The sequence below is a fragment of the Kogia breviceps genome, chromosome 15, assembly GCF_026419965.1.
Source record: "Kogia breviceps isolate mKogBre1 chromosome 15, mKogBre1 haplotype 1, whole genome shotgun sequence".
In the NCBI taxonomy this organism is placed as follows: domain Eukaryota; kingdom Metazoa; phylum Chordata; class Mammalia; order Artiodactyla; family Physeteridae; genus Kogia; species Kogia breviceps.
In genome coordinates this window covers 44326746-44398834 of record NC_081324.1, presented here as the reverse complement: position 1 = coordinate 44398834, position 72089 = coordinate 44326746, and the positions used below count along the sequence as shown (strand labels likewise).

General features: G+C 38.0%; 1 protein-coding gene across 1 annotated transcript; it reads left to right on the top strand.

Moving 5' to 3' along the window:
• Positions 1-42617: 42617 nt before the first annotated feature.
• DSG3 (desmoglein 3) lies at positions 42618-70779 on the top strand. The gene is given in 16 exon segments (XM_059040266.2): positions 42618-42665; positions 50001-50036; positions 50558-50689; positions 52343-52498; positions 53086-53230; positions 54503-54669; positions 55528-55656; positions 55924-56109; positions 58803-59074; positions 60053-60192; positions 61268-61492; positions 63170-63427; positions 66935-67074; positions 67378-67432; positions 68775-69022; positions 70177-70779. Coding segments are annotated over 16 exon segments (2940 nt in total).
• The last annotated feature ends 1310 nt before the right edge of the window (positions 70780-72089 follow it).

Below are 72089 nucleotides of genomic sequence, written 5' to 3'. Positions count from 1 at the left end.
ATGGAATAGGTATGTGCGTAATTTTCCTCCAGTTATACCTCGAAATGATTTTCCCTCTTCATTGTGTTCCTCTAATCTTCTGTTTCAAAGGAAGAAACAGTCTTCCTCACTATCAGGTCTCTTTCACTCACAGTTCTCATTCAGCCATCCTATTCTCTCTTAATCACAATTGTAACTACGCCTTGATTTCTTCCTCCTCCCCCCCCTCAATTTTCCCCTTCTCTTTCTATCATTCTTTCTCCACAGACCCATTTCCTCTCCCTGTAGACTGAATACTTGGTCATGGTTTCCCAGCCTTAAAAATATGATTTGATCTAATTAAATCCTCAACTCTTATCTCACATTTTTTAAATCTCTTACCTTGAAAATGTAATCGATAGTTGCTATTTCCGTTTTCTCAATAACTTATTCCTTGACTCCTGTAATTTGACTTATGCCCCTGGGAAAAGTTAACAATGACTGCTTACTTTAGACCCCATGATGCCATCAGTTCCCATTCTCCTTGACCTTGTTATGGCACATAAACTATTCAATATTCCCTCTTTGTCTAACTTCTTCTCGCGCCACTCCACTCATTTTGCCTGCTTTTTTTGCTACTTCTCCTCTACCTACTTACCCAACCTCTTCTGCTTTCTGAACTCAGCTTCCTTTCCAACCCTCCACCACAGCCCCTGCCCTTTCTTAGCGTCCTCACACTAACAGAATCTGCTGTGCACCCACAGTACAGCCCTGGCCCCTTGACCTCTCTCTTCTCTTAGTCTCTGGGTGTCCTCTGGTTTTAGACTGCTTCTTTCTGCCCCTGGCACAAATATAAGCATTTCCCATAAGATTCTGTTCCCTGCCTACCTCTTTATCTTAAACTGATTCAAGTCATAGCCTCATTTCCTTCAACTTTAAATAACACTCCTGTTTGGATACATTCTACTTCCATAGCTTTTATATCTATCCCAAATTTTAGAAACACATTGAAAATAGATAAAACAGACTTCAGCCACCATCTCCCTGCAGGGATAATCTCCTGCTGAATTTTCTGTTTCTATTAGTAGTACTTCGATTCTCCCAGAAAGCCAAGCTTACATCACCAGAATCATCTGACTCTTCCTCCCCTCCTACCCCACAGTCCACAAGCCCTATCCGTTCTCTGGTAATGCCTCCATCCTCTCCCCTTCCCAGCACCACTTCAGCACCGATATTCGCGTTCTGTGTCTTACCTAAGCAATGGCTAATTCCTAAGGATCTCAACTTCAAGTGCTTTTCCCTTGTAATCTTCTCTTCGTATCAATGACATGTTTCAAAAATCATGCTTTTGTCACTCCAAGTCTCTTATCCAATAAAGTTCAGACTCCTTAGTCTGGCATATAAAGCACTTCATGATCTGCCTCCAAGCTGACATTCCAAACCTTGTCTCCCATGTCTTCTCACACTATTTCCTCTACATTCCAGCTAGTTTATTTACCATTTCTGGAACATCCTCTAAAACTTGGTGCCTTTACAACTGTGCTCACGTTTTACTCTGGCTGAAATTTTCTTCCCCATCAATTCCTCTTATCAAAGCAGATTCATTCTGCAGACCCCTTTCAAATCCCTACTCTCCTATGAGGCTTTCCCAGAATTCACCTTGATAACTTGAGCTGTCCACTCTGCCCTTCCGCTGAGCGCATCGGTGCCTCAGCTGAAGCATGTATCCTAACCCACCTTGCTGTCTTCCCTAAAGGTTAAGCCTTTAGAGGGCAAAAGGCCTGTATTATTCACTTTGCATTACCCATGTTTATTCCATATTATTAACAAAATGTGTATTTTACAAATGAATTAATAAGAGAACATTGTCAATGGTTTTATGATACTGCTTCCTTTAAATTATGCAAATTTATGCTAGTATTTTACCGTCTATAACAGGTGGTGCTGGAAGTAAACAGTGAATTCATTGTTGAGGTAATGTATAATAAAACTATTTTCTCAATTTAAAATCGAAAGAACAACTGAATTTTGTAATGCGTCACATATCAAAAATCAGAACATTTGAAACCATAATTGTTGAGAAAAAAAGGTAAGTGAGAGAACCTCTTCCAAATTGAAATAGCAATGGCAAAACCCATATTCCCAATTAGCCATTCATTTAGCCGTGGTTGTGACAGCTCAGTGTAGTAACTCCTACTTATCAAACTATCCTATTAGCTTATTTATACATTTCCCAACCCAAATCAAAGAAAAAGAAGCAACATAACATTTTAGAATGGGAACAGGATTTGTAGACAGTTACATCAGCAAGAAAGACAATTGATGGTAAATTAATGAGAGAAAGATACAAAAATTTTTTTACATATGATCACAACTAAATAAAACAACGGAGAATCTAGTGCCATTTAGAGCAGGACTCAGGAAATAAAGCTACTGTCCTCTATCACCAGCAAGACTTTATTTTATTTCAGTAGTTAAATTTTCATTTTGAAGATCTTAAACCTTTGAAGAAATAAAATTACTTTTCTAATATCTGTTGACAAACAAGGGAATATGTGGTACATTTCAGGAGGTTGTATCAAAATGAGGAAAACTGCAAATACTTTGGTTCTTGAAAGGATAAGCTCCATTCACAGGGAACGTTTCCTTCCCCCAAAGTGGTAATTACATGAAGCCTTAGCTTAAATAAACACAGAACATTCTATGTCTCAATAAGTACATTAGGAGTTATTTTTTAAAATATGTCTATGCATATACATATGTTTACGCATGGAGTAACATTCCTAAACTCTTTAACTATAAAATTCTTAAACATTTTCTAACAGCAGCAGCATAAGACTACAAAGAGAAAAACATAAAGCAAGCAGAGATACAAATGGCCAACACTAAGAAGCTATGTAGACATCCATGGGATTACTGCAGGTACCATTAATTCAGTTAAAATATTCTTCTAATCCTGCAATAATATATTTGGATGCTTAGCCAGAGTTGTGTCCTTATCAAGAGAAGAGAAAAATCCCTTCCCTCTTTTAGGTGAGCACACTTTAGGTGAGCACAGAACTCCTCTTGCAGGGGATGCACACACATGGAACACTGAAATCTTTTACACTCTGGAGACCAGAAAGCCTGGTCAGAGCACAGTGAAGGGTAAGGTGAGCAGGACCTCTCATCTGGTGAGGATAGATTGAAGAAAGAAAAACCACACATATTATTCAATGGAACACACTATGAGCTCCACACACAATTTCTAATGAAATTTGTTTCACTTGAATCCTATAGTTAGAAAAAGGACAATTCCAAAAGAAGTTGCTAGTCAGGGTGGCCAAGCTGTATGTATCTAGAGTTTAGAAGTAGTAATAACTTTCTTTGTTCCTCAAACTCAATACTGTCACTTCTTCTGGGTGCACCTTACAGTGTTGAATAAATGTCCTTATTGAGTAAAACTGTTCTAACACTGTACAAAATGGGAACGCTTTTTTGCTTAAGGTGAAAGAATAAGACATGGAAAATGGCACCGCAAAACGGCAAACGGTCAGAAGACAGAAGCGGGAGTGGATCCAGTTTGCTGCGGCCTGTCGAGAAGGAGAAGATAACTCGAAGAGGAATCCGAGTGCCAGGGTAAGTGATGAAATAAACCGGGGTAGGCTGTGCTGATAACAAGGGCTTCTGCAAGGCAGGAAACCCTCAGACATTTCAAGGACTTGCAGCCTTCAGGACACCACAGTGACTTAGGAAGATGGCTGACGTGGAGTAATGTGCTCACGCTGGTGAGGCATCATTTTGAATATCACCTTCTGGGAGCTGATACAGAGCAGAGGCTCCTTGAGTGATACTGAGGGAGTTGGATCTCCAGCACAGCTGGGCTTTATCTGTTCGTTTGTGTTCTGTGTATTGTCACATGTACATGTTATAGGAAAGGTATGCATGGTGTAATAGTCTTCAGACTATCCCTCCCCCAAATCAAAAGTTTACAGTATTGATTAATTCCCTCCAAAAGAGTAAGGATAGTGTCAAAAGTCCCCACTAGATCCCTACATCCAGAAATTAGGAAGTAAGTTGAGTCACCTTAAGCTGCTAAAAAAGGCAAAAACAAATGTAGAAAAAAGAGTGCATAAAAAAAGAAATCTTGGGAGAACGTAGGGGTCAGAAGTATCTGTGTTAAGGAGGAGTTGATAAGCTTCTCTAGAAAAGGATGATTCAAAAGATTGAGTTTCCTGCTATGTAATGTAACTAGAAGGAAAGGCCGATAATAGGTCCTGTTTTCCTTAACACTGAGTGATGGGAAGATTGTATCTATTTTTGTTTCAATTTGCTCCGATTTCCAGCAGCTTTAAACATAAGGCTCTACTTTATTTGTAGCTCACTTACCAATAATTTAGACTTATTCAAGCATAAGGACTGCCTTAATATCCCAAATGTACTTATTCCCTTATTACCTGCTAGTAAATTATGCAATAAATGTTATTTTCAAATATGGAAACAATAAATAAATAAATAAAATAAAGACCAAGAAAGCACAAGGTTTTTTCAAATATAAGATCCAAATTAAAAGTCATTAAGTGCAGATGCACTGAATTAACTTGTAATTGAGCTGCCTCTCACGTGGGAAAATCTATTAAACATTCCTCTTGGTGAGTAGCAACAGGAATTTGTTTATTTAGTGATAGTTAATGATTCTCCAGAGCAATGCCTGGGAAACCAGCTACTACAAAACAACAGAAAAAGACCAGTAAGCAGGAAAGAAGGGAGAAAATAGATGTCCCAGATACATACCTAATAGAAGATAGATATTGTAGGTTTGCATTAAGTTTATATCTGAGATTTACAGTAGCCAAACAAAGAGAAAGATAAACGGGGCTTCCCTGGTGGCGCAATGGTTGAGAGTCCGCCTGCCGATGCAGGGGACTCGAGTTCATGCCCCGGTCCTTTGGGAAGATCCCACATGCCGCGGAGCGGCTGGGCCCGTGAGCCATGGCCGCTGAGCCTGCGCGTCCGGAGCCTGTGCTCCGCAACAGGAGAGGCCACAGCGGTGAGAGGCCCGCGTACTGAAAAAAAAAAAAAAAAAAAAAAAGAGAAAGATAAAAGGGCAATATAAGATTGAAAGAGAAACCATGGTAATGCCCAAACAATTACAGTCCATACATCCTGATCTTCATCCTATGAGTGTCACTTTTAACATCTGGGTGAGTTATATAAATATTATAGTCTTATTTACTATCAGTATTCTAGAGGGCCTGTTCCTAAAATGAATTCTAGCCAGGTCGACCATAGCCAATGTTTGTACATGGGTCATATGTGAAAATCTTCAAAAACTAGAATAAAAAATTAGTCATTTCAGGTAAATAAAAAGAAAAATACCTCAAAATGTATCCACAGAAGCCTAAAATCAAGGGCCATTGTTTATTCATCTAAGCAGAATATCTGCACTGGCAAAAGCCATCCATATGGCTTATCCATATGGGATAAGTTTGCTTATCCAAACTTATCCATATGGGATAAGTTTGCTCAAGGATGCTCAGCCACCAGGTGAAGAAGCAGGGCTCTGCGTATAGCACACGCAGTAGGGGAGCAGATGCTGTCAACGATAGCTTGAGCTGTGGTTTTGCCACAGCACGAGGCCATAGGAAAGTTCTGGAGGATCAGAGAACAACACAGCACTCAATCCACGGGATAATCTGGTGTCTCTCTCTAATGAACCTAAGTCTAGAAAGTCCACTGCCAAATCGGGTATAAGAACATACTGCACAAAACCATGTAGGGTGTGAATAGGCTCCTGGTTTGTTAACATTCAATTAACTAAATGACTCTACCCCTTAGGCATACAGAAAACATCTTTAAAAGACGTTTATTAACTTCTCAAAAGGTGACCTAGCAAAATACCCAGGGATGATAATGAAAAACATCCCTGTTTTATTCTGCTAACTCCTACACATCTAATAAAACAGGGATGAAAAACATTTTAGGAAGAGTGAATAGAAATGTTCTGGGTCAGTTCTTTCCTGACCCAGAACCCAAGCATTCTGGGTCAGGAAAGAACTTGTTCAAAGAACTAAAAAGAAACCAGTGTTGTTGGAAGGTAATGAGCAAAGGGCAAGAGTGACTTCAGGAGATTGAAGCAGGAAGGAACCTATCACTCACCATCTCAGGGATCAGTCATACTAGTCCTCTACGCTGTGGCATCATCATGGGATATGAGAAAGAATTTTCTCCCTGACATCATTTATCCCAACACCCGATATGTTTTGCTGTTTCAGATGGCTCTGGGAAAACAGACACGGGAACCATATGTAACGAAGTTCCTGATATCAATGATTACTGCCCAGTCATTGTTGCTGAGAGAGAAACCCTCTGCCTTGCCTCTCCCTCCAGCCTTATCTCTGCAACAGGCATTAACGATCACTCTTATGGGTCTCCCTTTACCTTCTGTGTTGTTGATGAAACCCTCAGGGACAGCGGATAGTTGGGATATCAGATCAATAATTGGTAAGCAGAATGCAAAGTTGCTCATACTTTAAGACCAAAAGCAAAACTAATTACCAAATAATTAGTCAAGTCACTGTTACAATACTTTCTAACTCTATTTCCACCAAGAGTGTAAAGAGCCCATAATAGTATGTGTGTATGTACCAACTGTTGCTACTTTAAAATGAAGGCCTCACGTCAATAAAAATTGAGAATAAATTTCAGGCAACATAACACTATATACCTTGGGTTCTTTTTCCTGAGATGTTAAATGTATAATATAAAATGAAACATTATGAGAGAACCTCACTTGGGCTACAATAGCTCCCTAATCACATATTCATTTGGGGAAACAGGAAACTTCAGGAGGTAGGGTGGTAAGATGGGGGTCAGACTACAGAGTCCAAGGTAAGTGGAAAAACCCACCTTTCTGAGGCCACCAAGCTTCTCCATTCATCTTAAAATGATGCCAGAAAAAAATGCCACCATTAAGGACTTGGAAGAAATTAAGTAACCTGTTTTCTAGCCCTTTCCCACAAAACCACTTTAATATTTTAAAAAGCTAAGCAATTCCATTAAAATCAAGACAACTCTGAATTCACCTTTCCCTACAAACCCCAATATGCTATTCTAAATAATTGCTAACCACTTTTTCCTCATTCAGATCCTTGATACTATGAGTAAAATCATAAGAAAAAATGTTCAGCATGAAGGTTTGTAAAGGTAGTTAAATGATATTATGCATTTGTCTGTAAAAAATATAGTCACATTGGAAAGAATATTCCTAGGTCCTATTTACATGTTGGTGTTGAAAACAGAATAAAATCCCACCTTGAATTGGGAGATTGGGATTGGCATATATACACTAATATGTGTAAAATGGATAACTAATAAGAACCTGCTGTATAAAAAAATAAATAAAATAAAATTCAAAAAAAAAAAATAGAATAAAATCTCACCTAACAGGTTATGGCCATTCCTTATTTGACTCTTATTTTGACCACAGGTTACATTTTGGTAGACCTAGCCAACTTATCACATAACTAACTGAAAGTAGTAACCCATAATAATAATAATAATAATAATAATAATAATTGACTGTTAAGGATTAATCAATTACTATTTATGACTTAGGAGTAAATCACCTCTAAACCCTCCTCGGGTTGATAAGCAAATTTCAACCTATATTTTAAGCAATGGTTTCTATAAAAATCAATAGGTAATCGTAGCACAAAGAATTAGGAAAATAATAGTTATTGGAATAATTTTAAATAATAGGACAGCAGTTTTGAATAAGAGATAACAACAGTCTTCAGAAGGATATTTGTAAACTACAATCCCAAATAGAAGACTTCCAATATTTCCTTGCAGCTCAATATTCTTCATTCACTGGACAAATAGTAATTGAGTGCATATTATATGCTAAAGTATAATAGCATATAATATTAAACTCTGGAAATAAACATCATAAGCATTAATTTTAAAAATACAATGTATTCTATGATTAAAGGAGCATGAAAAAAAATCAGGCTCTAAGTTAGTCTTGGGTATTAGGAAGGGTTACCCCAAAGAAATTTTAATTTATTTTCTCTCCCTTCTCTTCCTTCTCAGCTACCTCTGCAATCCTGACGGCCGAGCAGCCTTTATATCCCTTATATTACGATATCCCAATCCTAGTAAAGGAGAGTTTTAACACAGCATGCAAATTGCCGCAGATCGTGGAGTTAAAGGCTTGCGACTGTGACACCGACCACATGTGCTTGTACCCGGGTACCACGGGCATCAGCACTGGAGACAGCAGCTCCGTTACCAGTGTGTCTGTCACTGATGACAAAACTGGGAGTTCAAATGTTGGTCTCGGACCAACACGGATTGGCATGATTGCACTGGACCTCTTACTACTGCTTCATAAGTACTGTATTAAATCCCTCTTTTCAGCAATTCTTCAAAATAAGAATGTCACCAGGTTCACCGGAATGGCTATGTTCAGTTTGGCCATTTCTTTTCTTTTTTTTAAACATCTTTATTGGAGTATAATTGCTTTACAATGGTGTGTTAGTTTCTGCTCTTTAACAAAGTGAATCAGTTATACATATACATATGTTCCCATACCTCTTCCCTCTTGCATCTCCCTCCCTCCCACCCTCCCTATCCCACTCTTCTAGGTGGTCACAAAGCACAGAGCTGATCTCCCTGTGCTATGCGGCTGCTTCCCACTAGCTATCTATTTTACATTTGGTAGTGTATATATGTCCATGCCACCCTCTCACTTTGTCCCAGCTTACCCTTCCCCCTCCCCGTGTCCTCAAGTCCATTCTCTGGTAGGTCTGTGTCTTTTTTCCCGTCTTGCCCCTAGGTCCTTCATGACCTTTTATTTATTTATTTATTTTAGATTCCATATATATGTGTTAGCATACGGTATTTGTTTTTCTCTTTCTGACTAACTTCACTCTGTATGACAGACTCGAGGTCCATCCACCTCACTACAAATAACTCAATTTCATCTCTTTCTACGGCTGAGTAATATTCCATTGTATATATGTGCCACATCTTCTTTATCCATTCATCTGTTGATGGACACTTAGGTTGTTTCCATATCCTGGCTTTTGTAAATAGAGCTGCAATGAACACTGTGGTACATGATTCTTTTTGAATTATGGTTTTCTCAGGGTATATGCCCAGCAGTGGGATTGCTGGGTCATCTGGTAGTTCTATTTTTAGTTTTTTAAGGAACCGCCATACTGTTCTCCATAGTGGCAGTGTCAATTGACATTCCCACCAACAGTGCAAGAGGGTCCCCTTTTCTCCACACACTCTCCAGCATTTATTGTTTGTTGATTTTTTGATGATGGCCATTCTGAACAGTGTGAGATGATATCTCATTGTAGTTTTGATTTACATTTCTCTATTGATTAATGATGTTGAACATTCTTTCATGTGTCTGTTGGCAATCTGTATATCTTCTTTGGAGAAATGTCTATTTAGGTCTTCTGCCCATTTTTGGATTGGGTTTTTTTGATATTGACCTGCATGAGCTGCTTGTAAATTTTGGAGATTAATCCTTTGTTAGTTGCTTCATTTGCAAATATTTTCTCCCATTCTAAGGGTTGTCTTTTCATCCTGTTTATGGTTGCCTTTGCTATGCAAAAACTTTTAAGTTTCATTAGCTTCCATTTGTTTATTTTTGTTTTTATTTCCATTTCTCTAGGAGGTGGGTCAAAAAGGAACTTGCTGTGATTTATGTCATAGAGTGTTCTGCCTATGTTTTCCTCTAAGAGTTTGATAGTGTCCAGTCTTACATTTAGGTCTCTAATCCATTTTGAGTTTATTTTTGTGTATGGTGTTAGGGAGTGTTCTAATTTCATTCTTTTACATGTAGCTGTCCAGTTTTCCCAGCACCACTTCTTAAAGAGGCTGTCTTTCTCCACTGTATATTCTTGCCTCCTTTATCAAAGACAAGGTGACCATATGTGCATGGGTTTATCTCTGGGCTTTCTATCCTCCTCCATTTAGCTATATTTCTGTTTTTGTGCCAGTACCACACTGTCTTCATTACTGTAGCTTGGTAGTATAGTCTGAAGTCAGGGAGCTTGATTCCTCCAGCTCCATTTTTCTTTCTCAAGATTGCTTTGGGGCTTCCCTGGTGGCACAGTGGTTGAGAGTCCACCTGCCGATGCAGGGGACACAAGTTTGTGCCCCAGTCCAGGAAGATCCCACATGCCGCAGAGCGGCTGGGCCCGTGAGCCATGGCTGCTGAGCCTGTGCGTCCGGAGCCTGTGCTCCACAACAGGAGAGGCCACAACAGTGAGGGCCCGCGTACCGCAAAAAAAAAAAAAAAAAAAAAAAAAAAAAAGATTGCTTTCACTATTCGGGGTTTTTTGTGTTTCCACACAAATTGTGAAATTCTTTGTTCTAGTTCCATGAAAAAAACCATTGATAGTTTGATAGAGATTGCATTGAATCTGTAGATTACTTTGGGTAGTATAGTCATTTTCACAATGTTGATTCTTCCAATCCAACAACATGGTATATCTCTCCATCTGTTTGTATCATCTTTAATTTCTTTCATCAGTGTCTTATCATTTTCTGCATACAGGTCTTTTGTCTCCCTAGGTGGGTTTATTCCTAGATATTTTATTCTTTTTGTTGCAATGGTAAATGGGAGTGTTATCTTAATTTCACTTTCAGATTTTTCATCATTAGTGTACAGAAAAGCAAGAAATTTCTGTGCATTAATTTTGTATTCTGCTACTTTACCAAATTCATTGATTAACTCTAGTAGTTTTCTGGTAGCATCTTTAGGATTCTCTAGGTAGAGTATCATGTCATCTGCAAACAGTGACAGTTTTACTTCTTCTTTTCCAAGTTAGATTCCTTTTATTTCTTTTTCTTCTCTTATTGCTGTGGCTAAAACTTCCAAAACTATGTTGAATAAGAGTGGTGAGAGTGGGCAACCTTGCCTTGTTCCTGATCTTAGGGGAAATGGTTTCAGTTTTTCACCATTGAGAACAATGTTGGCTGTGGGTTTGTCATATATGGCTTTTATTATGTTGAGGTAAGTTCCCTCTATGCCTACTTTCTGGAAGGTTTTTATCATAAATGGGTGTTGAATTTTGTCAAAAGTTTTCTCTGCATCTACTGAGATGATCGTATGGTTTTTCTCCTTCAATTTGTTTTCTCCTTCAATGTGGTGTATCACATTGACTGATTTGCATATATTGAAGAATCCTTGCATTCCTGGGATAAACCCCACTTGATCATGGTCTATGATCCTTTTAATTTGCTGTTGGATTCTGTTTGCTAGTATTTTGTTGAGGATTTTTGCATCTATTTTCATCAGTGATATTAGCCTATAGTTTCTTTCTTTGTGACATCTTTGTCTTGTATTGGTATCAGGGTGATGGTGGCCTCGTGGAATGAGTTTGGGAGTGTTCCTCTCTCTGCTATAATTTGGAAGAGTTTGCGAAGGATAGGTGTTAGCTCTTCCCTAAATGTTTGATAGAATTCACCTGTGAAGCCATTTGGTCCTGGGCTTTTGTTTGTTGGAAGATTTTTAATCACAGTTTCAATTTCAGTGCTTGTGATTGGTCTGTTCATATTTTCTATTTCTTCCTGGTTCAGTCTTGGAAGGTTGTGCATTTCTAAGAATTTGTCCATTTCTTCCAGGTTGTCCATTTTATTGGCATATGGTTGCTTTTAGTCATCTCTCATTATCCTTTGCATTTCTGCAGTGTCAGTTGTTACTTCTTTTTCATTTCCAATTATATTGATTTGCGTCTTCTCCCCTTTTTCTTAATGAGTCTAGCTAATTGTTTATCACTTTTGTTTATGGTCTCAAAGAATCAGCTTTTAGTTTTATTGATCTTTGTTATCATTTCCTTCATTTCTTTTTCATTTATTTGTGATCTGATCTTTATGATTCCTTTCCTTCTCTAACTTTGGGGTTTTTTGTTCTTCTTTCTCTAATTGCTTTAGGTGTAAGGTTAAGTTGTTTATTTGAGATGTTTCTGGTTTCTTGAGGTAGGATTGTATTGCTATAAACTTCCCTCTTAGAACTGCTTTTGCTGCATCCCATAGGTTTTGGGTTGTCATTTTTTCATTGTCATTTGTTTCTAGGTATTTTTTGATTTCCTTTTAAATTTCTTCAGTGATCTCTTGGTTATTAAGTAGTGTATTGTTTGGCCTCCATGTGTTTGTATTTTTTACAGATTTTTTCCTGTAATTGATATCTAGTCTCATAGTGTTGTGGTTGGAAAAGATACTTGATATGATTTCAATTTTCTTAAATTTTCTGAGGCTTGATTTGTGACCCAATATATGATCTATCCTGGAGAATGTTCTGTGCCCACTTGAGAAGGAAGTGTAATCTGCTGTTTTTGAATGGAATGTCCTTTAAATATCAATTAATTCTATCTGGTCTATTGTGTCATTTAAAGCTTGTGTTTCTTTATTAATTTTCTGTTTGGAAGATCTCTCCATTGGTGTAAGTAAGGTTTTAAAGTACCCCGCTATTATTGTGTTACTGTCAATTTCCTCTTTTATAGCTGTTAGCAGTTGCCTTATGTATTGAGGTGCTCCTATGTTGGGTTCATATATATTTATAATTGTTATATATTCTTCTTGGATTGATCCCTTGATCATTATGTAGTGTCCTTCCTTGTCTCTTGTAACATTCTTTATTTTAAAGTCTATTTTGTTTGATATCAGTTTTGCTACTCCAGCTTTCTTTTGATTTCCATTTGCATGGAATATCTTTTTCCATCCCCTCACTTTCAGTCTGTATGTGTCCCTAGGTCTGAAGTGGGTCTCTTGTTGACAGCATATATATGGGTCTTCTTTTTGTGTGCATTCACCAATTCTGTGTCTTTTGGTTGGACCATTTAATCCATTTACGTTTAAGGTAATTATCAATAGGTATGTTCCTATGACCATTTTCTTAATTGTTTTCAGTTTGTTTTTGTAGGTCCTTTTCTTCCCTTGTGTTTCCCATTTAGAGAAGTTCCTTAAGAGTTTGTTGTAGAGCTGGTTTGGTGGTGCTGAATTCTCTTAGCTTTTGCTTGTCTATAAAGCTTTTGATTTTTCCATTGAATCTGAATGAGATCCTTGCCTGGTAGAGTAATCCTGGTTGTAGGTTCTTCCCTTTCATCACTTTAAGTATATCATGCCACTCCCTTCTGGCTTGTAGAGTTTATGCTGAGAAATCAGCCCTTAACCTTATGGGAATTCCCTTGTATGTTACTTGCTATTTTTCCCTTGCTGCTTTCAATAATTTTTCTTTGTCTTTAATTTTTAGCAATTTAATTACTATGTGTCTTGGCGTGTTTCTCCTTGGGTTTATCCTGTATGGAACTCTGTGCTTCCTGGAGTTGGGTGGCTATTTCCTTTCACATGTTATGGAAGTTTTCGACTATAATCTCTTGAAATATTTTCTTGGGTCCTTTCTCTCTCTCTTCTCCTTCTGGACCCCTATGATGTGAATGTTGTTGTATTTAATGTTGTCCCCAAGGTCTCTAAGGCTGTCTTCATTTCTTTTCATTCTTTTTTCTTTATTCTGTTCCGCAACAGTGAATTCCACCATTCTGTCTTCCAGGTCACTTATCTATTCTTCTGCCTCAGTTATTATGCTATTGATTCCTTCTAGTGTACTTTTCATTTCAGTTATTATATTGTTAATCTGTTTGTTTGTTCTTTAATTCTTCTAGGTCTTTGTTAAACATTTCTTACATCATCTCGATCTTTGCCTCCATTGGTTTTCCTAGGTCCTCGATCATCTTTACTATCATTATTCTGAATTCTTTTTCTGGAAGATTGCCTATCTCCACTTCATTTAGTTGTTTTTCTGGGGTTTTATATGTTCCTTCATCTGGTACATAGCCCTCTGCCTTTTCATCTTGTCTATCTTTCTGTGAATGTGGTTTTCGTTCCACAGGCTGCAGGAGTGTAGTTCTTCTTGCTTCTACTGTCTGCCCTCTGGTGGATGAGGCTATCTAAGAGGCTTGTGCAAGTTTTCTGATGGGAGGGACTGGTGGTGGGTAGAGCTGACTGTTGCTCTGGTGGGCAGAGCTCAGTAAACTTTAATCCATGTGACTGCTGATGGTGGAAGCTGGGTTCCCTCCCTGTTGGTTGTTTGTCCTGAGGCAACCCAACACTGGAACCTACCTGGGCTCTTTGGCTGGGCTAATGGCTGACTCTGGGAGGGCTCACGCCAAGGAGTACTTCCCAGAACTTCTGTTGCCAGTGTCCTTGTCCCCATGTTGAGCCACAGCCACCTCCCACCTCTGCAAGGGACCATCCAACACTAGCAGGTAAGTCTGGTTCAGACTCCTATGGGGTCACTACTCCTTCCCCTGGGTCCCAATGTGCACACTACTTTGTGTGTGCCCTCCAAGAGTGAAGTCTCTTTTTCCCCCAGTCCTGTTGAAGTCCTGCAATCAACTCACACTAGTCTTCAAAGTCTGATTCTCTAGGAATTCCTCCTCCCATTGCTGGACCCCCAGGTTGGGAAGCCTGACATTGGGCTCAGAACTTCACTCCAGTGGGTGGACTTCTGTGTTATATGTGTTCTCCAGTCTCTGAGTCACCCACCCAACATTATGGGATTTGATTTTACTGTGATTGTGCCCCTCCTAACCATCTTACTGTGGCTTCTCCTTTGTCTTTGTATGTGGGGTATCTTTTTTGGTGAGTTCCAGTGTCTTCCTGTAGATGATTGTCCAGCAGCTAGTTGTGATTCTGGTGTTCTCACAAGGAGTGAGAGCACATCCTTCTACTCCACCATCTTGGTTCAGGGCCACAAATTTTGCTTCTTCCTTAGTTTTTCCCACCAAAATTATCAGCTCTGTGAAGGCACCATCAGTGGCTGCTTGTTTGTTGTATTGCCAGTGCCTTGTTCTGTTGAACTTCTGGAGTGGAGTGAGCCCCACACAATGCAGGGCTGCACAGAGAAATGGTGAGCGTGGTCTCTGGGCACAGAGAAAGAGGCAACTTACGGCTGAAGCCTTCACCATGCTTTTCTTGGAAAGAAACAGGTGAGTCAGGTTCCATCCAAAAGTCTCGATTGGCAAAATGAATGAATTGAGTGCTCAACTGAGCAATCAATGAATAGACCAACTAGGTCTCACATTGATAGCACAGATGCTGGTACTCACAAATGGCTCTTCATCTGGGACACAGGGATGGACACTTCCTCAACAGCTAACAGCGAAGGGAAGCATAGCAAAAATCAGACTCCACCGTGACCTAACCCAACAGCTGTGCCAGCTGCTGAGCCTCAGCTGAGCCCTTGTCTTTGTCTAGGGCCATGGGCGCAGGGGTTGGGACCCAGATGCCACCTGCAGAGCTGGGAGCTACCTACGTGGCCCCGTGCAGGCTTAGCCGGGCAAGCGCCTGCCACCAACAGTTCTTGATAGGACTTGATTAAACACAAACTTAATAATAATTGATTTAAACAATTCTTAAATTTTTAATAATCTAGTAAGAATTATGATTACCTGATGTATACCCATCATTTATGCAGATTCTGACAATCAATAAATATAAGTTGATTGAATAAAAGAATGAACCATTAAATGATTATTATAAATTACCATATATGCTTAGATACATTTCTAATCTCTCCTTTATTACACTGACATATTATTAAGTATGCTGATAACTGACTATTGTTACAGATGTACTACATTGTACATTGTACAATGTACGTGTACATTGTAATGGGTGTCACCACCTATTACCTATTTTTTAAAATTATCTTGGCACTTCTGATACACTCAAGTTTAGAAAAAATAGCAAACTTCATGGAATTTTGATTAAAAATAAAATTAAATTGAATGTATAAATGAATAACTTTGAGACCTTCAAAAATAGCATTAATCTAATGCTTTGCCTTTTCTAGTGTGATATTTTACACAGGATAAATACTTCAGAAAAAAGTTAAAACTTCTGGAAATTTGAGACTGCTGATAAATACTTTTCATTACAACCATTGACTGGTTGATAGTTTTTATTTTCTTTCAAAATCATTTCCTCTATTTCTTATATATAAGTTCAGTAACCAAAAAAGAAAGAAAGAAAGAAAAAAAACAGAAAATTAGGGGCTTCCCTGGTGGCGCAGTGGTTGACAGTCCGCCTGCCAATGCAGGGGACACAGGTTCGTGCCCCGGTCCGGGAAGATCCCACATGCTGCGGAGCGGCTGGGCCCGTGAGCCATGGCCGCTGAGCCTGCGCGTCCGGAGCCTGTGCTCCGCAATGGGAGAGGCCACAGCGGTGAGAGGCCTGCGTACTGAAAAAAAAAAAAAAAAAAAAAGAGAGAGAGAGAGAGAGAGAAAGATAAAAGGGCAATATAAGATTGAAAGAGAAACCATGGTAATGGTTTCGGTAATGGTAACGGTGAGAGGCCCATGTACAGCAACAACAACAACAAAAAAAAAAAAAACAGAAAATTGTACAGTAGAGGACAAAATAAAGTTCCCAACAGTAAGATACAATTCATTTACTTTCCATCATAATATATTTCAAAAACAACCATGAAAACCAAATAAATGAATCCTAAATATTACACTTATTAAACATATTACATGGAAAAAATCCCATTCCCCAAAAGCCAACAATTACTGTCACTAAATATGATATAATTTTTTACTCTTTTCCTTGAATGTTACCATATGTCCATGTGTAAATTGTTGTTACAATCTTTTAAACATGGACTATATAATAAATACAGATAATAAAAATTAATTTCTGAAAACGTCTTTAAATTCTATTTCAGCTTATTTGAAATAAAATTAAGTGAAAAAATAGAGTTCATACTAGGAAAGAATTACTGTTGGAGATTTGCCAGTGCCTTTGTGTGTGTGTGTGTGTGTGTGTGTGTGTGTGTGTGTGTGTTACGCGGGCTTCTCACTGTTGTGGCCTCTCTCGTTGCGGAGCACAGGCTCCGGACGCGCAGGCTCAGTGGCCATGGCTCACGGGCCCAGCTGCTCCACGGCATGTGGGATCTTCCTGGACTGGGGCACAAACCCGTGTCTCCTGCATTGGCAGGCAGACTCTCAACCACTGCACCACCAGGGAAGCCCTGCCAGTGCTTTTGTGGATTGTTAAGAAAGTGAATAAGCAAAAGATTGTGTCTTATCATTTTAAAAAATAATAAAATTAAGTGAAATTGAGTGCAGAAAAAATAATAAAGGAAAACACAATAAAACCATTGCAATAATTATACAAATAAATTCTTTTTTGCAGCTAAAGATGGTGATTGGTACTGAACTGTTGGCAGGGGGGGTATCACGTGCTGGCACCAAGTGCTTGTTCATTAACTCATGTGCAGTTTGAATTGTGCATAAGAAAGGTAATGCAGGGGTACTAATATACAATGTGGAAAAAGTGAGTTGAGGGGAAAAAATAAAAATTGAGGCCTCTCTGTATTTACTGTCGTTGGCATAAAGGATTAATCTTGAGTATAGAAAATTTTTTCTTAAAAAGACCACGCCTTGGTTAGAAATCCATAGATCTGAGTTTCGCTGTGATGAGTAAGATGACTGAGTTAAAGGTAACAGAGATGCTGCATGTGTGTTTAATAGGAGGCAGTGAGTATGTGTGGTGAGTGATGATGAGGTGTTAGTACAAAGTCACAGTGTTTGCATGTGATCAGCATACATATTGCTTGACGGGGAAGTCTTATCTATTTAACAAGGAGGAACTGATGGGGCGGAGACTTTTGTACCAGTGAGGCATGAGCCACCAGGTGTGGGGAACCTGAAACTAGATAGGAGACGTAAAAAAAACAGTGAAAAATAAATATTTATTATCATGCACCAAACATTATGCTAATTACTTTTCAAATATTTTCTCATTCAATCCACCCTATGATCTTCCTTTTAAAGATGAAGAAAAGTGAGAAAAAGAAAAATGATATGGGAGCCACTGTGACCTCATTTCAATGCTCCTTCATTAAAAATTCATTAAAAATGTTTTTAGCATTTCACTGTTACCTGTGAGCTGAGTGCTGGGAACAGAGAGGTTGAATTAAGGTCCTTGCCATCAAGAACCTCACAGTCAGATGCAGGAAGAAGTAACAGTTAAAATACAGTATGACAAGTGTTTCATAAGGGGTGTGAATGAGAGGGCTATAGGAGAAGAGAGGAGTACCCAGATGAGTGGATTTGAGAAAGGCTTCTCAGAAGAAGTGACCTTTCAGCTGAGTCTGGCAGGACCACAGGAAATAGCCAAATGAAGAAATGGGAATGGCATTCCAGGTCAATAGAACAGAATGGTAGAGAGACACAGAGAGAGAGAAAGAGACAGAGGGAAACTAGCTAATCTCTTAGCATAGTAAGGCTGGTGAATGAAGGAAGATGGTTCTATAGACAAGAAGTCTGAGGCCTAAATATTATGAAATGCTAAGGATATTTTAACTTTAACCTGGAAGGTAAAGAGAACCAGGAGAACAGTGACTTCAAAATCACTTGTGAAGTTTGCTCTGGAGTAGACAGGAGGAGGAGGAGGCTGTTGGTGAGGAGATCAGAGGAAGTTCTTTCAATGAAACAAAGCAGTGAGGGACTGCTTTGAGTTTCACCTACACGTCCTGATCAATGGGCTAACAGAATAATTAACTGCCCACATCACAAAATCATATTTGAATTGTGCATTTCATATCATCAGCAAATGGCGGCAACCAGTTATGCCAGCTATGTCCCAAAGAAGGCACTCTAACCTAAAAACACCAAGCCAGTAAATGCCCTTAAAACTGGATGACCCTCCCTGGAAGACCATCTGCTGAAGGAGCACAACATGAACACTAAGACCCAGGCTTTCACCTCAAGAATAATATGCTTTCTACTTTTACAAGGAATAGAAATGAAATCAACAGAAAAGTCAGTGTTAGGATTTTAAGACTTTTTTTCCTATTGGTGCACCACTGATTATATTCCTAGTATAAAATTAATGTGTGCTTGCAGTAGAAAATTTAAAAAATATAAAAACATAAAAAGAGACAAGCCTCTTAAATAGCCTCATTCACCAGAGGACACACAGCAGAAGCAAGAAAAACTACAGTTCTGCAGCCTGTGGAACAAAGACCACATTCACAGAAAGATAGACAAGATGAAAAGGCAGAGGGTTATGTACCAGATGAAGGAACAAGATAAAACCCCAGAAAAACAACTAAATGAAGTGGAGATAGGCAACCTTCCAGAAAAAGAATTCAGAATAATGATAGTGAAGATGATGCAGTATCTCAGAAAAAGAATGGAGGCAAATATCGAGAAGATGCAAAAATGTTTAACAAAGACCTAGAAGAATTAAAGAACAAACAAACAGAGATTAACAATACAATAACTGAAATGAAAAATACACTAGAGGGAATAAATAACAGAATAACTGAGGCAGAAGAACGGATAAGTGACCTGGAAGATAGAATGGTGGAATTCACTTCTGCAGAACAGAATAAAGAAAAAAGAATGAAAAGAAATGAAGACAGCCTAAGAGACCACAGGGACAACATTAAACGCAACAACGTTCACATTATAGGGGTCCCAGAAGGAAAAGAGAGAGAGAGAAAGGACCCAAGAAAATATTTCAAGAGATTATAGTCAAAAATTTCCCTAACATATGAAAGGAAATAGCCACCCAAGTCCAGGAAGTGCAGAGTCCCATACAAGATAAACCCAAGGAGAAACAGGCCAAGACACATAGTAATCAAATTACCAAAAATTAAAGACAAAGAAAAATTATTGAAAGTAGCAAGGGAAAAATGACAAATAACATACAAGGGAACTCGCATAAAGTTAACAGCTGATTTCTCAGCAAAACCTCTACAAGCCAGAGGGAGTGGCATGATATAATTAAAGTGATGAAAGGGAAGAACCTACAACCAAGATTACTCTACCTGGCAAGGATCTCATTCAGATTCGATGGAAAAATCAAAAGCTTTATAGACAAGCAAAAGCTAAGAGAAGTCATCACCACCAAACCAGCTCTACAACAAATGCTAAAGGAACTTCTCTAGGCAGGAAACACAAGAAAAGGAAAAGACCTATAAAAACAAACTGAAAACAATTAAGAAAATGGTAATAGGAACATACATATTGATAATTACCTTAAACATGAATGCATTAAATGCTCCAACCGAAAGACACAGTCTCACTAAATGGATACAAAAACAAGACCCATATATATGCTGTCAACAAGAGACCCACTTCAGACCTAGGGACACATACAGACTGAAAGTGAGGGGATGGAAAAAGATATTCCATGCAAATGGAAATCAAAAGAAAGCTGGAGTAGCTATACTCATATCAGATAAAATAGGCTTTCAAATAAAGAATGTTACAAGAGACAAGGAAGGACACTACATAATGATCAAGGGGTCAATCCAAGATGCACCCAACATGGAAGCACCTCAATACCTAAGGCAACTGCTAACAGCTATACAAAAGGAAACTGACAGTAATGCAATAATAGTGGAGGACATTAACACCTCAGTTACACCAATGGACAGATCATCCAAACAGAAAACTGATAAGGAATACAAGCGTTAAATGACACAATTACCAGATAGATTTAATTGATATTTATAGGACATTCCATCCAAAAACAGCAGATTACACTTTCTTCTCAAGTGGGCACAGAACATTCTCCAGGATAGATCATATCTTGGGTCACAAATCAAGCATCAGTAAATTTAAGAAAATTGAAATCAGATCAAGCGTTTTTTCTGACCACAATGCTATGAGATTGAAAATGAATTACAGGGAAAAAAATGTAAAAAACACAAACACATGGAAGCTAAACAATATGTTACTAAATAACCAAGAGATCACTGAAGACATCAAAGAAGAAATCAAAAAATACCTAGAGACAAATGACAATGAAAACACGATGATCCAAAACCTATGGGATGCAGCAAAAGCAGTTCTAAGAGGGAAGTTTATAGCTATACAAGCCTACCTCACGAAACAAGAAAAATCTCAAATAAACAATCTAACCTTACACCTAAAGGAACTAAAGGAAGAAGAATGAACAAAACCCAAAGTTAGCAGAAGGAAAGAAATCATAAAGATCAGAACAGAAGTAAATGAAATAGAAACAAAGAAAACAATAGCAAAGATCAATAAAAGTAAAAGCTGGTTCTTTGAGAAGATAAACAAAATTGATAAACCATTAGCCAGACTCATCAAGAAAAAAAGGGAGAAGACTCAAATCAATAGAATTAGAAATGAAAAGTTTCAACAGACATCTCAGAAATACAAAGCATCCTAAGAGACTCTATGCAACTCTATGCCAATAAAGATATGGAAGATATGGACAAATTCTTAGAAAGGTGTAACCTTCTAAGACTGAACCAGGAAGAAACAGAAAATATGAACAGACCAGTCACAAGTAAGGAAATTGAAACTGTGATTAAAAATCTTCCAACGAACAAAAGTCCAGGACCAGATGGCTTCACAAGTGAATTCTATCAAACATTTAGGCAAGAGTTAACACCCATGGTTCTCAAACTCTTCCAAAAAATTGCAGAGGAAAGAACACTCACAAACTCATTCTATGAGGCTACCATCACCCTGATACCAAAACCAGACAAAGATACTACAAAAAAAGAAAATTATAGACCTATATCACTGATGAATATAGATGCAAAAATCCTCAACAAAATACGACCAAACAGAATCCAACAACACATTAAAAGGATCATACACCATGATCAAGTGGGATTTATCCCAGGGATGCAAGGATTCTTTAATATATACAAATCAGTCAATGTGATACACCACATTAACAAATTGAAGAATAAAAACCATATGATCATCTGAATAGATGCAGAAAAAGCTTTTGACAAAGTTCAACACCCATTTATGATAAAAACTCTCCAGAAAGTGTGCATAGAGGGAACCTACCTCAACATAATAATGGCCATATATGACAAACCCACAGCAAACATCATTCTCAACGGTGAAAAACTGAAAGCATTTCCTCTAGGATCAGGAACAAGACAAGGATGTCCACTCTCACCACTATTACTCAACATAGTTTTGGGAGTCCTAACAATAGAAATCAGGGAAGAAAAAGAAATAAAAGGAATACAAATCAGAAAAGAAGAAGTAAAACTGTCACTGTTTGCAGATGACATGATACTCTACATAGAGAATCCTAACGATGCCACCAGAAAACTACTAGAGCTAATCAATGAATTTGGTAAATCTGCAGGATACAAAATTAATGCACAGAAATCCTCTGCATTGCTATACACTCATGATGAAAAATCTGAAAGAGAAATTAAGGAAACACTCCCATTTACCATTGCAACAAAAAGAATAAAATACCTAGCAATAAACCCACCTAGGGAGACAAAAGACCTGTATGCAGAAATCTATAAGGCACTGATGAAAGTAATTAAAGATGATACTATCAGTTGGAGAGATATACCATATTCTTGGATTGGAAGAATCGATATTGTGAAAATGACTATACTACACAAAGCAATCTACAGATTCAATGCAATCCCTATCAAATTACCAGTGGCATTTTTTTACAGAACTAGAACAAAAAACCTTAAAATTTGTATGGAGATGCAAAAGACCCTGAATAGCCAAAGCAGTCTTGAGGGAAAAAAACGGAGCTGGAGGAATCAGACTCCCTGACTTCAGACTATACTACAAAGCTACAGTAATCAAGACAATATGGTACTGGCAAAAAAACAGAAATATAGATCAATGGAACAGGATATAAAACCAGAGATAAGCCCATAGACCTATGGTCAACTAATCTATGACAAAGGAGGCAAGGATATACAATAGAGAAACGACAGTCTCTTCAATAAGTGATGCTGGGAAAACTGGACAGCTACATGTAAAAGAATGAAATTAGAACACTCCCTAACACCATACACAAAAATAAACTCAAAATGGATTAGAGACCTAAATGTAAGACCGGACACTATAAAACTCTCAGAGGAAAACATAGGAAGAACACTCTTTGACATAAATCACAGCAAGATCTTTTTTTTCCCACCTCCTAAAGTAATGGAAATGTAAACAAAAATAAACAAATGGGACTTAATGAAACTTAAAAACTTTTGCACAGCATAGGAAACTACAAACAAGATGAAAAGACAACCCTCAGAATGGGAGAAAATATTTGCAAATGAATCAACAGACAAAGAATTAATCTCCCAAATATATAAACAGCTCATGCAGGTCAAAATTTTTTTAAAAAACAGCCTAATCCAAAAATGGACTGAAGACCTAAATAGACATTTCTCCAAATGTCCAAAGAAGGCATACAGATGGCTAAGAAGCAAATGAAAAGATGCTCAACGTCACTAATTATTAGAGAAATGCAAATCAAAACTACAATGAGGTATCACCTCACATCAGTTAAAATGGGCATCATCAGAAAATGTACAAACAACAAATGCTGGAGAGTGTGTGGAGAAAAGGGAAACCTCTTGCACTGTTGGTGGGAATGTAAATTGATACAGCCACTATGGAGAACAGCATGGAGGTTCCTTAAAAAACTAAAAATAGAATTACCATATGATCCAACAATCCCACTACTGGACATTTACCCAGAGAAGACCATAATTCATAAAGACATGTACCCCAATGTTCCTTGCAGCACTATTTACAATAGCCAGGTCATGGAAGCAACCTAAATGTCCATCAACAGATGGATGGATAGAGAAGAGGTACATATATACAATGGAATATTACTCAGCCATAAAAAGGAAAGAAATTGGGTCGTTTGTAGAGAAGTGGATGGATCTAGAGAGTGTCATTCAGAGTGATGTAAGTCAGAAAGAGAAAAACAAATATCGTATATTAACGTATATTTGTGGAACCTAGAAAAATGGTACAGATGACTGGTTTGCAGTGCAGAAATTGAGACACAGATGTAGAGGACAAACGTATGGACACCAAGGGTGGAAAATGGCAGGTGTGTGTGTGTGTGTGTGTGTGTGTGTGTGTGTGTGTGTGTGTGTGTGTGTGATGAATTGGGAGATTGGGATTGACATGTATACACTGATGTGTATAAAATTGATGACTAATAAAAACCCGCTGTATAAAAAGATTAATTAAAGAAAATTCAAAAAAATAAATAAAAAGAAAATGGAAATCATGTTCCATTTACCCAGAGACATCTACTGCTCACACCATGATAGTTTTCCTTTCAGTTAATGCTATCATAGCTCTACCCTTTGGCTGACAGGTAATGCCCAAGAAAACCAAATCTGTAGTTAGTACTTAGTCTCTACACCCTTTCTCTACAACATTATTCATTGCATATAATTTTAAAGTTGAGATTATTATATACAAAAGTTTGTGCCTACTTTTTATATTTAAAATTCTTTAAAAGTATCTTAGGGGATATTTCATTCCATGAATGAACATTGAGGTTTCTTCCACTTCTTTTATATTGTAAATAGTGACTTGATTAATATCTTCGTGTGTATAGCTTTGCACGCACTTTGCATTATTTCCTTTTGAATTGAAATTTCTGGATCAAAGACTATGCACATATTTAAAAATCTGTATATTACAACACATTATTAACAAGGTAGTCCAGGATGTTAGTGAAAACACTTTATACACTACAGTGCAATAATCATAGCTATATTTTTTACATTTCTGGAGTTCCAGTTTCCCTTCCAGTTCTGAGATTGAGTCCGAGTATCCAATAGATGTTTCCTATTAATATGAAGCTCATATTCGTTTGTAAGGATGCCAGCACTCTAGAGGAATATTTAGATATCCCGTGCTATCAAGGCTTAAGTTGTCACAGGTTAATTTTGATGTCCATAAAACTTACTTAGTTTTTAGACTGAAGACAATACAGGCTCTGCTGTCTTTGTATAATGTGTTCAGCCCTGATCTATGTAGGTATAATCCTAGAACCAAAGTACTGAGCAATAATTTTCTTTTAAAACACCAAATTATCATCTAACAATTTAAGATGCTGAAAAGCATCTCTCCCCCCAAAAAGTCATGAGAAAATCTGAACCACAATGCCACACTGGCACACCAGGGTACCATCTGTGGGCTCACTGATAGAACTAGGTTAACCATCCAACAGAAAGAATCCTTAGATTTAAATGTGTGCTTTAGAGGGAAAAAATATTCCCAGCAAAAATAGGACATGATCTGACATGATGATGGTAAATCCCATCCTGGGATGGCACTTATTACTTACCTGTGGTCTTAATTTCAAAAAATTTGAGATTTTTACAGTGTCCAGAATACATTAAACCCTGACTAATCTTTCACAATTGGTGGATTTCAATCAAGTTCTAGCCTGTTCCTTGTTATTTTACATTTCCACAGTTTTAAACCAATGTTTCCACCCCTCACCCAGCCTCCCTTAACTTAGAGAATTTACATCTTCTGCTTCACCTGCACTGAGATACTGGGAGGAGAGAAGACACTGTGACAAATGACACTGAAAAAAATAAGATTAAATGTTCAACTCTTTTTTTTTTTTTTTTTTTAATTTTTTTTTTTTTTTTTTTGCGGTATGCGGGCCTCTCACTGTTGTGGCCTCTCCCGTTGTGGAGCACAGGCTCCGGCCGCGCAGGCCCAGCGGCCATGGCTCACGGGCCCAGCCGCTCCGCGGCACGTGGGACCCTCCCGGACCGGGGCACGAACCCACGTCCCCTGCACCGGCAGGCGGACTCTCAACCACTGCGCCACCAGGGAAGCCGTAAATGTTCAACTCTTGAATGGAGAGGACAGAAGACCTGGACCCATGAGGGAAATTTGGCTTATACACTCATCCTTTTCACAACAATTACAAGCTGGAGTGCAAACCCCAAACAAATATCACAAGCTAACAAGATTCATTAACTGTTTCTGATGGCTGTTATCTATTCATACAGAGTATAATCTTCACAGAATGGTTAGAATCAAAATGCTTCCAACTAACTACCGACATCGACTAGTACTTTTGGACCAAATCACACAGCAAGCACTAAAACAGTTAACTGGAACCTTAACACTTTTCCACCCATTCCAATTTCATAAAATTTATCAGTGAAAACCAACTGATTACCTAAAGAAATGAAAACAAAAGAAAGTTAAATCCTTTACCATATTCTGGTAATCGACTATTTTAGGGAGTTAATGCCTTCCTCTCTCAATCTTCAGATTTTCTGATGGGAGGCTCAGGGGAGCCTCATTTTCCTCTTAGAGGAAGCAAGCATGAGAATCTGAAAGAGAAGCTATTCTCTACCAGAACAAGAGGGAACAGGACACCTATCCTCCATTAACTCTGGCTTCTCCCAGTCTCTCTCCAAGTCAACAGTTCCTTTCTGCCCTGCACCATAAGCTACCTCAGAAAGGAGTACCCAGCAGCAGGTCAGGAGGACACCAGACTCCTCCCTCCACACTTTTCCCTCCCCTAGAGAGAGAAGAAGGAAGGGGAGAAAAGACCACAGAAAATTCCACTGGCTTAGCAATTATGGTTTTCCTAGAATCGAAAGGGATGTCCTTTATCTGAAGGTAAGGGTGTGTTCAGCTCACTGCATGTTTTGGCAAAGTACTCGTGAAGCATCCTCAGCTAAGACAGAAAAATATGTAGCTTAGCAGGAAGAAAGGGCTGAGAAATGATACCTGAAATTAAAACCACTGAGCTCCATGATAGACTGATTAGCAGTGATTACTTAGAAAACATCCATCATGTTGTCAACGGGAAAATCTATGCAAAATGAAAATTGGTTTATAAGGAGTTTTGAAATTCTGGAACAACTGTTGATTTTAAGTGTCGGGTACAATAATTAGTAGTAACCATACCTCCTGGATTTCCAGGATGGGTTCACACTGATCACTAGCTCTTTCAGTCTTAACTTAAAATCATCTATTTGTTATCCCCTTATGTACTCATTATTGTTAAACGAAGTTGAGTTTTAGAAAATACAGTCACCCTTGTAGGCATCCATTAAATATCTGTCAATCTCATATGACCAGTTAGTCATCTAAAATCTTTCATAGCATGAATTGAATTAGTTCATTTCCTTCCATGCCTACGGATACACCTTGATCCAAGACTCTACCACTGTCTCATTCATCTTTGTGTCTCAAGATCGCCAAAAAGCACATGGAACGCTGCTCAACATCACTAATTATTAGAGAAACGCAAATCAAAACTACAATGAGGTATCACCTCCCACCAGTTAGAATGGGCATCATCAGAAAACCTACAAACAATAAGTGCCAGAGAGGGTATGGAGAAAAGGGAACCCTCTTTCACTGTTGGTGGGAATGTAAATTGATACAGCCACTATGGAGAACAGTATGGAGGTTCCTTAAAAAACTAAAAATAGAATTACCATATGACCCAGCAATCCCACTCCTAGGCATATATCTGGAGAAAACCAGAATTTGAAATGCACCCCGATGTTCATTGCAGCACTATTTACAATAGCCAGGTCATGGAAGCAACCTAAATGTCCGTAGACAGAGGAATAGATAAAGAAGGTGTGGTACATATATACAATGGAATATTACTCAGCCATAAAAAGGAACAAAATTGTGCCATTTGCAGAGACGGGAATGGACCTAGAGATTGTCATACGGAGTGAAGTAAGTCAGAAAGAGGAAAACAAGTATTGCATATTAGCGCATATATGTGGAATCTAGAAAAATGGTTGGTGGGGAGTGGTGGGATGAACTGGGAGATTTAGATTGACATATATACACTAATATGTATTAAATAAATAACTAATAAGAACCTGCTGTATAAAAATAAATAAATAAAATTAAATTTTTAAAAATTAACTTTCATAATCTGAAAAACTAACTAAACATATTCCATGTACATGGAAAATATACTTGATTGAATTACCCGTATTCAATCAATTCTTAACATTGTTATCAAAATTGTCTCTTCCAGTAGCTGTAGATTATGGGAGGATCTATGCTTCTAAAAGAAAAATCATGAAGAGATATTATTAAACGTCTACATTCCAAGGCTTGCAGCTCTGCATAACTAGACTAAGAATTCTATTCATATTTGGGTTCAATTCTTGGACATGTCACTTAAGTTTCTTCACCGTACTTTGCTTATTTATGAAATTAGAGAATTGGATTAAATCAATGTTTTTATACTGTGGGTCACACACCCCCAACAATGAGTCATGAAGTCAATTTAGCAAGCCTATACAGGGAAATATTTTTAATGGAATTAGATAGAACATAAAAGAAAAGGAAATAGAGTATATCACACATAGTAAGAGTATAAGTTTGTATATGTGTGTATTGGTTGTTGACATAACTATATTTTTGACCATGGTTATAAAACGTTTGAACACCACTAGACTAGATCATCTTAAGTTTCCTCAGAGTCTCAAATGGTTGAATTTTAGGAATAAGTTGAAAGAGGAATAGGAAGGCCTTTAGTGGTAGGAATGGGAAGTTAGAGTGACAGAAGACAGTGTCTCTTGGAGCAGAGCAAAAGTTGTGCAGGTAAGAGATAATTCAGTGCCTTTAATATTATCCACATCATATGAAGATAAGCAGTTGGTAAATCTTTTATACAGAATACCTCTTCTTGGAGAGCACTGGGGAAATAAGAAAGTTATCAAATCCCTGGAGGACTATAGAAGAGTTTGTAAAACTTAGTACACAGTGATCCTCATTTACCAAAGGCCTATTATAATTGTTACTAAGGGAAGACCGTTTATGTATATGGAGGAAAGGGAGGCTCCATGTAGATTGTAGGTATATCCTATCTTCATTCATTTAAACTGAACCTAGCAAACCCCATTTCTGACTCTCCTTGCTTTGATCTTCAACTTCTGGAGTGTGAAATAGCTTGCACTTTGTAGATGATGAGACACGTGCCCATAATTTCTGCCCAGTAGTGACTTGTCATCCTAACCTGGACACCGGGGATGGGACTGGTGCTCAGTCTCCACCATAGACAAACCATGCAGTGATAGGCAAGTCCCATACTCCTCTGGGCTTCACAAGCATCCCCTTCAAAATGTGAGTTTCTTGGACAACATATGTCTCTGTGTATGAAATTGGCCAGATCTCATCTGCTCTCACTATATCAAGTCTTTCCTAAAATGAGAATCACCTGAGGCATTCCAGGCACTTTGTTCAAGAAGAAACCAGTTTCAGAGGATTCCCTTTGGGAGTAACACCCAGGTATGCAATTTCCAGGATATTTTATGGTCAACTGAGAAAATTAGGAATGAAGTTTCATGGAGAGAAATGAACTGTTGTTCCCTGAGGGATAAGTTTTCTGAAAGAAACTTAAGAATTACTTGAGATTTTGTGTTACCCCGCCCCTTTCTGTGTGCTGCCCTTCTTAATGGACTCCAGAGGGGGCATCAGACTTAGTGCGTCCACTCCCACACGCTCAATCCCCTCCCCCCCAATACACACAGCAGCTTGCTTTTCTTCAAGCTCTAGCAGAATGGGTTTTAATTAAGTCTGAATGAATACCAAGCAATTTTATTAGTTGGATCTTCTTTAAGAGTAAAAAAAAAGCTTGGAAGAGGGGGCATTTACATTTTCTAGTGAAAATACAGAACGTAAAATTTCCTCTGATAAATAGAGTAATACAAATTTCAGATCTACATTCTGCCCACAGGTAGTGTGGAAAAGGGGAAACTAATAGAAAGAAAAGACGGAATGAATGGAGGTGGTGAGGACGGCTTTCCTCCTGAAGCAGCAGGAAGAAAAGTGTTGAGAGGGAGAGAGAGAGACTAGGAATCAGGAATGGAGAGAGCAAGCTGCATCCAGACAGCATACTGGAAGAAGGGTGCACCCTGAAAGGCGAGCAGGAGACAGTGCTGTGCTCACTAGCCCCAGGGAGCCTGCCACACTCTGGAACCAGTCACACTGGCCCAACCTGATCTCTGACCTCACCCGGAAGACTGCACAAGACAGAGCAGAGATAATCCTGTTCTAGGACAGATAGTTATTTCCTGGTTTGGAGCTTGTTAAACTGACTAGTTGCCTGTGCTGATTCTTGTTCCTAATTTGTACTCCATTCCCATTTTTGTCGTCGTTGTTTTTCTCATACGAGTCCTAAATGCCAAACTCTTGACTTCTATTCTGACTGCTTCTCCCTTAGACCTGACTTGGATTTCTGAGTGTTAGCTCAACAAGAACTTTTCCAGATACTGAAAGATGCCCACATCCTACAGTCTGACCTGGTAGTCCTGACCCTGATCTTAGACTTTCTCCCAGGATTCCCAGATCTGTTCTTTCAATGGACCACTCAGTGGCATGATTCCTAACCCACATTTTGTTCATACTTTCAATCCACTGACTTCATTTCGTTTCAAAAATATTTATTGAGTATCTGACATGAACAGGCGAGGCACTGGGGCTACAAAGAGGAACCAGACACAGCCCCACCCTTGACGATGCTACAGACTATTAAGAGAGATCAACTCTTAAGCAAACATTCCAGGATAATCTTTACGAAATCTCTACCTATGTGCTACATATGGACATGCAGACGCAGAGCACAGGCTAGTTTGGGAGATCAGAGATGGTATCTGGAGAGGATGAATCCTCATCTCATTGTTAGGGAAGCATGTAGCAAGGTGATGAGGAGGTGGTGGAATGGGGTGGGGCAACCACCAGCAGTGTGCAGCCTGGTGTGACACAGGCATAAAGAGCATCATGTACATGTGGGAAACGGTGGCCATGAGACCTAGATGGCCATTGGAACAAAAAAACCAAAAAGGTTTTCCACAAGGAAAACCTTGTGGCCACGGTAAAGGGCTGGCAGTTTATCTTACAGCAGTTGAGGAGACACTGAAGGATTTAAGCAAGGAAAGCAAACGCTTTTGTATTTGTATTTCACTTCAGTGCCTCAGTGGCGCTAAATTTGTGGAGAGTAAACCCTGATGAAGAGAAGAAATTGGGCTGATTCTGCTTTCAGTTCTGCACCTCCCAGCCCACCTCGTATATATATTTTTCAATTGAAGTATAGTTGATGTACAATATTATATGTTACCAATGTACATTAGTAATTCACGAGTTTTAAAGGTTATACTCCATTTATAGTTATTATAAAATATTGGCTCTATTCCCTGTGTTGTACAATATATACTTGTAGCTTATTTTATACCTAGTAGTTTGTACCTCTTAATCCCCTACTCCTATGTTGCCCCTCCCCCCTTCCCTCTCCCCACTGGTAACCACAAGTGTGAGTCTGTTTCATTATGTTCACTAGTTTGTTTTAGTGTTTAGATTCCACATATAGGTGATATCATACAGTATTTGTCTTCTCTGTCTGACTTATTTCATTTCGTATGATACCCCAAGTCCGGACTTCCCTGCTGGTGCAGTGGTTAAGAATCTGCCCACCAATGCAGGGGACAGGGGTTGGAACCCTGGTCCAGGAAGACTCCACATGCTATGGAGCAACTAAGCCCGTGCTCCACAACTACTGAGCCTGCATGCCTAGAGCCCATACTCTGCAATAGGAGAAGCCACTGCAATGAGAAGCCTGCGCACTGCAAGGAAGAGTAGCCCCCACTCGCCGCAACTAGAGAAAGCCCGCATGCAGCAACAGAGACCCAATACAGCCAAAAAAATAAATAAATTTATTTTTAAAAATACCCCCAAATCCATCCATGTTGTTGCAAATGGCAAATTTTCATTCTTTTTTATGGTTCAGTAGTATTCTATTATATATATATATACCACTCTTCTTTGTCCATTCATCTGTTAATGGACACTTGGGTTGCTTCCATATGTTGGCAATTGTAAATAATGCTGCTATGACCATCAGGGTGCATGTATCTTTTTGAAGTATTGTTTTTGGGTTTTTTCAGACAAATACCTAGGAGTAGAATTTCTGGGTCATATAGTAGTTCTATTTTTAGTTTCTTGAGAAACCTCCACACTGTTTTCTACAGTGACTGTACCAATTTACATTCCCATCAACAGTGTATGCAGGTCCCCTTTTCTCCACATCCTCGCCAACATTTGTTATTTGTGTTCTTTTTGATGACAGCCATTCTGACAGCTGTGAGGTGATATCTCGCTATAGTTTTGATTTGCATTTCCATGATTATTAGTGATGTTGAGCATCTTTTCATGTGCCTGTTGGCCATCTGCCTGTTCTCTTTGTAAAAATGTCTGTTCAGGTCTCCTGCCCATTTTTCAATTGAGTTGTTTTCTTTTCTGATGTTGAGTTGTATGAGCTGTTATATTTTCTAGATATTAACCCCTTATCAGTCATATCATTAGCAAATATTTTCTCCCATTCAGTAGGTTGTGTTTTTGTTTTGTTAATGGTTTCCTTTGCTGTGCAAAAGCTTTTAAGTCTAATTAGGTCCCATTTGTTCATTTTTTATTTTATTTCCTTTGCTTTAGGAGACAGATCCAAAAAAGTATTGCTACGATTGATGTCCAAGAGTGTTCTGTCTATGTTTTCTTCTAGGAGCTTTACAGTTTCTTGTCTTACATTTAGGTCTTTAATCCATTTTGAGTCTTTTGGGATTTTTTTGTATATGGTATGAGGAAATGTTCTGGTTTCATTCTCTCACATGTAACTGTCCAGTTTTCCCACAATATTCTTCTTAATCATTTTAAATTACAGTAAGCCCCATACATGCGAACCTTCAAGTTGCGAACTTTCAAAGATGTGAACGTGCATTCCATCCACGTCAGGCGTGAGAGAAACTGCAGCTTGCCCTCCATCTCCTATTGCTGACGATACTTCAGCTCTACCATTTCCCACCTCCTCTGCCTCCTCCAGTCAGTAACTCTTCTTGCCTGTTCACTCGATGCCAGCCCCTGTATGCCAGCTGTTGTCCTGTACTATTGTACTTTTCAAAGTACTGTACTGTAAAATTAAAAATGTTTAATTTTTGTGGGTTTTTTTAGCGTATTATTTATGTGAAAAGTATTATAAACCTATTACAGTTCAGTCCTACATAGCTGATTCTTTTAGTTAGGCTAACTTTGTTGGCCTTATGAATGTGCTGTCAGAACGGAACTCATTTGTATGCAGGTGACTTACTAGGGCTGCTGGGGGCATATTTTTCTTCCAAACAGACTTTAAGATATTTTTATCCTCCACCTTCGTCCTTCACATAGGCTATGGGTCAAGTCTGAGACTGCATTGAGAATTTTTCTTTGAGGAACTGACATAGTAATTCATTTCATCCAGGAACACATTAATATCTTTCTATTTTCTTAGATCTTATTTCACATCCTTCATTAATAGTCTTCTAACCATTCTTAAGAAAATTACTTCCAAATATTTTACTGTTTTTACCTGAGACTATGAATGAATTCTTTTTCTCATTTCACTTTCTAGACTCTTATTACTAGGGTTAAAAAGTTACTGATTTATTATACAAAAATCCACCTTAAAATTTCTAAGAAAAGTGCTACATGCAAATGTGTGACAATAAATTTGAAAACTCTAGAAGATATGGATAATCTCCTTGCAAAATATAAATTATCAAAATGTAGCCCCCAAAATGGAAAGCCTCAACAGACCAACTGACCATTGAGGAGCTTCATATAGTGAAACTTGGAGTAACTGGAGATAAATTTCATAAGCTCAAAACACTTCCTTAAAACTCAGGCTGACTTACCCAAATTAGTATAAACTGAATCACTTCAAAGTCTGAAGGAATAAAAAGGTGTTCTGAGAATTTGTCAATCCTGAATTCACATGGAGAATTGAAGATTAACATTAAGTCAGAATGTTGAACAAGTTAATCAACAAGCACAAACATCCATAAAATTAGCCGTGTGTCTAAGGCATCAAAAATGAAGCCCAAACTGATTCGTGAACATGCTGTGCAAACAAGGAAGACTAGAGGTGGAGTTTTCTCTACCTTTAATCTCTCTTTAGGTGTATCCTTCCAGAAAAAGACCAAATATGCTGCAGCTGTGCCGGCACTGGATCAAAAAAATAAAATCATACTGTAAAGATGTGCTTTGAGAAACGTTCAGCCTAAATGAATCCATAGGAATCTTCAGAAGTTTCAATAAAGAAAAGTAAATTGAAATGATGTTCAAAAATTTAATGTGAAATAATATAGAACAAAATTCTATAAGCTAAACAACATTTTGCTGTAAGACATGGATTTATTCCCTATTCAGGTAGGTAATGGATTCTGATCGTCTTCTTAATGTCAGCAAATAGAATAAGGGTGTTTATTCAAAGGAAGGCCAACTAGATATGTCCAAAATTGTAGAAGAAACACGTTCATATGTTTGAACGGGAAGTTCAGTGCCTTCCTAAGTACTATGTGAATACAAAACAGATCCACATGATCAGGAGTTGCTGTGCCCCTGAAAAACAAAAGCAACAAAATACACTTGAAATTTGTTTCCTCTCATTAATCTTCTCAAGAGGCTTTGTAGCTCCTAGTCAGGACTCCAGTGGTAAAATGCCCAGGACAATAAGTTGTGCAAGTTTTACAGGTTTGAAACTTACTTGCAACTTACTAATCATAAAAGTATCAGCATATGATGCCTCATGTAAAAAGCCAGTAACACATGAGTCTTTGGTAGAAAAGATTAAACACATCAGTCTTTGACCCAAAAGAATAAGGAATGACAGACGGCTCATTTTCAGAAGCATCCTTCCTTTCCACACTAGAACTAGGAGTTCTTAACCACAAATACTCCTGTAATCCTTGGAGATCATTTTTTAAAATGTTCCATGATGTTTTCAGATCCCATCTACAGATTGGCATCTAAGGCAGACCAGGGAGCATAAATGCTGTTGTGTATGATGCAGTGTATCCATTCCACTGGCAGCCATGCTTCATGGTGTGTGATTTTCTTCCCATGGGTGGAGTGGTGGGTTGAGATTTAAATTTTTTTAATTATAAAAAATTTTGTGGGCTTCCCTGGTGGCACAGTGGTTGAGAGTCCGCCTGCCGATGCAGGGGACGCGGGTTTGTGCCCCGGTCTGGGAAGATCCCACATGCTGCGGAGCGGCTGGGCCCGTAAGCCATGGCCGCTGAGCCTGCGCATCCGGAGCCTGTGCTCCGCAACGGGAGAGGCCACAACAGTGAGAGGCCCGTGCACCGCAAAAAAAAAAAAAAAAAAAAAAAAAAAAGTTTTGTTTTCTTTCCTTAGGAATTACCTATAATAATACTGGTACAATTTGACTACTAGGAAAACATAAGTTATGGCTCCCATGATACTTGAAAATATTCAAGGACTTCTGTGAAATGTGCTCTTTATCATCAAAAGGAATATATATATACAAGTAAAGGGATGTAACAAGAACTAGAGAGTATAGGAAATTAATATTTGACTTTGCATATTTGATTGTCTTATCTTTTCAAATCTTTTTTTTAATTTTTTTCACTGTTTTCAAGTTTGACATGTCATTTATTAACCAACATAATGAATCTTTTTTTAAACATTTTTAAAATTTAAACAGAAAGTCACAAAAATTATAATCATCCTCATCAGTTCACTCAGTCCCATGTAATTAATTTTTTTCACATTGATCTTTTGTTAATACTTTTATGAATTCATCAGTTTTCCATTAGAGTTCTGAAAATGCTTATTCATTCAGTTCAGCAGTATATACCAGAAACCTGTACTTGTCAGAGTCTTTTCCATGAATTCCTTGAAGATGAAACCCTTTTATAAGAACATTTTTGCAAAAGCATCAGAGTATACTCAGAACTGTCTGTAAATGACAAAAGACTTAAAAATGACCATGGTTAAAGATTTGATGAAAGTTCATAATAATGCAATTGACAAGGAAATTTAGTTATTTCTGAGATATACATTTTAAAGTAATAACTAGAATTATGACATAACATTATAACAGAACATATAAGATTTTTAGGAATTTCATGTAATGTCTGAAACATTTATATTAACATATTTCTGGGCAAATAACCCAAAGAAAGTTTAGTATTAGTTTTTTTGGTTTGTATTGTTTTGTTTTGTAGAGTTTATGCTGATAAATCAGCTGTTAACCTTATGCGAGTTCCCTTTTATGCTATTTGTCGTTTTTCCCTTGCTGCTTTTAATAATTTTTCTTAGTCTTTAATTTTTGCCAATTTGATTACTATGTGTCTTGGCATGTTTCTCCTTGGGTTATCCTGTATGGGACTCGCTGCACTTCCTGGACTTGGGTGGCTATTTCCTTTCACATGTTAGGGAACTTTAATCCTATAGATTAACAACTATAATCCCTTAAATATTTTCTCTGGTCCTTTCTCTCTTCTCCTTCTGGAACCCCTATAATGCGAATGTTGTTGCGTTTAATGTTGTCCTTGAGGTCTCTTAGGCTGTCTTCATTTCTTTTCATTCTTTATTTTTATTCAGTTCTGCAGCAGTGAATTCCAGCATTCTGTCTTCCAGATCACTTATCTGTTCTTCTCCCTCAGTTATTCTGCTATTTATTCCTTCTAGTGTATTTTTCTTTTCTTTTCTTTTCTTTTTTTTTTCTTTTTTTTTTTTTTTGCGGTACACGGGCTTCTCACTGTTGTGGCCTCTCCCGTTGTGGAGCACAGGCTCAGGATGCGCAGGCTCAGCAGCCATGGCTCACGGGCCCAGCCGCTCCGTGGCATGTGGGATCTTCCCGGACCGGGGCACGAACCCATGTCCCCTGCATCGGCAGGCGGACTCTCAACCACTGCGCCACCAGGGAATCCCCCTTCAACTGTATTTTTCATTTCAGTTATTGTGTTGTTCATCTCTGTTTGTTTGTTCATTAATTCTTCTAGGTCTTTGTTAAACATTTCTTACATCTTCTCAATCTTTCCCTCCGTTCTTTTTCCAAGATCCTGGATCATCTTCACTATCATTATTCTGAATTTTTTTTTTGGAAGGTTACCTGTCTCCACTTCATTTAGTTGTTTCTCTGGGGTTTTATCTTGTTCCTTCATCTGGTACATAGCTCTCCACCTTTTCGTCTTTTCTATCTTTCTGTGAATGTGGTTTTTGTTCCACAGGCTGCAGGATTGTAGTTCTTCTTGCTTCTACTGTCTGCTCTCTGGTGCATGAGGCTATCTAAGAGGCTTGTGGAAATTTCCTGATGGGTGAGACTGGTGGTGGGTAGAGCTGACTGTTGCTCTGGTGGGCAGAGCTCAGTAAAACTTTAATCCACTTGACTGTTGATGGGTGCGGCTGGGTTCCCTCTTTGTTGGTTGTTTGTCCTGAGGCAACCCAACACTGGAGCCTACCTGGGCTCTTTGGTGGGTCTAATGACAGACTCTGGGAGGGTTCATGCCAAGGAGTCCTTCCCAGAACTTCTGCTGTCAGTGTCCTTGTCCTCACGGTGAGCCACAGCCACCTCCCACCTCTACAGAAGACCCTCCAACAGTAGCAGGTAGGTCTGGTTCATTCTCCCTTGGGGTCACTGCTCCTTCCCCTGGGTCCCTAGGTGCACACTACTTTGTGTGTGCCCCCCAAGAGTGGAGTATCTATTTCCCCCAGTCCTGTTGAAGTCCTGCAATCAATTCCCACTAGGCTTCAAAGTCAGATTCTCTAGGAATTCCTCCTCCTATTGCCGGGCCCCCAGATTGGGAAGCCTGACATGGGGCTCAGAACCTTCACTCCAGTGGGTGGACTTCTGTGGTATAAGTGTTCTCTAGTCTGTGAGTCACCCACCCAGCAGTTATGGGATTTGATTTTACTGTGATTGCGCCCCTCCTACTGTCTCATTGTGGCTTCTCCTTTGTCTTTGGATGTGGGGTGTCTTTTTTGGTGAGTTCCAGTGTCTTCCTGTCGATAATTGTCCAGCAGCTAGTTGTGATTCTGGTGTTCTCGCAAAAGGGAGTGAGAGCACGTCCTTCTACTCCGCCATCTTTGCTCCTCTCTCTCAAATCTTATTATTATATCACCTGAGATGGTGAAATGGCCAGGATGAGGTTAGATCCAGGAGGGATGCTAGGTCTTTTGGATCTAACCAAGATCCAGAAGTTACTTAGTTCTGGGTTCAGTTTCTTAGTTTTCTATGCTCAGAATATTAACTTTATTTCCATTTATTTTAAACTGATAAATTATTAGCATTTAAATGAACATTTAAATCTCTTAGTAGAACTAAAATATATTTTTTATACAAGTACTATTTTCTCATAAAAGAAGCAGAAAAGAATTACCTATAATAAGCATTATGCCTGGGGGAGGGGAGGGAGGAAGGACAATTTCTTACACTATCAGTGGGAATGTAAACTGGTATAGCCTTCTGGGATGACGACCTATTAAAAACTGTACTACATGTGCTCTTTGATCCAGCAGATGTACTTGCACAAAAAATTTAAATATATATTCATTTATTCACCCTGAAAATTGCTGGGAATAAGCTACTAAATGAAATAGACATGATAGATCCTGGATAGAGTGCACAGTCAAGTAGAGAAGGGCAATATAAGCACTCCAACTAAGAAATAACAATGGAAACATGGCACTAAGACCTATACAGGCAGCAAATTGGGATGGCAGATAAAATAATGGGGATGAGAGTGCCCACGTTAGGGAGTAGGAAGAAAGGACCCCTCTGAGAAGGTCTCATAAGCTACCAACCAGGCAGGAGAGAAACTGAGTGAAGACCTGAGGCAGGAAAGAGCTGGTGGTTTTTTGAAGAACAAAAGAAGGTGCATGTGAGAAGGAAGGAGTGTGTGAAGTGGCTGGAGAGGAACACAAGGAATGGACCAGGCAGTTCCCTGAAAGCCACAACAGGCAGTTTTGATTCTGTTCGAAGTACATTGGAAGCCACCATCCTTTCAAAAATAGCAGTCAGGTTGCTGAGTGAGAGGAGGATAGGGTGAGAGGCGAGAAGGGAACAGGAGCTCAGTCCTAGGCCCATTACCTAGGCTGCCTGAGAGATGCCAGGAATCTGGTGAGTGTGGATGCCCAGAGAAGGAGGGAACTAGATGGATTCAAAATAGATTTTGTAAGTAGATTCCACCTGGTCAAGTTTATATCCAACCAACCACAAGAACCAAAGAAAAGTTTCCTAAAGAAACACGTTGTTGAAGTGAACATGAGGCTCATTTGGAAAATTCCTCCATTAAAAAAAAAAAAAAAATTTCCTCCATTCACACTCTTTATTACCTTATAAAAATATTCCCACAAATAAGCAATTGCCTAATCAGACTAAACAAAGCCAAAAGATGTTGACCCTAATCCACGACATAAGTAAAAAATTTTTAAATGTGCATTCACCCATATTTACCCTTCTAAAATTTGGGCTTGAATCAATATATGATAAAAAAAATTGCACGAATCTTTTGAAAGAAAGAACTCTAGGAATTACAGAACCATGGTGACCATGTTGCATACTCTCTAATAGAAAATTAGATCAATAGCTCTATTTTCACTGATTTTTAAAGTTGCAGACTGTTCTCTGCAGATGCACAATTATTACATTCTCTGACATTTCTGGATGCCTTCAAGTGATGATCCTAATGAAAGAAGTGTATGATTTCCATTATCTTGAATAACAAAAAGTGATGGATCACTATGTTGGCAGGCCATTTCAGGATGTATGTATCATTTTGTTAATGCATGATCTGTGGAACTCATACCTTAATTAATGAATTTGTGGACATTCAAGAACAATTAAATATCAAGAAGTAATGATGTCTGACATATAAGATATATTATATACATGTTTCCAGTCAAAACAAACAAAAACCAGTGAAGGCTTGCCAGTGAAAGCAGTCTTATTAACATCCTCTACTTGGTGAATAATAGAATTGCTGTAGATAATGAGCATTAGAAACATCATGGAAACCACTGAAACCACTGCCTCTTAAATAAATACTCATTTTTATTGCTTCACTTCTTATGCCATGGTTCAATTTCCAGCAGACTGAAGAATGGTCACTTCTTAAACTATGATGTATTGTATCTATTGTCCAATTCTTATATTTTTAATATGATGCTTCAAATGAAGCACAATACACACATACAATGAAGCTCCTTTTTAATGATTATGATTATTACTGTTATGATCCTCATTTTTATTTCAGCTTCTTGAGTAAAAGCCAGTTTCAAGTTGGGCTTATGTTTCCAAAGCCATTATCTGGAGAGTAATAACATAATCACTCAACAAAAACTATTGGAAAATCCTCCCTTCTTTCCTTTTCACAAACATAAACAAAAATAGCAAGAGAAAACACTGCTTAGTCCAGAAGGCACGATGCAAATGCACTCCCCAGCAGGAGTAACCTCCAGGCCACCTTCCTATCACCATGTAAATGTGGCCCCAACACAAGGATGATTTATTACCTTACTGAGGTTCCCAATCCTGCAAAGAAAAAGAAGTGTTGGCTTAAAACACTGTCAAGAGCACATAGAAAGAAGATTAGGGGAGTCCCGTCTGCCTACAGAATGGACAATGGGATCCATCCTTGCTTTCTACAACCCTCCTTAACAGGGACAATTAGATGGAGCCAGCCTGAATCAGGCCAAGTCTGGTACATTACTCTCCTATAAGGGTGCCCATACCCTATTTACACCACCCAACCAAGAATCCTTAGATGTTATTTCAAAATACAAAAATGAAATACCAGTTGTCCTTAACTTGTGTTCAGGTAAGGAAAGAGTGAAGTGATAATCAACATTTTTAAGTCTAATTAATTAAAATTGTGAAAGAAGGGACTTCCCCGGTGGTCCAGTGATTAATACTCCATGCTCCCAATGCAGGGGGCTCAAGTTTGATTCCTGGTCAGGGAACTAGATTCCTCATGCCGCAACTAAGAGCCCACATGCAGCAACAAAGATCCCACGTGCCATAACTAAGACCCAGTACAGCCAAATAAATAAATATTTATATAATTATCAAAGAACTGGAGTTTTAGGAAAGGTAAATCACACACACACAAAAATTGAGTCTAGAATTTAGTCCACAATACAACTTATGGGTATTCCTAGGAATATCATAATTCACTGCTATCATTTTTAAAATTTCTTTTGTCTTTAGCACAATAATGCTTTGAAGAAATTGCAAGATATTAAATTATGGAAAAGGAAGGAACTGAAAGTTCATTATGTTTTTCTCTTTTTCCCTGCCCCAAGTTTAGAATGTTATTCATAATAACACACATTATTTTTAATCACATTATTTTTAAAGAAGTAATCACATTATTACTTCTTTAAAGTAATCACATTATTTTTAAAGAAGTTAAAATAATCACATTATTTTTAAAGAAGTTTCTTTTTTAATTATAAAACTAATACATTCTCATTACCAAAAATAAGAAAATATATACAACCGTAATGAAGAAATAAAATACATCCATAATCACTTCATTCAAAAAATAAGTTCTAGTATATTAAGGTGGTTCATTCTAGTCTTTGTCCATATGTATGTATTTATCATTATGCTATAAGAAAAAAACCCCAGTATACATACATATAAACCCAAAACTCTCACCAATGTCAAACAAATTCAGATACTAAATTCAGAAGCAACCAACACTTCAATTGTTGAATTCTGCATTACACAAATCACTAATAAGTTCAATAAAACTCATCCTAGCTTCTATCCCCTTACATTTGTTAACTAGTCCAGTCACAGACTAGTGAATATACTTAATGCCACTCAGCTGAAACTTAAAAATAGTTAAAATAGTAAATTTTGTTATGTATATTTTACCACAATTTTTAAAAAGACAAAAAAAAAAAATCCCACAAGATTTTTACCTATAAGGTGTCTTTTTCTAACTCCTAGACTATAAAATCCTTTCTGTCTAAAATACTCTGATTAAATGGTTTCCCTGGTACTAAAAAGCTTCCAAAACCTGATGCACAAATACTTACAGCATTGTTTTTCTACCAAACATTTAAAAAAATATTCTGGCATGTTAAGAGTGCTCTTAACTCTAGTGTTATAAGCAAACTAAAAAGGTGCTTTAGTAGCTTTTCCCCATCCCATAACTTGAGTTGGAGTCCAGGAGTTTAGAAGTGTACAAGTAAACAGCAGTGAGCAGGGTATCTGCTCTAGAGGAAATGTAATTACAAGTGCACAGCGTTAACCTACTTCACTAGGCAAATTACTTTTTTAAAAAACTTATAAATGAAAAGAAATACAATAGAAAGATGTCATCTGAGTATTATCAGGGATCTGATTTTGCAATGCGCAGCTTATATATTTCAAATATCCAAGGCACCATATGTGTTTAGTCCAATTTTATTTCCAGTTCTTTTCATTCAAAACCTGTATTAATAACTGCTTGATGTGATGGTTTTCTTCTTCAGATTTGTAGTTTCTTTCAATAAAATATATTATTGCTTAACACCTAAAATATATTTTGCTTAACTTTAAGTCTACTCACATACACTCAGGCTAAAATAAATGCTTTTCCACAAGTTAGATTTGGGGGAATTTTGTAGGTTTGTTTTATTTTTCAGTTTTAATTGGCACCATGAGAAGCAGCCAACTAGATTTTTTTTCAGTGTAGTCAAGGTTAACTTTTTCACTTCCACACCACGATTAATTTATCATCTGGTACCTTCCTATTAAAACTGGTTTTTAGCCTGTGAACTTTTCTTTCAGCTTCCAACAGAGTAATTCATTGCTTCAGGAATTGAGGTGTGTCTAAGTTTTTACCTGGGAACAAAAGTGATGCAAGCGTGTGGGGAGGAGCTGCATAACAGGCCATCTGCAGACTCCTGAAGACTGCCGTCCTGAAGACAGCAGAGACGCTGAGAGGGCTTTCCTTAGACATCGCATGCAGGCAGTTGGAAGGACTAAAGCAGCAGCTCCCTTGGATTCGTTCACCAAAGAAATCAGAGACAATGGCTTGGCTCCTTTTCAGAACCACGGGGGCTCTGGTCATTTTAATGGTAAGTCCTATTTTTTTTTCTAATAATTGCAAACTTTCCCTGTTTCCTTCCTTGTTAGAGAATGCTATATTTGACTGCTGAATCCCTATTATAAATTCTAAAAAGAGGTCAGTGGAAATAAACATTTTTAAATTAAATTGTAAAGATTACCAATTTCCCCCTTTTGTCGTTTTTTTTTAATGTTGTATTTTCACATAAGAAAGTAAGCCAGATAGAAATGAATTTGAAAGTTGCCATTTAGCATTTCTTTAGGTAAATTATTAACTAAAGAATTAAATAATCCTTGTCTCAAGTCTATTTTCTACAACACCTTAAGTTTCTTCAAAGTAATGCTTTTATTCATCTTTTTATTCATGCTTTTATTCTAATACACAAACTAAAACACATAAAAGAGAACGAGGTCTATTTTCCAAGGTTTTATATCTCTTAAGCATATGGCTAAGAATTGTACATCCCTGGTCTTGATACCTGACATGTTTTTAAGTAGTCAAAGACTGTGGAATTAAAATCAAAGCAATGTTTGACTCTAGAGAAGTTGGGAGGGTTATTAAGAAAACAGTGCTTTACGTTTAGCCTTTATGTGCAAAAGACATCCAACCTCTGGGTACAAAAGAAGACAGAATATTTTATTAGCCAGTTTTTCAGAAGAGTAATACTTTTGTGGATTGAGAAAGTTTTATATAATATTACATAAAAGAGAAGTGGAAGCTGGAGAGCAAAGCACTAGCCTGGTTGTTACAGACTAGTTTTTTCCTTAAGTGTGTTGTTTTAGTAAAGAAGAAAACTTCTCACAATATTATCAGTTACACAAAGATATCAAAATAGTGAAATACACCATAATGAATATTCTTTAAATTCCTAATACTGATTCCTCATTTTATCAATAATAAGTTGGGTTGGCCTACACATCAGTTTCCCTCATTTCCTCATCTAAAAAAATTGAGATAATTGAACTTCAAGAAGTTATAGGGAGATAGTTCTCAAGGAAGAACATTCTAAAAATTAAATATGTTTAAAATTAGAATAGGCTGCCTGTGAGCCAGTTTCCCAGCCTTCCTTCTCATGGCAATGGTCAAGCAGAAAAATTGGTATCACACCCTTCCGTTTGAGTCTGTTTCTATTATGACAGTGTAACTAATTGTCTCCGCAATCTAATGAATTTAATTGACCCAGGAACATTGTAAAAAGAAATGTGACAATTGTAATGACTTCCCCACTTTTCCAGATGGTCCTTTCTGAACTAAATGAACTGCAGGTAGCCTCATAACCCATCTGTCCAAGCCAATGACCAATCTGGGAAGCTAGGGGATACGTGGCAGGGGATGTCGGAATAGTGTTGTCACGGAGTTTGACGGCCACATGCTTAGAGGAGCTTCTTTCCCTGCTTTGACATGCACCACTCTCAGTTACCCTTCTGGTTCTGGAGTGACTGTAAGATCCTTATACTGAGGGCTGTTTTATTCATCTTTGTATCCCCAATGCCCACCATAATATCTGTCTTACAGTGGATGCACAATTGTTTGAAGAATGTATAAATGAATGATTGAATGAGGCCTCTCTCAACTATAACTTCCCCTCACGGTGACTCTATAACGCTAGTCATGGAAGAAGCTATGAGAGGTTAGAACATTTTGCTCCCCTCAGGAAAATTTTACAGGCACACATACACAAACACACAAGCTATTTAAACAACAATCTAACTTCATACATAGTTATTAAACTGAGAAGTCTGGACCTGCTCTTTCCAATATGGTAGCCAGTAGCCACATGTGGCTATCAACCACTTGAAATGTGGTTGATCTATATTGAAATGTGCTGTTAAGTATAAAGCATGCACCATGTTTTGAAGATTCAGTATGAAAAAAAATGTAAAATGTATCATTAATAATTTTTATGTTGATTACATATTGAAATGGCAATGTTTTTGATATATTAGTTTAAAATATATTAATAAAATTAATTTCACCTTTTTAATATGAATAATAGAAACTTTAAAATTATATATGCAGCTCACATTTGTGGTTATTATATTTCAACTGGATAGTGCTGGTCTACTCTTAATGCTATTAGTGGAAGGCAGTGTCAGTCAGAGGTGAGGTAGGCAAAGCAGGCTCCATGGACCAGGTGAGATTTGAGCTGCTTTTTGATAAGTATAGATGGGCCACAGGGAGATATCTTCGGTTGTCAGCCCAGCACATGCAAAGGCAGGCGCAATTATGGCACTTGCCTAGAGGCAATGGACACACTGATTTGGCTGGAATGATAGTCTGCATTGGAGAATCTGGACATGAAGTTAAAAAGGCAGATGAGGGTCAGACTGAAAAGTGCGTTCTGTGAAGGGTAATGAAACCCTTGCCACCCAGAGTTTCGAAATAGCTTGGTGATGGGAAAAAACTTTGTTTTTAAAAGGACTGTGGAATGGGAAAGCAAATATTTTGCTATTAAAGGGTGGGGTCTGAAAGTTGGAAGACCTGTTTGGAGGTTTTGAGTTAATGCCGCCAACCTATGACCATACAGCGTTGCCTAGAGAGGTAATATATGAAAGCTAATTCACAGACTTCAATCTATGCCTGTACCACTGACTCACTCCAGGCCTTGCTTCCTCAGCTGTCAAATAAGAATAATCATGTTCCCCTGACTGATGAGAATGACCACAGTACGAATAAAGGAGCAATGTGCATAGGAAAGTGCTCTGGAAAACATAAAGTGCTTTGTAAGACTCTAATTCCTATTATTTGTAATATTTTAGTAATAAAGATGAATCTTGATTGATGAAGAAATCCAATTTCCAGTACTAATAAATATATGAAAATTAATTTCCTCCTGAGCCTCTCCAAAATTTAAGATTCTAAAATCAGAATAACCTTGCCAAGAAATTCCAGCCATCCCTGCCTGACTTGAGCAAAACTTAGAAAAGATGTCATTACTTCCACCTATTACCGCTTCCACTTACTTAATACCCAAAACCGGTTTTCACTTAGAGCGCTCAGAGTCCATGACATTTCTCATAAACCTCTTAGCCTTTGTCTCTTCCTTTCCTGTTAAGAGTCATTCTGATAGCCTAAGGTGAGGGCTTGCTTTGGGAAGTTCATCACAAGAATTACATAGGCAATTGGCTACTATCCATAATTATACTATGAATAATTGAATTTGTATAATATGCATATTTTTCTTACATGGCCACTGCACAGTTGGCCAGGCTGTACACTGCACAATGCCAGGAAGTGCATTCACATAAACTACAATGTGAACAGTGCCCCCTGGAGTTGTGCAAGGAGCAACCTACACAACTGTACGGTGGAGCGCTGGTTCTTGTCTTTTTCTGATGCTCAAGAAAAAGTCCTTATGTGCCTTGACATGAATAATAATAATAAAAGGTCACTTAATATCACAGTGGCTCTTTTACACCTTTTTTTTAAAGTCTGGACAGAAGTAATTAACACTTATTAAGCAGTTACTGTAGGCTAAGGATCATCTATATGCTTTAGACGTGTTAATTCATTTAATCCTCACAACAAACCTATAAAGTAAGTAGAATTATTATTTCTATTTTACAGATAAGGAAACTGAAAAATTAAGTAATGTTCCCAAGTTATTCAGCTGGTACATGGTGAGACTGGGATTTTAATTCAGGGATTCAGGATCCAGTGTCCGATTTTCTATTGCTACATTTGACTGCATCTTACGCAGTATTTAAAATGAGCTCTTGAAAACAGCCATGGGTATTTGTTTTTCTTATCACCTCTATCATGATACAAGGCTTAACTTTCTAAATTGAGCTTACTCTAAACATCAGTTATTAAAAATTGAACTGTCCTAAATTAATTTTTAAGTAATTAAACTTATATATTTTTTTCAATTAAAGAATTTGTCTTGATTAATACAAAGCTTATTAAATTACTTTCAGGTTTTTAAATTTTAATTTTAAGAAGTCTATATACAGGGCTTCGCTGGTGGCGCAGCGGTTGAGAGTCCGCCTGCCGATGCAGGGGACGCGGGTTCGTGTCCCAGTCTGGGAAGATCCCACATGCCGCGGAGAGCCTGGGCCCGTGAGCCATGGCCGCTGAGCCTGCGCGTCCGGAGCCTGTGCTCTGCAACGGGAGAGGCCACAACAGCGAGAAGCCTGCGTACCGCAAAAAAAAAAAAAAGTCTATATACATATAAAGCTATGAGGTATCATAAAATATAAATCACTCATTTCTTCTGAGTTGTACATATGAAATTTATTCAAACATGTATTGAATGACCTCTATGATCTGACACATAATCATTGTACTTAACCAATTATAAAAATAATATCACCAACCTATGTATATATATATTTCATGAATTTTTCCAAAAATAATTAATAATTTTAAAAAATCAAGTTTAAAATTTGTAATGATTTCTTTGAATTACCCAATTCATTCTACAAATTTCCCAGAGTGGAGTGGGTGTGATCCACTCTTATCCCATTCTGAGAAGAGTGGCCATGCCCTAGCCTGGCTAGGACTAGCTCCGTGGATCCAATGCACAGTCTAACAGTCTGTCCTTCCCCACCCTAAAGTATCAGGTTACTCTAAACAAAACCTTGGCCAACTCAGTAAAAAGCAATTGTTATTATATATGATATTTTTAAATCCAGTCACCCATATCCTCAAAATATATTTATTGTGGACCTACCACACTCAATAGGAATCTTAATGATATAACTACATACATTTTAATTAGCAAATAGGGCATGTGAATATCAAATCACTTTATATCATACGCATTTTAACCTAATAATCTCATTTGCTTTTCATAAAATATTTCTAATTCTTACGTATGCCGAGGTATTTAGACCATACCAATGCTTTAAAAAATCATGTAGTCAAAATTATAAAAAATAACCAGGAAACAAAGGGAAGAAAGAAAAGTAAAGAAATTCTCAAGATATGGAGTGTTTTCTCCACATTGGTATTTCCTAGACTCTAGGCCACAAAAAAAGAAAACTTAGTTGATTTACACTGTCAAGAAACTATTGAAATATTTATTACATATTCAAAATACTTATATAAACAAAGTAACTAAAACATCTAAGTAGCCACATATAAGTATTAATTAACTAAAATAGGAAAGTTTTTAAAAAATACTATTCAAAATAATGTAAGCCTATGATTATATGTCTCTAATACATATATAAAGAACACTGCATTATTCAGAAGTGCCCCATATCCCTAGAAATACAAAAATAATCCCATTTTCACAATATTCCGTACAATTGGAGAACATTCTTGTTGGTCTGACTTTAAAAGAGAGGATGGGAAACAGTAAAGGTGTGGCTGAGTAACTTCTCTAGGGGCTCTGATTCAATGAATGATTGAACAAATAAGAAACACCTGTCTGCAATGCTCATTTTCCATAGTTTAGGGTTTGTCCTTTCTTTGCTTCCCAGGAAAACAGAAATCATGTCTTAATGTCTACTAGAAGAATCATTCTCCGTTGGGCTAGTACAAACATGATTCATATTTTCTGGATGACTCTTTCTGGTTTTCCTGTAATAGAGATTGTGCCTGGTCCATCCCTCCTCTCACGTATGGCTGAGTTGTGCTTATGAACTGAGAAAGTAGTGCAATGACTGCATTGCTCTGGTCTTTTCTCCCACGTAACTCATGATATTGTTTAATAAAGAGCAGCAAAGCTGTAAAATCATTTTGAGACCTGTTAGAACCACAAGTAATGGTTCTTTTTATGACAATTTTAACAAACACCCTTTGAAATAAAGATTTTACTGAAATTTTTAGAATGGAAGGGTCCTGGCATTCTATGTCTGGTATGATTATTCCTTTGGTTCTGACTGGGACCTGCCTCTTTATTATAACCTTCCAAAATAAACAGTGTAATAAATCTACATTGTTTCAGGAATAACTGCAGCCTTTGCCAGGAAGAAATCTAAACTGACTATCATATAACTTTCTTTCTATGACTAGTTTTTTTCTATTTATTTACATTGACTTTGGTTAGAATTTAGTGTAGTCAGGCTGAAGGGGTTCAAATTCTGGCTCTCCTGGGGCTGTTAGTTGGGGCAAAGTACTCATTCTCTCATGTCCCCATTTCTTCATCCATGAAATAGGGATTACAATAATAGAATCTCCTTCAGATGACTGCCATACTAAGTGAGATAGTAAACATAAAGCTCTATGAATAGCAACTGACACAAAAAAATAATCATTTTTTTCTTCTGATTTATTTTTCACAATCTTTTTCCCTTCCAGACTCTCTTCAGATTAGGTAATCAGTGAGTCACAAAATAGTGGTTAAACATCTGCTGAGGGACAGGTATTGTACTAATTGCAAGAAGAAAAATAATACAGAAGCAATGATTTAGGAAGTTTGCAATTCTCTTGGCGCGATATCACAATGCACATAAAGCCATAAGAAATAATAAATCATGGTAAACCATTACGACCAAAACTGCATGTTATAGAATATGTGTTGTACAAACTCAGAAAAGGAGACATCAGTAAGGACAGTTTCATGGAGACTGTTGGAACTTGAAATGATCTTAAAGGATGAGTAATATTTAAGTGTGTGAAGGGAAAGAAGAATGCATTCCAAGGGGAAAATGACACAGATGAAGGTCCTGTATTCTCTTGAGAAAGTAAAGACCCTGGCCCACCTGGCTTCATTTTACCCTTATTTTTAGTTCTTTTCAGATCAGTATGAATATTAAGCTCAAATTTAAATTGTAGTAAGGCAGACATGCGCAGATCCATGTCCCACAGACAACAACACTAGTGATTGGAATAGCATATCCCGATCTTTTACGTTTCATTCTCTAAATTAGACTAGTTCCTTTCCACTCTCTCCACTCTTATATGACTAAGAAAATGCCTTACCCTGCAGCTGCAACTAACTAATACAGCATTGCCTTTGTACAAGTCAGTAGCGTAGGTCATGGCTTTTAATAATCTCCTATGGCACTTTCTGAAGCTTATCACAATGATGCTCATCATTGTTTCCCAAAGCAATAGCTTCCATAGCTCCCGGGAAGTGTTTATAGAGAAGCCAGGTAAGAAATGTCTGGTTGCTGCAACAACTGTTAGAATTTTGAAAAGTCCAATAGATTCTCCTGTGTATCATTGAAATGCTGTAGTCAGATTAAAGAACTGAAAAAACTTGTTTATACAAACAATATTTTCTTTTTGGGGGAAGGCTTTTGCCCTTTGAATACTGCGTCTCCAAATCTACTTCTTTTGAAATAGAAACAAACTACAATATGAACAGCAGAATGTAAAAACCAGGATTATTATCTTATATAATTACTTATTTGAAGAATTCACATTTAATTTGACTTTATTTAAATGTCTACAGGTGGTCCTTTTGGTTCATGGGGAATTGAGAATAGAGGTAAAGTATGAAAAAGTTTTTTGTAATTAAAATTATAGTTTAGTTAAAAAATTAAAATTGTACTCAGGAAAAATAAATATTTAATGTTGTAAATTATTTAATAATTTAATTGTGAAAATATAATTAAAATTCTAATGGCTAACCTAATAATATTTAAATACTAGCAAGAATAAGTGTCATTATTGTAACTTATCTCATGCATTCTTCTTATCTTACATAAATCAACAGGTTTTCATTAAACCTGTCTTTTATGCACAGAATAGTTAGATGTTGTGTAATATATATAGAAAATATAAAATATGATTAAATGCTAATATTAAAAATCATATAGCTCTGTAGCTATTCTAGTTATTTAAGTTTTATTCTTTGCTTGACAGTGTGAGGGAGAGAAAATTAGATATTTAACAGTCTTAGAGATCTTGAAACATAGGAGGCTCCTCAACCTAGGTGTCTATAATTAATACTCAAAGCAAAAATTTCCAACAATGTTCAAAATAAAATGGAATCCCTTTTTACATAAGACAAAAGGACAACATGAAGAATATGAGACAGCGGTACAACAAGGCAAAAGGAGATACAAACGTGACTGGGTGAAATTTGCAAGACCCTGCAGAGAAGAAGAAGACAACTCGAAAAGAAATCCAATTGCCACAGTAAGTCTTATGAGCAGAAGTAATGTTTTCAGAATAAATGTACTAGATATAAATTAAAATAATATGGCAATTCCAATTAGGAAAATGCAGACTGAGGAGTCCACAGAACAAATAACCTGGTATCTTCAACAAAACAAAAAAAAAACAGTAATAATAGTAATAACAATTTAAAAGAGAGAAAGATGAAGGAGCTATAGCTTCTAGAGTAATAAAACATAATTAAGAGACATTTCAATCAATTTCAATAGATACACCTTTTTGGATTCAGATTCTAGCAAACAAATAGAAAAATTATATGGAAAGTACTTTGGGGCAGCAAATTATGGTCAGAGAATAAGATTTTTACCAGTAATTTATTTAACACGGGTTCACTGCAGGAGTTATAATAATTTCACAAGCCAATAACATATAAGATAATGTCTCTCAATAAACCAATAAATACCGTACTCCTAACCACAAGTAGATTAATCACACTATTGTTCCAGGCAAGGGAGAGGTTAAAGGAATAGAATACAAATGTAGTTGAGTTGTACTTTTCTGTGAGTTGGTTCTTAGGAGAGTCAGTTTAGTCAACCACAAGCTGATGTCCAGTGCAAAAGCACAAGTCCCTTATCACTAGAGCACGTTACTAGGGAACAGAGGCAGTGGTACTGGCAAGCAAGATCGTGGTTTTCACCACTGCCAGGCAAAGAGCTGCCTTGCCCAAGCAGGAGCTAATAATGTCCCAAGGTCTTCAAGAGAGCTATTTAGATCAGCAAAGAGTTGCCTTGCCCAGACTGAACACTCTTAAGAGGGCCTCATAATCTCTTGATATTTAAAGCTTAAATGTCCCCCAGCCATAATGGCTGCTCCACATGTTCGTATCAATAAGCCCCCAACACTGCTTCCCAATAGTTGAGCTACTGAGTGTTTATTGACAGCCACAGATGTCCATGACGACATACTGACACAGCTTCCGCAAAATAAGCAACTTCACTCTTAGAACAAAACAACTTTATTCTTAGATTTTTTTTTAAGTGGATTTGAAATCATACCATACCAATACACAGCAATAAGATAATTAAAGATGGTTGAGAGTCAACATTGCATTGGCCATGTATTCAGAATTGTTGAAGCTGGGTGATGAGATATATCAGGTTCATTATACTCTTCTAACTTTATAATATATTTGAAGTTTTCCCTATTAAAAAGTTTAAAAAATAATAATAAAAGCAATGCATTCTAATATTAACACTTACTATATAATCCCTTTCCCTTTTTTTCTCCAGCTCCACCTTTTTAAACTAAAATAAATGTCTTTTTTGTTTTTTTAATGTTAGCTGTGAAGGAAGGGAGCATTCAGAAGTAGCCTTGTCAATATTAAGTGTCCTTGACTTTCTCTCAACTTTTTTAACATCACCATGGTGACCACAATCTGAGCAAATATTCTAAAGCCAGAATGATTAACGACACATTGGTCCATAGTGGTCAACAGAAGCAAAAATTTGAATTTATTTCACATTCCTACTATCTATCAAGGCAAAAAAGTAAACAGCACAGTGTCAAGAAAGTGTGAATAAAATGAATAGATGACTTGAGAGTATGGAAGAGAGGAGGGGAAGGAATAGGCCTGAGTGATGATCACCTTAACATTTTGGGTATTATGGGCTACAGATTACTTCAGAATTCGGAAGAACCCAGAAAATTACCTACCACATTTCTGGAATAGGAATTGATCAGCCCCCTTTTGGAATCTTCATTGTTGACACAAACACTGGAGAAATTAACATAACAGCCATAGTTGATCGTGAGGTAACCCCAAGCTTCCAGGTAAGTTTGTGTCCTCGATATCGGCCACCCTTCCCCTCGTGCACAGTGGCTTTAGAAGGTTAATTTAGAAGAGACAACAGTGCATGAATCCACCCACCAACAAATAACAATATTAGTCCCTCTACAAAGAGCCTCCCATGGACTTCCCTGGCGGTCCAGTGGTTAAGACTCCGCTTCCTCTGCAGGGGGCGCAGGTTTGATCCCTGGTTGGGGAAATAAGATCCTGCATGTCACGCGGCATGGCCAAAAAATTTAAAAAATAAAATAAAACAAAGAGCCTCCCCTTATGGTTGTGCCCCTGAAGGAATACTCCAGGAGGGTGCATGAGCGCTCAACTCCAGCACGCTGCTTGCCAAGAGCTTCATGCTGCCAGAAGACACGTACCAGACTGCAGGAAGGGGCAATTTGCCCAACTGGTACACCCAGAGTTGGCATTTTTTCCTGCTTTGTCTCCTCTCTGGGGAAATACTTTTCCTCTTTGCACAAAAGCACTGTACATGCCAGGAGAGGCCTTATCTCTACAAGTTTTAATAGTAGGCAAACTAAAGTTTGCAGAATGTTAATTAACATTTCCCCTCCTCTTCTAGATTACCTGTCGTGCTCTCAATGCCCTGGGACAAGATGTAGAGAAACCGCTTATACTAACAGTCAAAATTTTAGATATAAATGACAATGTTCCAGTGTTCTCACAAAGTATGTTCATGGGTGAAATTGAAGAAAATAGTGATTCAAGTAAGTCTTTTGCAGTAACTACCATTTTTAATTTTTTTTTCAGATACAAGTATCACTATAGTACATCATTTTTACAAGCTAATTTATTCTCTTAGTTTCATCAGTAGTTTTGAAGAAAAACTTGTCAAGATAACCTGAGTCTTCCTTTCTAATATTTGTGGTTGAGCTACTTGTCCACTGCCAGTGTACTGTATTTCCAAGTTGTGATTGTGTTATCAAGTCAAAGCTTATCCTAGCCACAAAGCTAAGGAGGTGGCTTTAGGCAACCTGGATGCATCAGCTGGGCTTTTTTAGATTATAAGGGACAGAGATACACTCATTACTTGGATAATGGGGGGGTGGGAGAATTATAAGGCCATCCAGCAAGGGAAAAAATAAAGAGAAAATAGTCCCAACCTCAACACAACCAACCAAGGCTTAGTGAGAAGTGGAGGATTTTTACGGAAGGCAGCCCAGCTCACCTGATTGAGAGAGAGAGTAAGAGATATTGCAAGTGACATGTAATATTTTTTTAGCACACAGACAGTTTTGTGGGTTTTTTTTAAATTTATTTATTTATTTATTTTTGGCTGTGTTGGGTCTTCATTTCTGTGCGAGGGCTTTCTCTAGTTGCGGCAAGCGGGGTGCGCAGGCCTCTCGCTATCGCGGCCTCTCTTGTTGTGGAGCACAGGCTCCAGACACGCAGGTTCAGTATCTGTGGCTCACGGGCCTAGTTGCTCCGCGGCATGTGGGATCTTCCCGGACCAGGGCTCGAACCCATGTCCCCTGCACTGGCAGGCGGATTCTCAACAACTGTGCCACCAGGGGAGCCCCACACAGATAGTTTTAAGATTTTTTTTTTTAAATTAGATTTATTTTATTTATTTAATTTTGGCCGCGTTGGGTCTTTGTTGCTAAGCACGGGCTGTCTCTAGTTGCGAAGAGCAGCTTGTGGTGCGTGGGCTTCTCCTTGCGGTGCCTTCTCTCTTGCGGAGCACAGGTTCTAGGCGTGCGGGCTTCAGTAGTTGTGGCTCGCGGGCTCTAGAGCGCAGGCTCAGCAGTTGTGGCACCACGGGCTTCGTTGCACCGCGGCAGGTGGGATCTTCCCAGACCAGGGCTCGAACCCATGTCCCCTGCATTGGCAGGCATATTCCCAACCACCGTGCCACCGGGAAGCCCTCTAGTTTTAAAATTTTAAAAGACAAAGATCAGTTTGAAACTGGGCTGAACATTTCATGTGAACATAATGTCAATCTTTACATATTCTTTAATAAACTTCTTCCGTATTCCTAGACACACTGGTGATGATCCTAAATGCCACAGATGCAGATGCACCAAACCACTTGAACTCTAAAATTGCCTTCAAAATTATCACTCAGGAACCTGCAGGCACACCCATGTTCCTCCTAAGCAGAAACACCGGGGAAGTCTACACTGTGACCAATTCACTTGATCGAGAGGTAAAGCAAGGCACTGGGGAGTATTCAATAACTCAGGATTCGGTTGTAAGAACGCTAAGAGAGGTGACTCCTTTCTACCTGAGAATGAAAGGAGGAAAGGAATAGAGGTTCCCAGGACTCACTTGGCCCAATCTAGGGAAACTCTGCATCCTAGTGTGATTCTGCTGGGGTGGGATGTGTACCTGAGACCTGAGCAATCCATTGTACCTAAGGAAACAAGTATCAGCACATCCATGGGAGTTAAAGCAAGGGAGTAAGGGAAGGCAGTGCATGCACAACAGAGACTGAACTGGGGTTAATCCCTAATATGATGGAGGAGAAGGAAATTTCTTAGATGGAGGGAGAAATTTCTATCTGGAGTAGAGCCTTCTCTAGTGTCATGCTTTTTTCTCCTGACTTCTTTCAAATTTACCCCTACTTCCGGAATCCTAAAGAATCCCCTTCCTCTCTCTGCTCCACTGTCCTACCACCACATCTCCATCAATGCACACTACCCCATCAGACTCTGTATAACCTTTATACAAGTGACTTTCCAAACAGACCAGCAGGGAAGCTCTGTGAGTTTCCCTCCGATAAACATCCCACCATCCTCACTGTCCGTTTTTGCTCTAAGTGTACTATCCTGCCCTAAGAAGCTCAGAGAAAACCTGTACTAGCCTCATAAAGACTTCCACCCAACCATCCAGAGCCCCACATACCTCCTCTATGATGGACAATGAACACTGCGTGTGGTCCTTCTAGAGAATGAACCATGAACTTGAATATTTTCACCTCCTTCCCATAGGAAGCAAGTAGTTGTCATTCGTATCTCTGGCACTAGAGATTAATCACTTTTTCTTTATTTTTCTCCAAATTTAGCAAGTTAGCAAGTATCATCTGGTTGTGAGTGGTGCAGACAGAGATGGAGAAGGACTAGCAACACAATGTGAATGTTACATTAAAGTGAAAGATGTCAACGATAATATCCCAAAGTTCAAAGAATTGCAGGTGTGCCTTTCATTCCTTGAAAAATAATTATATATTTTTTAATGTTATACCTTGCCATCCTAATCCAGGATTTGCCTGCTTGCTGGCTTTTATTTAAGCTCTCTGCACTTTTCTTTTAAAATAAGCTATTGTAAAATATAAGAATTCAGTAACCAGCAAGGAGGCAATACACAATTAGAGAATTAATGATTAATGCCATTCAGAATGAAAATAATTCATTTAGATAAAACCTGCCAGTGAGTCTTAAATTTTGCTTTTTGTTTTTAGTATTCAGCAAGTATCAAGGAAAACACTTTAAGTTCTGACTTGCTTCGATTTCAAGTAATAGATTTGGATGAAGAGTTCACAGATAATTGGCTTGCAGTGTATTTCTTTACCTCTGGAAATGATGGGAACTGGTTTGAAATACAAACTGATCCCACAACTAACGAAGGCATCTTGAAGGTGGTTAAGGTAAGGCCTGATTTCCCTTCAGTGGGTAAAATGTTCTGTATTAACCAAAACTATTACTATATTTTAACCAAAACTGTCATAAATAAACTTTATTCACTTATGAATAATAATACCACTTCTTTATAAAAAACGTAAAAAACACATAAAAGTAGATAGAATTTTGAAGACACACATAGCCCCATTACCTAAGGAAATTCTCTTAACATGCTGATTTGTTTCCTTCCAAGCTATCACACTTTCTATAGAAATACAAACACACTAATATACATATATTTATCGGTGTGCCTGTTTTATGCACAAGAAAGTAAAACACACTTCCTGACTTAAACTCGAGAACAGACAAGAATACATGGAATAGTTGCTTGTGAATTTGTCAACTTACTTTAAATGGATTAGCTACGGTCCTCAGAGGGGAAAAAAAATGCAACTTTTTCTAGAAAATGGAAATGTAAAAACTAAATCTACAAAATAAAAAATAAATAATTGAATAACACTTCAATTTAACAGGCTTGGCTACAATAGAACCTTCATCTGAAATAACATAAGGCTATTTATGCCTGGATATTGTATACACTAGAAAAATATTACCACTATTTCAGGACATTCCTTGCCATAGAACGTTGGACTATATGGGAGCTTTTCTCTTTAATTCTGTGACTCCAGTAGAATGACAGATCCATAATATTCCTTAACAGGGAGATCCCTGGAATTCTAGATTGTTGGAAGCCACATAAGTGGTTGCTATTACTCTGCTTTTCAGAGTGGGTTACAGCCATCCTCAGTTGCAAGGGTTTTGTTATAAACTCCCAACAATGCCTAGGAATGAGATATTCCCAGTCTTCTGTGTTGGTGTCATCCAGTCTCCCAAACTAGAAACCTGGGCCTTCTCCTTCAATCGTGGCATTTTCTCACCACCTAGAGCCAGACATCAAATTCTGCCCTAGAAACTGCCCTTAAAGTCTAGCCCTGGTCTTCCTTCTCACAGCCTGTGATCTTCTCAGCCTTGTTCCCTCCCTTCCTGATTGACGTACCTACCTCCTGTGTATAACTCCCTTCATTCTCCTTCGACCACATTTTTCTTAAAGCCAATTTGGACCAGTTACTCTCCTCTTTAAAAACTTTCCTTGTTCTCCATTGGCTGTGAAAATGGTCCTCAATCAAGATTGTCCATGTGAATCACCTGCAGCTTCTCCCAGCCTGTGGCAAGTTAGGAACTACAGGTTCAGTTGGTCTGCAGGGAAGGCCAGGCAGCAGGCGGTTCTTAAAGGCTCCTCAGGGGACTCTTAATATGCAGCCAGGGTGATGACCACCTGCTGGCCTTTGAGATGACCTTCAACTCCCTCAGGATTGCATCCAAGGCCTCTCAGCAGTCATCTCCCTATCACCTTCTGTAACTCTGGTATTTGCAAGTGCTTTCACTCTGCCTGAATAACTCCTCCTCACCCTGAATCACTCTGCTTACATGAAAACCTCTCGGAAGCCTTTCCTGACTTTCTCAAGTATAGGTCTTCACTTGCTTTCACACGCAGACTCTGTAATCTCTTTTGTCAATTACCCCTTATATTATAATTACCTACTTAAGCATCGTTCTCTTCTTCTCCACTAGGAAGCACTTGAGCCCACAAAACCAGTCATTGCAAAGTTAAAACTCAAATCCAGATCTCATACCTTAATTATTTTCATTTATACACAAATGTAACCAAAATGAACATTTCCTTATCCCATCACCCTTAAAAAATTTACTAGTGAATGGAAAAAGCTATCCTGGGATACCTCAGGCCTTGATTTGGGCCGCTCAATAACAGGGTCAAACAAATAGGTGACACACAGGACTATCTGAAAATGGTTCTATGAAGAGTCGGTGGCCCACCCACTCACCACTTTGCAGAGGCCTATTTGCCAACCAAGTTTTTTGTTTTTTGTTTTTTTTGCGGTACGCAGGCCTCTCACTGTTGTGGCCTCTCCCATTGCGGAGCACAGTCTCCGGACGCGCAGGCTCAGCGGCCATGGCTCACGGGCCCAGACGCTCCGCGGCACGTGGGATCTTCCCGGACCGGGGGACGAACCCGTGTCCCCTGCAACAGCAGGCGGATTCTCAATCACTGCGCCACCAGGGAAGCCCTAAGCAAGTTTATTAAGATAATTTATCTTTGCCAACAGGGAATTTTTAAAGCCAGAAAGGATATTATTGCAGAGGAATCCAATAACTATTCTGTGAATGGACGTAGCTGCCATTTACAGGAATGTATTATGGGCCTTAATTAGTTCAGTCCTTACAACAATTTGATGAGGTACGGGTTTTTTTACCAGTAGCAAAAAGTTGAGGATAAGAGATAGTAAATATTGTGCCCTGAGTCACACAGCTATTAAGTAGCAGAATCAGGGTTCAAACCACATTACCACAGAAAATTTTGATTCTTTCCACTGTACCACACAGCCTGAAGAAACTATAAAGGTGTTTTGTTAGTCTAAAAAGAAGTACTCTGCTTTGTAAGTATCCGTTACCAAACTGAGGTTTCATGAGTTACAAATTCTAAAGGATTCTCATCACAGCATTGCAATGATCTGTGAAACCGTTTCGCTGTATAGAAATAAAGGATTCATTCATAGCACACAACATAGAGCTCTCTTGTCCTCTTTCCAGATCATATTTTTGTGACTCCTCTTTCCTTCTAATTTTATTTTTACTCTAGTCTCTAGATTATGAACAACGACAAAGTTTTCAACTTCATATCGCCGTCAAAAACAAAGCTGAATTTCACAAGTCAATAATCTCTCAATATACAGTCCAGTCAATCCCACTCAGAATCCAAGTAAAAAATATGAGGGAAGGAATTATATTCCATCCTCCTTCCAAGACATTTATTATCCCAAAAGGCATAACAGGTAAAAACCTGATCAATTATATCCTGGGATCATATCAAGCCATTGATGAAGACACTGGCAAAGCTGCCTCATTTGTCAAGTGAGATTTTATTTTAATATTTTATTATTCCTTGAATTTTTTTTATTTTATTGAAGTTTAGTTGATTTACAACGTTGTGTTAATTTCTTCTGTACAGCAGAGCAACTCAGTTATACATATACAATCTTTTTCATATTCTTTTCCATTATGGTTTATCACAGGATATTGAACATAATTCCCTGTGCTATACAGTAGGAACTTGTTGTTTACCTTGAATAGTTTTAATTTATAAACTATTACAAAATAACATCTAAACTATTCTGTGCCAAGGATACAAAGAGACACAAAGGCAGCCAACTCAAGGAACCATATAACTCAAGAAGAGGCATGCTATGAGCAAAGGTAGCATAAGCATAAGTTAAAGTGGAAACTAAGAAAAGAATGACTTAGCCTGTCTAGAGAGATCAGAAAAAAGTTTCATGGAGACTTTCAGTTGAGCCTTAAAAGAGAGTAGAATTTCACCAGAAGACCGTGGTGCAGTCAGATAGAACAGCACACACAAGACACATATGCCTAAAATAGTAGAGCACCATGCAAAGTAGCTGCTGCAGTATGAAGAACAAGGACACAGGGACTTCCCCGCTTGCCACAACTAGAGAAAGCCCTTGCACAGAAATGAAAACCCAACACAGCCAAAAATAAATAAATAAACAAATGTGGGGGTTAAAAAAAAAAAGAATACTGCTAGAGGCTTCTATGCCCCTAGTAATAAAAATGAAAAAAAAAAAAAAGAACAAGGACACAGTCATTTTACTGAGCAGAGCAGAAAATTGAAAAACCAGGCTAACATATACTTAAGGATTATGAAATACTGCTTGTCTGTGCTAATATGTTAAGCTTCTGCTGCTTTTATAAAAGTATATTTCATAGTCTTATATTAAGTATAAATATATTAAATATTAATGAGTCATTTTCATTAAATAGGTAACATTCCATGTCTGAAAAAAAAACCTATTGTTGTTTTCTACTACAAAACAGATACATCTTGGGACGTAATGATGGTGATTTGCTAATTATTGATTCAAAAACTGCTCAAATCAAATTTGCCAAAAACATTTATTGGGATGCTACTTTCATGGTTAACAAGACAATCACAGCTGATGTTCTGGCTGTAGATGGTAAGAAAAAATATTTCATTTTTAGAGAAATGTTATTCCAACTGGCATTTCTTGATGTATAGATGATTGTGATTATTAACATATTACCTTTATCATTAGATGAAGTTAACTATCTTAGGGGCCCTGGGTCTCAAGTCTGAGGTGGCTAAATCCAGGAGAAGACTGAGCATCCCAGCTTCTCACTGGAGTTTGTTGGACCAGTGAATTCTGTGTTTGGTCCTGTTGTTGGCTGTTGGGGCAGGAATTTCTGGGTTTGAGAAGGTGGATAAAGATTGAGACAGAACCTATCAGGGAAGCTCAGCTCAAATGTGAGGTGCCTTTGTGAGTTACTTAAACACAGAGTGAGTTACTTATAGAGACCTCAAGCACTTATATCATTGAACAATAAAAATCTTTTGAAATGTTTTTAAAATAATATTCACTTACTATGTGTGTTTCCATAAGTGTAAAATTAATTTATGCTCAAGGCGATCAGCAAACATAAAAATAAAACAAAAGAATAAACACCCAAAATCATATTATCTGGGAAAACAGAAAAAAGCACTAAGGGAAACAACAGAAATAATTCATAATCCCACCACTGAGGGATTTTTATTTTATTGTTTCTGATTGTCAACATTAAAAAAGTTTTCTTCAATAAACTTTATATTTTGGGTAATAAAAATAAATCATAGTTTATTCCAAATACTTTGGCTCAAGCTTTAGAAGCAAACATCTTTCACACAGTCTGGGCTCGTGCAGTAGGATACATTTAAGAAAACTATTATTTTTATGTTGATTTCATTCGTAATCAGTGAATTTATCACCTTATAGGTCTTGGTTCCAAGCATATTAAATTAATAGCCATGCTTCTAATCAAGACATCTGCCAAGTTGACAAATTTAAATTTGCTCTCAGCAAGGTATGGAAATTGGGTGGCATCTTTTTACTTGTGTGAATAACGAATACAGTTTCTCATGAGTAGATACGCTAATCTGGCTGCATGTGAGAGAAATTTTAAAGTTTTATTTATTTAGTTATTTTTTGTACAACTTGTTCTGTACATTTCTCTAACTCGAAAATGTTATTCTTATAGAAAAAACAGGTAAAACTTCTACAGGCACCATATACGTCCAACTACCTGATTTTAATGAAAATTGTCCAACAATTGTCCTGGAAAAGGAAACAATCTGTAGTTCATCACCTTCCGTGGTTGTCAAAGCTACAGTAAAGAACAGGGATGACTATACTGGCCCCTACACATTTTCACTGGAGGAGCAAACTATGAAACGGCCAGTGTGGAAGATCACAAGATTTAATGGTGAGTACTTGTAAAGCTGCTTCCACAAATGAAAGTTGCTGCTTCTTTATATTTCCAGAAGGTTAAGAGAGAGTTCATTTGGGAGCAGTTCCTTTCCAAGAGTAGTTTTTAAAATTCTTTGTAAAGAAGATGAGGTCCTAGCCTCATGAATTTCTTCTCTCTTCAGGAAAGAAAAGGGATGATATAATATAATATTAGCACTATTTAATATTTTCTGCTCTTCATGTGGGCTCCAATTTTTGGATATCTTTGTATTTTAAATTTTTTATCTGTACCTCCACAGCACCCCAAAAAAATAAAAATAAAAACATTATAGTCAGGCACCTATTTTACTGCAGAGCTGTTTAGGTTTCTAAATACAGCCTTCGTGTCTGCAGGCTGTCAACAGACATGAAGCACTGGAGGGGTCAGCCTGCTCAAGGCTGTCACTAGTCAGTCACTAGTCAGGAATCTTGAGAGCACGGTGGACTGAAATTTGTAAACCTATTAGCCAATGGGCAAGAGCTAATCCATCCTTCCTTTTCTCCTAACCTTTATCATGCTAATTTCACATTTCCTCTGTTTTTCAAGAGTCTCACAGAAAAAGCCATTAGACAATAAGAATCTTCTCCCTTTTAGGATTTTATAATGACCAGCAGGCCACTTCAAATCCTTTGTAAATGAACTCACTTATCTCTAGCTCTTTTCTGAACTAATCTTGCTTCCTTTCATGAATGTGCTTACTCTGTGGTACCCTAGTCATAGGGATCTGCCATTGCTAGAGTCACCAAAGGCATCTTGTTCTCCGTGGCCTTCTTTCCTGGGGTCTTACTGATCCTGGTGTAGGGATCTAGCTCCAAATTGTGCATGTAGCCAAATGGGTTTACCAGACACATGTTCAGTGAAAAGGCTACAAAAGAAACATTATAGAGAGACAGGACCTGGCACTAGACACACCTGTGTGGGTGAGGGCAGGCAAGGTAGCAGTGGTTGGACTAGGTGGATCAGGCACAATGTCAAGGAGCATGATGGGGTCAAGAATGATTCAAGGGATACAACCCTACAGCTTTATGAGAGCCGCTGCTGGAGCCCACTTAGGAAGGGATAGCATAGCAATGAAGAATGGAGAATGATCATTGCTCATGAGTCAGAAAAGCAACAGGCCTTCACCGCAGGGAATCCCACACAACTGGCATTAGGCTCATGGGGCGAACACTGACAGGAGAAGCTGAAGTAGCAGCCACCAAAGCAGAAACTCAGTCTTGAGAAGTCAGGCCCAAAAGCATGGATTGAGGCAGAAGGGATACAATCAGAGGTCTACACCAGGGTCCAGGGGTTGGTGAGGACGTACAGAAGAGTGGTTAAGTCCCAGAAGAAGGAGGCCTGGGATTTAAATGATGCCCATCTCTCCTCCTCTTTGGGGGGAAAATCCAGATAGGACTGAGTTTTCACAGGGGAGAATAATGGGCCCATCTGGGGCAGACAGGAGGACAAGGAGGAAGTACAGCCCCATACGTACACTGATCTCCGAGAGCCCTCATATCTGCTCAAGCCTCACCCTACTATTTGTGACAGTGATGTCTATGGCAACTCTGGTTCTGTTCACCAAAAAGGAAAAAAAAAAAAAACGTAGTTTTCAGAGCAAGGAGCAAGATACGCCTTGTCCTACTGCTGATTTGTTTGGTTGTTTCCCTTCAGCCACCTCCACAATCCTACAAGGCGTGCAGCAGGTATATCCCGGTGTGTACAGAATCTCCCTGGTCGTCACGGACAACAAGGGCAGGTGGTGCAAGACCCCGGAGAGCTTGACTCTGGAAGTCTGTCAGTGTGACAACAGTGACACCTGTAGAGCTTCAAACCCGACCCCAACCCATAGGCCCCCGATTGGCAGGGGGTCTGGGAGGCTGGGGCCTGCCGCCATCGGCCTGCTGCTCCTTGGTCTTTTGCTGCTGCTGTGTGAGTATGCTGCAACATCATCCTGCTTGCACTGGGTGTCAGCACATGCAGAGGACTTCCCGCTGCATGGACAATGTATTTCTGCAGTGGTTTTAGAGGAAAAGCTGGGGGGAAATGGCATTTTCAGGAAAAATCAGAAATGTTTAAAGCTAACACGTCATCTGCCAACAATCTGTATTTATAATACAGAAAAGCATGTCGTATATGTTAGGCATATAGAAAACAGCAGGAGAGACTCAAGAAGGAAAAAAATGAAGCATGAAGAGTCTACACACTGGCCACGATGTTCATGGTCAAAATAATGACTTTATCCATGAGTGTGGCACTTTCTAAAACGTCTTTTTCGTATACAAATCTCATGAAATTCTAAAATAAAATAGAACCCTGACCAAATAAATTTAGGGAAAATATATAAGATATCATAAGCTTTACAATGCACATAAATATATCACAGACTCTGAGAAGTTATTGCTTAATCTAGAATTTCCTCAGAATAGCTTTCTACCTGAAAATATACTCCTGTAAGGCTATCATACTTAATATATTAAGTTTATTGAACACATTGAGGGAAATTACATACATGTATTATTTTTCAATAAAACTAAAATTTATTTTTTAATAGGTAGGTTTCCAAAAGTTACACTTAAAATCGTGTGAATCAATTAGTATTTTGAATGTAACAAGTCTCTATTTAAAACAACTTCATGGCAAATTCTTATAGTATAAAAAAAAGAAATCCTTGATAAATTCACAGTCACTTCCCTAATTTATTATAGAACCATAGACTTTTAGAGTTAAAATGATCATTCAACCTCTTAATTTAATTTTTTTAATTTATGAGATATTTTTAAACCACAAAGAAGAACAGAAAATTGCCATGACAAGCACAAATATAACCACAACTCAGACTTAACAGATATTAATATTGCACACATATAATCATATAACATATAACCATCACTCAGACATAACAGATATTAATATTTGCCATATTTATTCAGATCTCTTTTAAAAAAATAAATTGCTATCCATACATTTAGTGGCCTCTTACACATGCCATATATTCTCCTTCCTCTTTCCCCTTAAGTGTTTACTATTCTAAAGTTATCATGCATCATTTCATTTAATAGCTGAAACTGACACTCAGAGTTTCAATTTTCCAATGTCATGATTAGTCAATTTCAAAACCGAAAATTTTTCAAGTACCTATATATGAGTCTTTATGGTACCTTCCAAGAAAGGGAACTTGATTCTGGTTTTCATGTAGTAGTAGATTTATGCATGTCTAACTCTATAGAAAACATATACCATGATAAAGCTCTAATATATATAATAATATAATATAAAATAAAAGTGAACACTAGGAATATTGCAGAGGTTTCACAGACTCAGGGGAATCATCCATTTGAGCCTTGGAAAATGAGTATGATATAGCAAGTACAAAAAGAGGGAAAGGTGTTTCCAAATGGTAACAGCATGAGCCAAAGCCAGAAAATGCTTGGCAGGTTTTAGGAAGCACGCAGCCTTGGGAGGCTAAAGCAAGGGGAAATTGTGGAGAGTGAAGGAGATGAAACTGGAGAACGCTTTGGGGCTAGTTTGAAAGAGCTTACACACACATGGAAAGGAGAGTTGCTGAGAGTATTTGAATAAAAGACTAACACGATCATATTTGTATTTTAGAAAGATAACATTGGGACAGTGTGTGCTGTAAATTAAAAAGGAAAGAACAGTTAGGACGTTATTGTAATAGTTCACAAGGGATGATGGAGGCCAGGTTTTGAGCCATGGCATAAGACTGGAAAGGAAAGGATTGATGTGCAAGGCACGATGCGGGTACGTGGAGAGGATCTGGAGACAAATGGATAGAAGAGTGGAACAGAAGTCCAGATGCACCACTGAATTTGGCTGCTACTGAAACCATTAAATGAAATTGAAAATATCAGAGGAAGCACAGATAAGTAGGGTGGCAATGATAAGTCTGATTTTGAAATGTTGAATTTTGAGGTATGCATATATCCTCTGGGCTACTGTACATTTGGGACTGTGGCTCAGGATGACAGTCAGAGGTAATATACTCCATTATTCCCACAATCACATTTGCTTCATGTGAAATATCACCATTTGCAAAATGTCATATCTTGAATTTTGTGCAGGATGGAACTTTCTCTGGATGCATATGTAAAAACCTAATACATATTGCACACACAATGATAAACAAGATTTCTAAAAGACTATTATGGCCACCTAAAAATACTGACCATACAGATATATATTCATCACTTTTCAAAACTAATTTGTCCATTTATAATATTCAACCCTTCCCACACATTTAACAGTCATAGAATTAAAAATGGCAATAGGTAAAGAAAACCTTTAGAAGTATCACTTATATGAACATTATGTTAAATTTTGAGAAAATGTATTATGTCCAACTTATTTTATTTTATATACTTGGCCTAATTTTTTTCATTTATATATATATAAAATATATAAAACTGACTTAATTTGTACAACTGATGTAGCCCATCCAAACAATACTGGCAAGTCCTCATGGCACTCAGTACCATCCTTTATCTATATTATCTCATTTAATCCTCACAACAATCTATGAGGTAGATACTATATATTCTCCCATTCTTTGGATCAGTTAATGGAGGCAAGAAAAGATGACATAATTTGTCCAGCTGGTGAATGGTAGAACCAAAACTCAAACCCTAGAAGTCTGACTCCAGAGGTGATATACTCTTAAATATCTCACTAAGCTGCCAGTAAGTGAACAGAATTCAAACGTTAGGATTCAGGTGGCCTCAGCAAGCCAAAGGTGGAGGTCAGGTCACTGACTACCTAGACTGAGAAGTGCCTCCTTTCTCTCTTGGCCCATTGGCCTGAGAATGATGTTAATCTTTATTGCTAAGATGTGACTGATATGCACAGAAAGAATGGTAATTACCCAGGCAGGAAGGCCCCTCCAAGCTAAGAATTCTTAAGTCACAATTAAGAGTGCAATGATATTAGATCATCACTCTAGTTGCTGAGGGAGTTTGCAAGTTAATGGCTATTCTCTAAGAGATCATTAGAGACCAGATTACCAAATCACTATAATGCCCACCTAAAATCTTGACTCTTCAGGTGTGTATTCACTTGACACCATATACATAGCCTCAACATGTACGAATAAATGCAATAATAAAAAATATATATTAAGGAAAATGATTGAGGAACTGAATGGCCACCTTTATCATTCATCAAACGGTGCCTATTTTAAGAAAACAATATATGTGTCTCAAGAATAATCTGATCTGTCTCCTTCAGTTTCATAATCATGTGAAATTTTAGTATGCTTAATTTGCCAAATTTTATTTTGTAGAAACTAATTTTGCTTTCTATTAGATTATCCATAAGCGTTAAAAAATATTGTATTTTCTTTGTAATGTTTCTGACAATTGCCATGTCAAAGTGTTTCCGTGTGATTCAAATGTTCTGATATTTTGTTTTCCTATATACTAGTGGCCCTCCTTATGCTGCTGACCTGTTACTGTGGGACAGGTCCTATCGGGGCAGTGACCGGTGGATTCATCTCAGTGCCTGATGGTTCAGAAGGAACAATTCGTCAGTGGGGAATCGAAGGAGCCCAACCTGAAGACAAGGTGAGGATACACTTTGTAAAACATTTATTTCAATCATACAGAAGAAAATTCGATTTATATTCATATAGAAAAAGAGGTAATGGGGTTTAAAAATGATACTCCTGACCCTCAAGGACCCATGAGAGTCAGTACTAAAATGAATGGAGCCTTTTAGGATCTTAGCTCTTCACATGTCAAATCATAAAAATGGTTACTCCTGGAAGAATTTGGAATTCTCGTAATGTCTCCATTTGCATATCTTACTCATATTGGTGAAATCTGGGTAATTTTTAAATGTATTTATTTTTTGCATATGGTTTGTAGGAAATTGCAAATATCTGTGTGCCTGCCAATGGAGTTGATTTCATGGAAAATTCTGGTAAGTGAACATAAAATTTATTTTTGAAAGCAATAATGGGTTAAATAAGAAATATTGAAAAATAAGAAATGTTCTAAATTCTTTTCTTAATAATTTGCATATTTGTGCACATACTGAGAGATGTTACCCCTGAAATAGGGTTTCAATGAAATGGTTTACTGTTAGTATATCAATCAATTCTGTGACCTAGCTCTGGCTTCAATAAGTTCATTTGTCCACTGATGTCACCACTTTTTACTAGCTGAAGATTTGTTATACTTTTCCAAACTTTAATAAACTGAAGTAGAGCTCTCAGGGGGTCAATTATTAATTTTTTAATAAGCAAAAATTTCACACATATAGAAAAATGTAAAGGAAAATATAACAAACACTATGTACTCACCACCCAACTTTGCCTATCAACATTAGTAATATTTGCAGTTAAAGCCTCACGTGTGCACATCCTAGGTCTTGTTGCCCTTCTTCCTTCCCCAGAACTAACAGGATCCTGATTTGAGTTCAATTCTTATATTTACTCATAATGGGACAAGGATCGCTTATTTGTCATATAGGTGAAATTATTTATTTCTTTGGTTTACCAAATGACTATTTTATGCATCTTATCTCAATGCTACAACTAAGGTGTAAACTAGAACCATTAGCAGTAGATTGTTTTTAAATGTCCAGCCTGAAAAATCTGCATAAACTCTCCCCCAAAAATGTAACTGTCTTTATCAGCTACCTTAATCCTTAATCCTTACCTGCTACTCCCATTAGAATTACACAGCAAAAATTATATTCAGAATTCTCTAGAAAAAATAGCTTTCCATGAAAATGTAATGTAAAAGTAACAGGCAAAATAGTCACAGCTTATTAAATTTTCATTAAGCACCAAGACACCAAATTAGCATCTGCTAATTTGCATGATTACATTATGTATGTTTCCTCTTTGGTTTCCATGTTGAGCCAATATGACAGCTTAATTACAATTTCTTTTTTCCTGAAAACAAACAAGCATTGCATTAGAAGCTTTCCATTGCTGTGTGGTGAATATTCTGTTTTTACTTTTCCATTTCTGGCCATTGTCTCTGAAAATCTATTTCCTTTGTATATTTTTTCAATTAGCATGTTTTCAGAGCTATTTCATCTGCTAATATCCTCTGTTACGTCCTCACCTCCTCTGTTACTCTCACATAACAGACTGCGGGATGTTCTTATCACCTCGAGTCATAAAATTGTATTTTCTCCCACATACTTGCTTTACTTGGCAACTGCTCATGGATATCAAAGACCAGGAAAAAAAACAAAACAAAATAAAACAAATCACAGCATGAGATGTTATCGAATTTTCTCCTGTTTTTAGAAGTTTTTACAAATACATACGCTGGAAAGACGGCGGTGGAAGGAGCTTCGGAAATGAAAGTGAACACCAAGTTTGAAAGAGCTACAGGATCTGGAGCCGCTGCAGAATTCGGAGCAGCCACTGGATATAGCAACTATTCCTCAGGACAGTCCGGAACGATGAGAACAAGGCATTCCACGGAAGGAATCAACAAGGACTATGGTGAAGGGGCAATAAACATGAACTTCCTAGACGTCTACTTTTCTCAGGTAATTTGGTGGAAAACTTTGTGGCTTTGTTATCTTGTTTACATTAGAGATCTTTCTACTTGACTCTACTTCAGTTTTACAGTTCGTTTGTTTGCAGTTTGGTGAAATACAAGGAAAAAAAGTGGAGGCTCCTTGTAAAATAATACAGATAACCTAAATGGCTGCCAAAATCCGGCTACTGGTCAAAAGGAAGAAGGGGCCGGTAGACATAAGATGAGAGAATATGGCACCTCATTCCTCCAACTGGAATAACAACAGAAAGCAAAACCTTTTGCATTTCAGATCAGCAGCATCCTCTTTAGGAATACAAAGCAGCTTATTTTCTATTTCCAGTACCATGAAGTATGTCAGAATACATCTGCAGGGCTTCCCTGGTGGCGCAGTGGTTGAGAATCCGCCTGCCGATGCAGGAGACGCGGGTTCGTGCCCTGGTCCGGGAAGATCCCACATGCCGCGGAGCAACTAAGCCCGTGAGCCATGGCCGCTGAGCCTGTGCGTCCGGAGCCTGTGCTCCGCAACGGGAGAGGCCACAACAGTGAGAGGCCCGCATACCGCAAAAAAAAAAAAAAAAAAAAAAAAAGAATACATCTGCAAACATTCTTCTGAGAGGGTTATAGTATTCTTCACATTGTCAAGGAGTCCATGTCCAAAAATGTTGAAGAACCATTGAATTAATAACCCAACCATAAAAGGGGGAACAAGGGCTGTGGTCCCAGATTAGGTGAAGTGTCAGGAAGCATAGAATCAAAATGGGACAAGGGTGCAAGAACAGAGAGGACTTTGGGAGGCAGGTTGCTTGCCTCTTGGTTGGTGCATCTTTAGAATGGATCTCACCTACACTTTCGGTATCAGAACTGGCAAGTGCTGGCATCTAGCCTGGTAGAGCAGATGAAGGCCGACACTGTGTGTGAGGAGAGACTGGCAGGAAGGGCTTGTTTAGGATGAGGATTCTTGGAATATTCCGAGGTGTGGCATGGGCCCTATTTACGGGTCAGGCTCTCACAAGATTGCTGATACAGAGGATGCCCTTACTTCTGTGGATTACCTAAATCACACATTCTTGATCAAACCTTGAGTTCTAAGAATGGTATAATATTACATTCTTCCACTGTGTCTCTTACGATTCATTTTTTTCCACTTTTCTCCACCTTTAGAAAGCATCTGCCTGTGCCAAGGAAGACGATGGCCAGAAAGCAAACGATTGCTTGCTGATCTATGATAACGAAGGAATGGGTGCCCCTGGTTCTCCCATCGGCTCCCTGGGTTGTTGCAGTTTTATTGCTGATGAATTTGATGGCAGCTGCTTGGACTCACTCAGTCTCAACTTTAAAAAACTTGCAGAGATAAGCCTTGGGATGGATGATGAAGCCAAAAACTCAGCCACCCACCAAAGAGAGCAGTTCTGGGGCCAATCCGTACAAGTCCAGCAGTCAGAATCTGTTAGGAACCAGATTTTGTCAGGCAGCCAGGGAGCGTCTGCTTTGTCTGCTTCTGGCTCTGTCCTCCAGCCAGCCATTTCCATCCCTGACCCTTTGCAGCATTGTAGCTGTTTGGTAAAGGAGACTTGCTCAGCTTCTGGTTCCCACGTGCAGCCTTCCACTGCAGTCTTTGATCCACTTCTCACATAAAATGTAATAGTGACGTAAAGAGTGATTTGTCCCATTTCCAGTGTTCCTGGCAACCTACATGGTCTGGCAGAGCTACAAGGGTCAGGTAATAAAATCTGTACAGAAGATCCTTGTTCCCTTCTGATGTGACCAGAATGAACTGGAATTATATACTGGCCAAATATGGATATTTGAACCAAATTATTCAAAATAGCATAGCAAATCTCACAGTATTGGTTTGATTTGGCACTTATTTGCTACTCTCATAAACTGATCATGATTACAGTCTAACTTGTCTAGTTTATATCCCCAAACTGGATGTGTAGTCACTCTTACTTCTCAAATACTATTCAAGTCCTAGTAAATCTTAATGTTTTACAAAAAATCTTGAGATCATATTCAGTGGGAAATTTTCCTAATAATTTTTAAACTTCAAATGCCATGTGTGTTAGTGGATTAAGTGCTTGGAGTCAAGAGCCCCAGTTGTTGAATCTTTCACCTTTTCTTATATCATTAATAATGATATGTCATAAGGTCTTTGCTAAAGCATCTTGAGCTGCTTGGAAAAAAGGAAGTAGTTGCAGTTGAATTTTTGCTATCTTCTTGGTGTGGGAGACCCTGGGTACATCTTTTGCTCAAGCTAATGGTATTGGTTTATGCATTAAACTCGCTGCATCTATATTCCTTATATTCTCACAATAAGACAATTTTGAAATAGAAGTATCATAGAAAACTTAGTAAAGTTTAGTATGGTGTAAATATTTCGTGTTTTTTTAAATCACCTTGAAAGGATCTACCTAAAGAAAATATTTTACATTAAGCTCCTCCCTACACACTTCTCAGTAACAGTAATCCTGTGTTAATAGTCTTTGAAAATTACTCTTTATTTTTTAAATGTCAGTAGGTAGCTGTAACTTACATATCACTTATAGTGATGTTTATCATGTTAACCGTGTCTACAGACTTCATGGGAATAGAAAACATGGCTTTTCTCATAAGCAAAAGAGGCCTCTGACTAGAATAACACATAGTGAAATTTGTGAATGTGTATTATACACAGGCCTATTATACACAGGCCTCGGGCCTTTTCTGGTCAAAAAGGGATACAGAAAGGAGTTATCAGTAACTCTATTTTATTAAGCCTCACTCCTTTTAAATTAAGCTGCTACCGCAATTTAATTCTTGAGCATAACAATGTTAGGTAAGCGACGGCTTAGAATATGTCATTTCAGGGGTATTACCCTGATAGCAACGCAGTTCTTCAAATCATTTCTGATCATTCAAGGTCTTCAGCCTTTAGCCCATAGAGAGCACCCTACCTTTTATCAAATTTTTGGCCTTAACTGAGTCTTTACAAGGTCATTTTCTGGCTCTATGCTCTATTATCTCTAATTGTATATAAAGTAATCCTTCCTGGTTTTTGCCATATTCAAAACCTATATTTGTTTTTTAGATGGAAT